At 52.6% G+C, this 69278-nt stretch overlaps 1 protein-coding gene across 7 annotated transcripts; it reads left to right on the forward strand.

The window, feature by feature from the left end:
- Positions 1-1280: 1280 nt before the first annotated feature.
- On the forward strand, positions 1281-53603 carry Brd1 (bromodomain containing 1). Of its 7 annotated transcripts, none has more exons than XM_042698026.1 (13): positions 1281-1566; positions 3949-5326; positions 24517-24673; positions 26992-27123; positions 27536-27664; positions 28500-28812; positions 32535-32792; positions 38373-38873; positions 46586-46721; positions 49294-49421; positions 50555-50664; positions 50813-50967; positions 52207-53603. In XM_042698026.1, the coding sequence occupies exons 2-13, from the start codon at positions 3963-3965 to the stop codon at positions 52388-52390; spliced, it is 3567 nt and encodes a 1188-aa protein (XP_042553960.1). In that variant the 5' UTR covers positions 1281-1566; positions 3949-3962; the 3' UTR covers positions 52391-53603. The 7 variants fall into 7 exon arrangements, with proteins under 7 accessions (XP_042553960.1, XP_042553959.1, XP_042553965.1 ...); XM_042698025.1 differs by lacking the exon at positions 1281-1566 and adding an exon at positions 2508-2526; XM_042698024.1 differs by lacking the exon at positions 1281-1566 and adding an exon at positions 3780-3833.
- The last annotated feature ends 15675 nt before the right edge of the window (positions 53604-69278 follow it).

Below are 69278 nucleotides of genomic sequence, written 5' to 3' on the forward strand. Positions count from 1 at the left end.
CCCTCAGGAGCCCATTCCCCCCCCCCCAGCTGGCCCTCAGGAGCCCATCCCCCCCCAGCGGGCCCTCAGGAGCCCATTCCCCCCCCCAGCGGGCCCTCAGGAGCCCATCCCCCCCAGCGGGCCCTCAGGAGCCCATTCCCCCCCAGCGGGCCCTCAGGAGCCCATTCCCCCCCAGCGGGCCCTCAGGAGCCCATCCCCCCCCAGCGGGCCCTCAGGAGCCCATCCCCCCCAGCGGGCCCTCAGGAGCCCATTCCCCCCCCCAGCGGGCCCTCAGGAGCCCATTCCCCCCCCCAGCGGGCCCTCAGGAGCCCATTCCCCCCCCCCCAGCTGGCCCTCAGGAGCCCATCCCCCCCCAGCGGGCCCTCAGGAGCCCATTCCCCCCCCCAGCGGGCCCTCAGGAGCCCATCCCCCCCAGCGGGCCCTCAGGAGCCCATTCCCCCCCCCAGCGGGCCCTCAGGAGCCCATTCCCCCCCCCAGCGGGCCCTCAGGAGCCCATTCCCCCCCCCCAGCTGGCCCTCAGGAGCCCATCCCCCCCCAGCGGGCCCTCAGGAGCCCATTCCCCCCCCCAGCGGGCCCTCAGGAGCCCATCCCCCCCAGCGGGCCCTCAGGAGCCCATTCCCCCCCCCAGCGGGCCCTCAGGAGCCCATTCCCCCCCCCCAGCTGGCCCTCAGGAGCCCATCCCCCCCCAGCGGGCCCTCAGGAGCCCATTCCCCCCCCCAGCGGGCCCTCAGGAGCCCATCCCCCCCAGCGGGCCCTCAGGAGCCCATTCCCCCCCAGCGGGCCCTCAGGAGCCCATTCCCCCCCAGCGGGCCCTCAGGAGCCCATTCCCCCCCAGCGGGCCCTCAGGAGCCCATCCCCCCCAGCGGGCCCTCAGGAGCCCATCCCCCCCAGCGGGCCCTCAGGAGCCCATCCCCCCCTCCGGGACCCCAGCTGGCCCTCAGGCCCCTCTCAGCTCCCCTCTACCCCCACACCTAGGACCTCACCCGGCCCCTCAGCCCCGTCCTCCCCCCGCCCCCCACTCGGCCCTCAGCCCCGTCAGCCGCACCTCAGGACCACCCCGGCCGACCCGCAGTCAGAACCCCATCCCTGTGGCCCCTCACTCTGAGCCTCCCACTGCCCTTCCCGAAACTGTCCTACCCGCGGCCCTGAGCCCGGCCTCCTCCCTCCCCTCCCTCTCTCCCCCGCCTCCCGCGCCCTCCCCTCGGCCGGCCGGCGCGCGTCATGGCGGCGGCGGGCGGGGCGCGTCCTCACGCAGCGCGCGGGGCGGAGCGCCCGCCGCATTGTTTGCTTGGCGGAGGAGCGAGCAGCGCCCCGCCGGCGTCCGAGCAGCCCCGCGCCCGTGCCCGCCGCCCGGCCGGGCCCCGAGCCGGCGCCGCCGACCCCGCCCGAGCCGCGGCGCCCTGCGGGCCCGGAGCCGCCGGCCGAGCGCGCCTGGAGCCCGGCGGGGCCCGGCTGCGCGGCCGTTGGCGGAGGAGCCGCGGCGCCATTAGCGCCGCCCCGGCCGCGCCGGCTCCGCGCCCGCCCGCCCGCCCGCCGCCGGGCTCCCGCGGCCGCGGCGCCCCGAAGGTGAGGCGCCTCCGCCGCTCCCCTCCCGCTCCCGCTCCGGCGCCATGTTTGCGACGCCGGCGGCTCCGCATTGTCCGCGGGCGGGAGGCCGGGAGGCCCGAGAAGACCCGGAGGCCGGCGGGCGGGCGGGCGGGCGGGCGGGCGGCCGACGAGCCGGGGCGGATGGGAGGCTGGGGGAGGGCGGGGAGGCCGGCGGGGCCCGGGCGGCTGAGGAGGCCGGGGCGTCGCGGGCCGCCGTGACGGGGAGACCGTGAGGCCGGGACCGAGGTGCTGGGGCGGGCGGCGGGTCGGAGACAGAGGCCGGGGCGGCCGGAGGCCTGGACGCGGCGAGGGCGGCGGGCCCGGCCGGCCGGGGCGGCCGCGGGGGCGGGAGGCCGGGGTCTCGCGTGGGCCCCGTCCCCGCCCGGCCCGCCGTGCGGAGCGGCCCGCATTATGTAACCGGTAGGCCCGCGCCGGCTTGCCAAGGCAGGAAGCCCGCTCGCGGGAGCCGAGGGCGCGCCGCCCGCCGCCCGGCCCGCCCGTCGCCCGTCGGCGGCGTTGGCAGGAAACGCCGAGGACGAGCGCGGCCTTCCCGGGCCTTTGTGAGCCGCGGCGGCGCCTCGCCCGCCCGCCCGCGCTCGGGAAGCGCAGCCGGCCCGGCCTGCGGCGGCGCGTCGCCGTTGGAGAACCAGGGGAGTGTTTGTCCCCGGGCTGCTCGCGCCCGCGGCCCAGGGCAGGCGGCCGGCCGGGTTAAATGGACTGTCGGAGGCCGAGCGGGAGCGGGCCGGCCCCGAGCCCCGAGGCCGCCCGGCTGTTTGCCCATAGCGCCTTTCGGGATGTTCTCAGCCAGCGCTCGTGCAGAAGATCCGGCCGCCAGGGCGGCGGGAGCCCAGCCCAGGGGCCGCACAGCGCTGCCGAGTACCCCTTTCTCCTGCTCACAGCTGCGCTGCCAAATTACAGAGCTGCTCCCACCATTAAGTAGTAGGTTAAATTCTTGTAGAAAGGCGGCTAAAGGCGCCCACGGGGGAAATGTGGGTTTGCAGGGCTGGCGATGGTTAGGGCTTCTTGGTTCCTTGCTGTAGAGGAGAGTATTACATGTTTGTCTTGCACTTGGGAGGAACCAGCTGTTGCTTCTGCTCCACCTCAGTAATGACCCGGGAACCTGTCCCTGGGTGCGAGCACTGGCACTGCTTCCTCCCAGCAGGCCCTGGCTCCTCTGGGGGGCTGCGCCCCATTCATTTCAGAAGGGAGGGGAGGGAAGACTTGCTGCTTGAGCCCAGGTTGGCTGCGTTGGGAATCCAGGGAGCGAGCTCTTGGAAGGCCCCTCAGATTCAGTTCACTTGGAATTTGATTGGCTGTGGTGTCTTCCATGTTCCTCCCTCTGTGGCGTGGCCACAAAAAGGTGGAGATAGGGGTCATAAGCTCACTGGTTTTACTCACCTCTGAAAAGAGCAGATTCTCATGAACCTCTGTATCCAAGTTTTCAGGCATCCAAGCCAGCAACAGGGACTCATGGTGTGGGTCTGCAGCCAAATCAGTTTTGGGGTCATAGCTTTGTCCTTGTTCTGGAGCCAGAGTAGAGCATAGTACCTCCAGTTGTGCCAGGAGGCAAGCAGAGGTGCTCCTTGGCCTGTTGCAGATAGTTGAGTTTACTTGAAAAAGAGCAGGCAGTCGTGCCTTGGCCTGAGTGGAATGGGCAGGCCTAGGCAGCTGCAGGGCTCCCTTTGCTGTCAGTGTGTGGAAGATGTGTGTATGGACAGGCTGATGGCTCTGAACCTTGTGTGTGGAGGATTCAGTTGGAGACGGTTGTAGTCTGTGTCTTGTTGCCTTATGTTGTTGGGCCTCGAAGCTTCTGGTCCCCAGCAGGGAGGCTGTGAAGACTGATAGCCTGGGGCTCACAGGCAATCTCTCTTGGCAACAATAGGTATGAGAAAGGAAGTTTCAGGGGAGTGTTCCTTATGACCAGGTAGCCATTGAGTATGCCTGTGGTCATGGCATCTGTGCCTTGTGGGGGACTTATCTGAGGGACAGCTTGCAGCCTAGAAAAGGCCAGTCCTTGCTCTGGGGGGCACACTGCTACCCTCCAGGTACTGGTTGGTGGCTCTGTAAAGGCAACTGGTGAGTGATGGGCGTCAGTAACCCGGCTGTTCAGCAGGAGCCTCTGAGTGCTACTTTTGTATGCTGTTTCTCCACTTGCTGTCAGGCCCTGGGGCATCACTGGAGGCATGTTGGAATGTGGTGGTGAGTCCTGGGAAGAGTAGTTTGGAAGCTTCAGAAACATGTTGGTCGTTTGATTTTGGGGTGTTGAGTTGATGAGGTAGCACTGCTCAAGTGTGTTTTCATGGTTTCCTCCAGTCTTTAGTCACCTGCATTAAATTGTCTTTGCCTTTTCCTTTGTTGTAGGTAATCATTGCCAAATGAGGAGGAAAGGACGATGTCATCGAGGCTCCGCAGCGAGACACCCTTCCTCCCCCGGTGTTAAGCACTCCCCCACGAGAGAGACACTGACCTACGCTCAGGCTCAAAGGATGGTTGAGATAGAGATTGAAGGGCGCTTGCATCGCATCAGTATTTTTGATCCCTTGGAGATCATATTAGAAGATGACCTCACTGCTCAAGAAATGAGCGAATGCAACAGCAATAAAGAAAATAGTGAGAGGCCACCTGTTTGCTTAAGAACTAAGCGTCACAAAAACAACAGGGTCAAAAAGAAAAATGAAGTTCTCCCTAGCTCCCATGGCACACCAGCCTCTGCCAGTGCCCTTCCTGAGCCCAAGGTGCGGATCGTGGAGTACAGCCCTCCCTCTGCCCCCAGGAGGCCCCCTGTGTACTATAAGTTCATTGAGAAGTCGGCTGAGGAGCTGGACAAGGAGGTGGAGTACGACATGGATGAGGAGGACTACGCCTGGCTGGAGATCATCAACGAGAAGAGGAAGAGTGACTGCGTCTCTGCTGTGTCACAGAACATGTTTGAGTTCCTCATGGATCGCTTTGAGAAGGAGTCTTACTGCGAGAACCAGAAGCAGGGTGAGCAGCAGTCCCTGATTGATGAGGATGCTGTGTGCTGCATCTGCATGGACGGGGAGTGTCAGAATAGCAATGTGATCCTCTTCTGTGACATGTGCAACCTGGCTGTGCACCAGGAGTGCTATGGGGTGCCCTACATACCTGAGGGTCAGTGGCTCTGCCGTCATTGCCTGCAGTCCCGGTCCCGTCCTGCTGACTGTGTGCTGTGCCCCAATAAGGGTGGTGCCTTCAAAAAGACAGACGATGACCGCTGGGGCCACGTGGTGTGTGCCCTGTGGATCCCAGAGGTCGGCTTTGCCAACACGGTGTTCATCGAGCCCATCGATGGTGTGAGGAACATCCCCCCAGCCCGGTGGAAACTGACATGCTACCTCTGTAAGCAGAAGGGCGTGGGTGCTTGCATTCAGTGCCACAAAGCAAACTGCTACACGGCATTCCACGTGACCTGTGCCCAGAAGGCCGGTCTGTACATGAAGATGGAGCCTGTGAAGGAGCTGACGGGCGGCAGCACCACCTTCTCTGTCAGAAAGACTGCATACTGTGATGTCCACACACCTCCAGGGTGTACCCGGAGGCCTCTGAATATTTATGGGGATGTTGAGATGAAAAATGGTGTCTGTAGAAAAGAGAGTTCAGTCAAAACAGTCAGGTCCACATCCAAGGTCAGGAAGAAAGCAAAGAAGGGCAAGAAAACAGTGGCAGAGCCCTGTGCGGTCCTGCCTACGGTGTGTGCTCCGTATATTCCCCCTCAGAGGTAAGCACATCGTAGCTTCGGCTGGAGAATGAGCCTGGAGTGAAGGACCTTGAGGGGCACATGAGTTTGGGCCTCCAGGGAGCCCGGCCACATGGCCATCCCTAGTACTAGGATCACATCCCCTAGGATGTGGCTATATTTATTTGCCACCAGTATTTCTGGGGGAGGAGCACAGTCACTGTAAAAGACTTTGACTAGGGATGGTTTATAGTCCATAGGTCAGACAAGGACACTTCCGTCACCAGGTTGTTGGACCCGATAGTTGGAAAAGTGGAGCTGTGTGGTCAGTAAGGCAGCCATTAAAGATAAGGATGGGAGTTGTGGTCAGGAGGGAGAGGTCACTCCCTGCTTTGTCAACTCCTTACTTTCCTGGTGATTTCTTTAGTAGTGCAGACATTGCCAGGTCTCCAGGAGGGCTTTCTGAGCTCCAGCCCATGGTCTTGTCCCAGGTGGTGGAGGTTGGGCCTTCACCTGGCTCTTGTGTGACCCGCTCAGGAGCTGCTGCAGATACCCTTTGTTTGCCTTGGTCTCTAGCATTGGAGTTCAAACTTGGGGCATTGAACTTGCTAGGCAAGCCCTCTGCCTTGTGTCTTCTTGATCTATTCCTTTTACCACTGACTTGCTTTTTTTCTGTTATCTTTGAAAGTACTCTTTGCATTAAGAATATGAGGTAAGTGACTGAGTTTTCACACCAGAACTTGTGAGTGTGGAATAAATGATCTTTTCTAGGTGGAACTCCTCTTTAACCACTTGAAGAAGCCGCTCTTCTGTGTTGGGTGTGGGCTTTTACACAGTCCTCCGGGTGAGAGGAGCCTGAGGGAAAGCAGAGGCAGGCAGACTCTTGCAGAGCAGGTAGCACTGCATGTGTGACGTGGACTTTGTTTCAGAAGGGCCCACATGTGAATAAAATTACTCTTACTCTGCAAATGGGCAGACTCTGCACTTCTGTTAGTAAAGGGCAGGAGTGGTCTCTGACTTGTTCAACATTAGCCGATTATGATAATTTCCCGTGTATCTGTGGCTTGAAGTTACGCCCTTACCAGCAGGTTGTGATTATAAGATGGGGTTGGGTATTACAGTGTCAGAGGTTTATAAGCGGCTCACTAGCTATGCTGGGAATAAAAACAGGTCTCACTTTAGGAGGCATGAGCCACCAGCACCACTTAGTGTTAGTTGCTGGGCGCTAATGGCAGTTTGAAGCCAGCCCAAGCAGAAATGTGTATGTGACTCTTACCTCCAGGTAACCAGCAAAAAGCCAGAACTGTAGCTCAAATGGTAGAGTGCCATCCTTGAGCAAATCTAAGCAAGAGTATGAACACCTGAGTTTAAGCCCCAGTAAGTGCCAGCAACAAAAAATATTTTTGTGTAATTTTATTTTGCTTTCTTTCCAAATGAAATCTTGTTTCCTTTCACAGAGCTGTATATACCTAAGGAGTCCGTGGATTCAGACAAAGGAAATAGCAAGGGCTCATAACCCCTCTCAGGCAGAGAGAGAGGACTGAGGAGTCCTCACGTAGGGGTCAGCTTGACCTCATAGATGCTTCCACTGGGGTGATGTGGAGAGCTGCTGCTGAAGAGGCCTAGAAACAAGTACCGTCTCACACAAGAAGTCTCAAGTGCTCCCTTACCTGTCCAGCGCCATGTGATTACCTGCTCTGGGTGAGAGCAGGGCCTGCTGGCTTCTGGGCTTTGCCCTGTGGTTTCTGGCGTTCAGGTGTTTGGGATGGGAGACTACTACCAGGTAGGACGGCCTATTGGAAGAGAGCATCACTAGGCAGAGAAAAAGGATACACTGGCTTGAGTGGTTGGCGCTGACAGAAGGAAAGGGAAGCTTGGGTCTGAGCATTTCAGAGAGAGTGCTGACTGCCTCAGCAGTGGTGGAAGGTGGTGGATGGCCCGTTTTCAGTTTTCATTTTTCCTTTACCTAATTTAGGAGCTGGTATTTCAGCTGTGAGGAGAGACAAAAGGTGTACCCCAGCAAGTGTTTTGTTCCATCCATCTTGCAGCCGGGGCTGTCCCTGGCCTCCAGGAGACCTGGTATTTCAGGCACCACTGCCCTCAGCATGGGCATGGGGTTGGGCCTCTTTGCAGGGCGTGAGAGGCATGCCTTGGGCATGGTGCTGGATGTAGATGGCGGCGGCCGAGGCTTGCTATCTACTGCTCAAAGCCAGGTGTGCATCTGGTGTGGCCACTCTGGTGTTAGGGTGTGTTCTAACCCATGTACACGGGCAGCCCTCTTGGTGGGGCTGCTGTGTCCTGTTGCTTAGTCTTGTGTTCTCTAGCCTCTAGGCAGTTGAGACATGACACTCCAGGCAGACGTGGGAGCACACTGAAAGGAGGACGTGGGCCGTCCACACAGCTGTTGAGGAGATCTTAGGAAGAGGATCTCTAGGTCCCTTTTCTTTGTGGTACTGGCTCTTTTTTTTTGTTTGTTTCCCAGTCCTGATTCTTGAACTCAGGGCCTAGGCTTTGTCCCTGAACCTCTCTATGCTCAAGGCTAGCACTCTGCCACTTGAGCCACAGTACCACTTCCAGCTTTTTCTGTTTTATGTAGTTCTGAGGAATCAAACCCAGGGCTTCAGGCATGCTAGGTAAGCACTCTACCATTGAGCACATTCCCAGCCCCTGGCTTTTCTTGTTTGAACTCAGGGTTTTGTGCTTGCTAAAAATTGGTGCTCTTGCTTGCTTTTTGTTGATGTTTTACACATGGAATATGTCCTAGTGCTGGTCTCTACTTGTGATCCTCCAGATTTCAGCTTCCTGAGTAGCTAGGATTTCAGGTATAAAATGTTTCCTAGACCTTATTTTATTTTTTAGCATTGAGCATTTTTAAGTTATACAGATTGCTTTTCATTTGTCTAGGCCACACTCTGAAAATCAGATGTGGATACTCCTGGCTTTGCCCACCCATTTAGGAACTGTCTCTGGAGCTCTCTGATAACAGCTGCCCTGAGCCCCCCTGTGGAGTGGTATGTTCTGCCCTGATCATCTGTGAACATCCCAGCCTTCAGGCCTTTTCTTCTTTGAACTCAGGGCCTTGAACTTGGTAAATTGGTGCTCTGGCCTGCTTTTTGCTGGTTGGGCCAGCTGCAGAGGTTTCTAGAGCTACTGTGGAGCAGTTCTAGCACTCAGTCTTGCCCCTGGATTTCAACACAAAATATTTGTTACTTAACAAAAAGATGCATTTTGAGAAACACGCTGTTAGGTGGTTTTGTCCTCGTGTCACCATTGTGTGACACTAAGTTGTGGCAAAGGATTTGGCTGCTAGTGTTTCACACTAGACTTTTTATAAAAAATGGAAGTACAGGTTAGTAAATGGTTGACGGCTGTTAGAAGTGCTGTGCAGTGTGTGTCATGTATTTGCTGTACTTCTGTAGGACTGACTGCAATAGGTATGTTTATGTCAGCATCACAGACTCGCATTATGAGTCTAGGTTTTCAGGTCTAGGTTTTTCTTGGTCTAGGTTTTCAGCTCTGTTGTTGTCTTATGGGTTCACCTTATGTGTGGTAATTCAACATTGATGGAATAGTTATGTAGAGTGTACTATAAACTGGGGAAAGATGTAAGAAGGAATGACTAAAGACAAAAGAAATGCCTTTTTTTTTTTTTTCTAAGAAAAAGTTGCCTTTTGTATGTACTCTTAAGAGCAGGTCTTTCCTGCTGTCCTCTTGAGGGGATTTGCTGTTACCTGGTCTTCCATTTCATGCTGCTTCCTGGGAGAGGATGTGGGACCAGGGCCGGGGAAGGTCTGGAAGAGAAGGGACAGGAATGGGGCCTCCTGCATCCCTTGAATTGGGTATCTCATCAGATCTTCTTTGGTTCCAATTGTGGATGTCTCTTCCCTAGAGAGGAGTGGTGGCTGGTGAAGTGGCTGTAGTCTCCTTTGGTCTGGGCTTGGGCTCAGGTTCTCTCAGTTCCTTGGGTAATTTATGTGCAATTTGCCCACTGTAGATGCTTAGGCAGTGAGCGTGTTACTGGGTTAGTGAAGATGTGTCCCTCATAATGGTTCATTCACAGTGAGGCCCTGCTCATTGCTTGCAGGTCCCCATAGTCCTGCTGCCAGGTATGGCCTGCGGTAGAACGTGAGGCCTGAGCAGCCACCTTGCGTGTAGAGTTATATTAGGGTTTTGAGTGTAAGTAAATTTTGGTGTGGATTTTTGTGCTTTCTTCTCCTCTATGTCATTGATGGTTAATTTTATGATGTATTCCCTGGTTTTGCTCTCCTCTTGTGCTAGTGATAGTACAGTATTTAAGAGATGCTGGCCACTGGCAGTGAGCCACAGTCCTACTCAGCCCTGTTGTTAATGCTTTGGGGACTGTGTTGCTTGGTAGGGTGGGTGCATTAAATTATTTTTATTTACGATATTACCAACTTGCAGTAGAATGCAACCCTGTTGAACGTTGCTCAGATTGTGGGTTGAGAAGTTGACATTCACTTGACAGGACTCTTGCTGAACGTGAGGGAAAGGAATCCAGATGAGCTAGTTTATTTTGAGGCAAAGAACCAAAGAGTGTGAGAAGTCTGGGTGCTCCAAGAGTAACCTCAGATGAATCTGCATTTATTGAGCTAAAAACCAGTGCTTTCAGGCCATCCATCCTCCTGCTCTACTCCCTCCATCTGGGTGTCTGCTCCTCTGTCCCCCCCACCTCGTGTCTGGGTCTCTTCCCCTGGTCATGCAGAGCATGTGTGCAGCAGAGGGGCACCCCAGAGAGGGGCTGACTTTCTACACTTCCATCATAGTTTGGCAATCTGTGGCAAGGTTTTTTCTTCTTCTTCCTACTGTGAGCAGGTTTACCGTTGCACACAGTCTTGACATTTCCTGTTCAGGTGTGACCTGACATGCTCTAGTCCACATGAGGTTCACTGGATGGATGGGCCTGATTCCAGAGTTGTGAGAGCCTTTCCCTGGCACACCAGGCACCTCTTCAGGTGTGTGTGGAAACCCATGTTTGGCTTTCGTGTAAACTTTTTAAACTTGGAAATAAGTTCAGATTTGTAATAATCTGGTGATTACTCATGGTCCACCTGGGGACATCTGGAGGCAGGCAGCCTCCACCTGCCCTTAATGGTGATGCTGTTGCCAGTGTCTCTGCTGGGTGACTTCTGGAGGCGTTTCTTCTTGGTGCCTAATCAGTGGCCTGGGGGAGACTTGAAGATAAGGAGATACAGACTGAGAGAGAGAGAGAGAGAGAGAGAGAGAGAGAGAGAGTGAGTGAGTGTGTACGCGCGCGTGTGTGTGGTAGAGCTTAGCCATCGGGTGGATTTATGATAAGATTGGGGTTGAATTAGGTGGGCTGTCACCTCAGTCACCTCTAAAGTCTTGCTTCCCGGCATGTACTTGATGAGTAGCCGGTTGGAGGTGTTGGTGGGATGCCCAGCTTACCGGCGCTGTCCTGATGATCACAGATCACCTGATCTTGGTCTTGCTGAGGCTCTAGCAGTTCATACACAGAGGTAAATTACAGTTTTTACTGTTTTTAAATATTTTTTTCTTGTAGGTCATGGGGCTTGAACTCTGGGCCTGAGTGCTGTCCCTGAGCTCTTCAGCTCAAAGCTAGCACTCTACCACTTGAGCCACAGCACCACTTCTGGCTTTTTAGGTTTATGTGGTGCTGAGGAATTGAACCATGGCCTCAGGCATGCAAGGCAAGCACTCTACCACTGAGCCACCTTCCCAGCACCTTCCTCCCTTTTTGTGAAATAATTAATCTTTTTTTTTCTCTAGTCCTAGTGCTTGAACTCTGGGTCTGGGTGCTATCCCTGAGCTTCTTTTGCTCAAGGCTAGTGCTCTACCACTTGAGCCACAGCCCCACTTTTGGCTTTTTCTGAGTAGTTCATTGGAGATTAGAGTTCACAGACTTTCCTGCCTGGGCAGGCTTCAAACCCCGATCCTCAGATCTCAGCCTCCTGAGTAGCTAGGATTATAGGTGTGAGCCAGTGGCACAGGCTGCCCTTGCTCTCTGTCTGCCCCCTCCTCCCTTTACCCCACCAAAATAAACACTTTAGTATTCTGGTGTTTGTTTTGTTAAACTGTTCAACTATTGGGAATCTTTCCCGAACTATATCATCTAGGGCCAAATTATTTTGAGGCCTTAGGGGAAAAATAATTAAAAAAAAAAAAACGAACTTGGGGATGTCAAATTTATTAAAACCATCAATCAGTATATATAGCTAAGGAATTCATAGAGGCCCACACAGGATGAACCCAAATAAAATTACACTGAATGATGTGACAAATCAATGTGAATTTATCAAAATGGTGATGAAGATGAAATCTTAAAGAGCACCAGATGAAAAAGAGATTTTACATAGAGCAGTGAGTGCATAGCTGCAGAGCCAACAAAGAAGGCAGCGTCGTGAAAAGAAAGCCAGAGGTGACACTTGTGAAACATTCAAGAATCCTGTCTTTAAATGGGCTAGTTGAGTTGACTTGAACATGAGCTGTGCTCTTTCAAAAGATTGAGACAATACCTTGAGGAAAGGGAAGGGTGTCTTCTAGAATCTCTCTGTCCACAAATGGCTGTTGGAGCATCACAAAACATTCTTCCCAAGTCTGTGTAGATGTGTAAGTAATGTTCTTTAATGGTGTTTTCTATTTTTCATCACTTGGCTTAAGATGTTCTTAAATGAGACTAGTATACTCTGCATTACCCATGTAATATTGAGTACCGGGAGCCACTTTTGGGACCCTGACGTCCCTTGCCCTTTCTTCCTGTGCTGCTCTTTGCAGCAGTACTCGTTGCAGAGCAGGACAGGTGATTCTGCATATGTGCATCCACACTGGAATATGTTTGTGTCTCTAAACCTTTGCACAGTCCTCTTCCTCTGCTTTCATATCTCAGTGCTCCTGGATCACCTATGACGGCAGCTGGAGAACTCTGCATGAAGGAGGCTGTTTCTTGGTGATGGGTGAGGTGGGGGTTGGGGTGCGGGGGACCGTGGGGCACAAGTCTCTGCAGAAGCTGTCTAGGTGGGTTTGGAGGTGGGCCATCAGCTGATGCTAACCACCTGGTGCTGTCACCCTTGCTGCCTGCCTGGGTGAGGTTTGCATGTGTGTTGTGTGCCTGGGGCTGGGGCCTGCTCTGCCTCCACATAGAAGGCAGTATACACCTTTTGTCCTCTTGGCATAGCCTTTAATCTCTTGTTTTTAGTGATATCTATAAAAAATTATTTTTCAGCTTGGATTTTTGTTTTTCTAGCATGATGATAATATGAATTCAGGGTCTCATGCTTGCTTGGGTTGCTTTCTCGGCTGTTGCTAAATCTATCACTGAGCCACCTATCTAGCCTGGCCTTTTGCTAGTTATTTTAGAGATTGAGTTTCTTGGTCTTTTCTGTCTGGGCAGGCTTTAAATTGCAGTCCTCTGGTGCTCAGCCTCCTGAACAGCTAGGATCTGTAATCCAGGTGGCCTGAGCTACCGGCACCTGGCTTCAACTTGGAAATCATTACCTGTGTGTGTGTGTGGGGGGGGGGGGGAGGGGTGTATGTATGTTTATGAGTATACTGGTATTGGGGCTTGAACTCAAGGCCTCATGCTTTCACGTGGCTTTTTCTGCTTGAGGCTGACATTCTGCCGCTTGAGCCAAACTTCCACTTCCTCAACTTAGAAATCTTTTTTTTTTTTTTTTTTTTTTGGGTCCGGTCGTGGGGTCTGAACTCTGGGCCTGGGTGCTGTCCTTCAGCTCTTCAGCTCAAGGCTAGCACTTGACCACTTGAGCCACAGCGCCACTTCCGACTTTTTTCTTTTTGCTTATGTGGTGCTGAGGAATCGAACCCAGGGCCTCAGGCATGCAAGGCAAGCGCTCTACCACTGAGCCACCTTCCCAGCCCTCAACTTAGAAATCTTTTAACCCTTCCTACAATTATGGTTCAGATATGCCTGTGTCTGGCCAGCCATTCAGTTGTTTGGAAGCATGATCCTTTGAGTGCATATGGGATTCTTGAAAATCATAGCTGGATTTATAATGTTGATGAAGTGAGTAGTCTCATGTGAGGCACACTTTTGGATCTGGCTTAACAAAACCTCCCTCTTCCTAGTCCAGCAAACTTTCCTTTTGTCCACTTGGTGTCCTTGGGGTCGGTTGTTCAAGATGATATGAGGGGGCTGCGAAGGTGGCTCAGTGGTAGAGCGCTTGCCTTGCATGCATGAAGCCCTGGGTTTGCTTCCTCAGCACCACATAAGCAGAAAAAGCCAGAAGTGGGGCTGTGGTTCAAGTGATAGAGTACTAGCCTTGAGCTGAAGAGCTGAGGGACAGCACCCAGGCCCAGAGTTGGCTCCACGACCAACAATAACAAAAAAAATTACATGAGGGGATCTGGTTTTGTTTCTCTCCCATGCACTGAGTGGGAGTTGTCTGTAGGGCCTGACCAAGACTTATAGAGGCCCAGGGCTGCCGCTGGCCCAGCTCTAGGTGAGGCGGGCGGACTGCTTTGCTGCTCAGAGTTGTCTTGATTGTATACCCTCAGCTCTTCAGTGTGGAGTGGGTCCTGTGACAACTGAGTTGGCATAGGAACACCAGTGTGGCCCATCTCACTGCTCACATTGGGCTTCCTTAACGTCACAGAAAAGGTCTAGTTTTCTCCTGGGAAAATTCATTATGTTCAGTTCCAAAAGACTTGTTTTATTAATCATGCCCCGGTACAGGGGCTTGAACTCAGGCCTAGACACTGTCTCTTAGCTTTTTCACTCAGCTGTACTTTCAGCTTTTTTTTTTTTTTTGGTAGTTAATTGGAGATGAGAGTCTCAAGGATTTTCCTTCCCTGGGTGGAGGCGATCCACAGATCTCAGCCTCTTGCAGCTAGGATTACAGATGTGAACACTAGTGCCCGGCAAATATGGTGTTTTTAAAAGTGAGCATTTTGTAGCTATTCGTATAGGGGCAGGTCCTTGTTCTTAGAACACTGCATCATCTTGGGTTATCTTTGTGGAATGTGACCATCTGGGTGGCCATGTCTGAGCTTCAGCATTTCTTTCCTTTGCCAGCTGAGCAGGTTGCTTCCCAGTGCATGCTAACCCTAAAATGTTCTTTGAATTAAGGAAGTTCTTTATTTGTGCTTAGCAATCAGAAGTAGTAGTAGTTGTGTTTAGTTTTGAGACAGAATCTTGCTATGTAGTTTTTAGGCTGGTCCCGTCCTCCTGCCGCAGCCTCCTGAGTGTTGGCATTCCAGGTATGTGCCATGCTGAATAGCTTTAGAGCTGGTTTTCTTGGGGGTGATGGTACTCGGGCTTGAACATAGGGCCCCGTGTTCTGTCTCTTAGCTTTTTCAATGAAGTCTGTCAGTCTACCACTTCAGCTACAGCTTTATGTGTGGTATTTTACTAGTTAATTGGAGATAAAAAGTTTCATGGACTTTTCCTATCCAGGCTAACTTTGAACAAAGATCCTCAGATTCTCAGCCTCCTCAATCACTAGGATTTATAGGTGTGAGCCCACCAGCAGTAGGCTGAGAATTAGTTTTTAATAATATCTTTAAGTTTTAAGGTTTTTTTTATTTTTCACCCTGTGCTGAGATAGAACCCCGGAGCTCCTCCACTGGACTGCATTCAAGTCTCCCCCCCCCCCCTTTTTTAAACAAATTCTTTATTGTGATTAAGTGATTACATAATTTCACAAATTTCATAATATCGTGGGATAGTGATGCCTAGTTAAAGTCACAATTACATTCTAACTTCCATGGGGCAAATTGTCTATCGTGGTCTATAAAGTTTGTAAGTTCTATGGGTTTTGACAACAGTTATTTCTTCCACATCGGGTGATGTGTACATTTCTTTCCTTTTGCATAGCGCTAGCTGTTCCTTCTTTCCCACTCATTCCCTCCCTCCCATCGCTGCCATTGAGTTGCTTAGTTCGTTTTGATCAATGTCCAGTGCAGCTGATGGGTCCCACTGTTGTATGTTTTTCCCTGATTCCCTCTAGTTCTATGACCTCCTAGTTTCCCTCTGGTGTGCACATATATACCATATATGTTATCAGCAGCATGGGGTTATTAGGTAGTGATTCGATCAGATGAGTGGAGGACCTTGGTTTCTCAAGTCTTGTTAACTTTGTCATATCACCTTATGTTTTGGATTTAATATCCACTTATCAGGGAGACCATGTGCCATTTGTCTCTTTGCTCTTGGCAAGCCCATTGTTTGGAATGACTTTTAAAAGACTTCAAATTGTCAATACTATAGATTTTAGTGTTTTAAGAACTGATAACTTCAATGTTACCAAGTAATGTGTGGATTGTTTGTGTAAATTAAGACCTGAAGTAGTCCCCATGTGATAGCACTCAACACTCCAGGCTAGGCAGCCCCTTCAGTCTCTGCTCCATGGGAGAGGGGGCATTTTGTGGGATGCAGCTCACACCATAAAGTTTTATCTATTACAGTGTATGAGCTTGTGGGTTTTAGTACATCGACAGTGTTGTACATTTATCACCATATCCAATTTTAGAACTTTTTCAGCACTCCAGAAAAACCCTATGCTGTTCAGCCTCTCTACCTCTGGCATCACTGTTTGCTTTCATGGAAATGGAACCCTGTACTACTTTTGCCTTTAAATCTGGCTTTCTCCCACTTTGTGTAATTTTTCCAAAGTATACCCATATTTTAGCATGGGTTAATACTTCATTTCTTTTTATGGCTGAATAAATTCTGTTATATGGATGGGTCACATTTTAAAAAAATCTGCACATCTATTGGACATTTGTGTTCCTACTTTATTTTCACTAATAGTACTGCTGTGAACTACCTAACAAGTGTTAGGTAGACATAGGTTTTCATTTCTTCTAAGTATATCCCTACAAGTGGAATTGCTGGGTTACATGATAATTCTGTTTTCATATGTTGAGGATTTGCCACACTTTTCTCTACAACAGCTGCACCCTTTTGCATCCTCATGCTATTACTGTCTTTTTGATAGCTATCTGATAATGTGAAATGTAACTCATCGTGGTTTTGATTTGTAGTTCTCTGATGGCTAAAAACGACATATCTCTTGTGCTTGTGAATTTTCTTTGGGGAGATTGTGTGTGTGTGTGTGTGTGTGTGCGCGCGCGCGCGTGCGCGTGCGTGCGCACGTGCACGTGAATACTGGGGCTTGAACCTCAAGGCCTGGGCTCTGTCCTTTAGCTTTTTTGCTCAGGGGTGTGCTGTGCTTCTTGATCCACAGCTCCCTTTCTGGCTTTTTGCTGGTTAGTTGGAAATAAGAATCTCAGATGGGGTTGGGAAGGTGACTCAGTGGTAGAGTGCTTGCCTTGCATGCATTAGGCCCTGGTTTTGATTCCTTAGCACCACATAAGCAGAAAAAGACAGAAGTGGCGCTGTGGCTCAAGTGGCCTTGAGCTGAAGAGCTGAGGGATAGTGCCCAGGCCCAGAGTTCAGGCCCTATGACTGACACACAAAAAAAAAAAAAAAATCTCACAGACTATCCTGTCTAGGCTGGCTTTCAGTTGAGATCCTCAAATCTCTGCCACTTGTTAGATAGGATTCCTGAGTGTGTGTCACTGGTGCCCAGCTCTTCAGAGAAATACTTAAAATCCTTTTTCTTTTTTGGGCTGGGGGAGCGTCATCTGACTTAACGTTTAATATGGTATTTTGGATATTAAATCCCCTATCAGATACATGATTTTCTTCCGTTCTGTGAATTGCCTTTGCATTTTATTTATGCTGTCCTTTGAAACATGAAACATTTTAATTTTAGTGTGTACAGATGGTCTTTCTTTTGTTCTGAGATCGGGACTCAAAGTCACTTTCTGATGCTTTCACTCATTGCCTAGAACTCAACCACCTGAGCCATGCCTCCAATCCCAGTTGATCTTTTTCTCTCTGGTTATTGCCACATCTAAGAGGGTTTTTTCTCTCCAAATTCAGACTTATGGTAGGAGTTTTCAAATGCTTTGAACCTGCAGCAACATTGTCTAGTGCTTGTGTCCTGGGATATGGCCTTTGGGGCCCTGGGCCTGCCAAGACTTGTCCTCAAGCCAGTGGCCCTGGAGATGCACTCCCAGTGTTGTGCTGTAACGGAGTGGCTGTTGGACACATGTGGTGTTAGAAATAACTTGGGATGTTGGAGTGTCATGTAGGAACAATGGCACCAGCTTGAGAGGAACTTGGCAAGGCAAGCCTTACTTCTACAGAAGGGTGTGCTGTCAGCCAAAAAACGTGGCAAGCAAGCCCACAGAGCAGACAGGCTGCTCCCTTTTTATCCCTACCCAGCAGGCCCCGCCCCTCTGCTTCCATTGGCTGAGCTTAGGTTAAAAGGATGTGGCTTAATAAACAAGATGCAACTAAAATTCAAGGAAGGAGCTTCTTACAGGATGTCTTGAAGTGCTCAGGAAAAGGATGTATATAGCTAACGGTGCTGGGACGGGAGGCATGCCTTGGGCAGCTGTGGCTGCACAGCCTTCTGGAGCTCCATATCTTCTCAGTAATGGATGTTGTAAGATTTCTTTTTTTCTTTTTGTTTTGTCGGTCGTGGGACTTGAACTCTGGTCTTGGACACTGTCCTTGTGCTCTTCAGCTCAAGGCAAGCGTTCTACTGCTTGAGCCACAGTGCTACTTCCATTTTCTAGTGGTTTATTTGAGCTAAGAGTCTCATGGACTTTCTTGCCTGGGATGGCTCTGAACCGAGATCCTCAGATCTCAGCTTCCTGAGTAGCTAGGATTACAGGCGTGAGCCATCGGCACCCAGCGGATGTTGTGCCAGAACAAGGAGAGGGGAGGAGCCACACAAAAACTGCTACTAGCAAACAAACCTCTCTATTCAGACATGCAAACACTAGGCATACAAAAGCACTGCCAAGCGCTCCCTCTGACAGCACACTCCACCTACAGAGTTGCTGTGTACAGTCCCGCTCACACCATTTCACCATTTTACCAGGGAATGACCCAGGTGTCTGGCTCAGTCAGCCTTCCTTGGAGAGACAGTACTGCCAGCACAGAAACAAGACCAGACTAGGAAAGGCAGGAAAAGTAGTGAGGAGGGCCAACTTGGTGGGGGCCAAAATGGTACCTTGCTGTGGTCTGAATTTTCTTGTCTTGACCACAAAGAGGCTGCACAGCTTTACCATATTACTGGCCCTCCTCACTACTTTTCCTGCCTTTCCTAGTCTGGTCTGTTTCTGTGCTGGCAGTACTGTCTCTCCAAGGAAGGCTGGCTGAGCCAGACACCTGGGTCATTCCCTGGTGAAATGGTGTGAGTGGGACTGTACACAGCAACTCTGTAGGTGGAGTGTGCTGTCAGAGGGAGCGCTTGGCAGTGCTTTTGTATGCCTAGTGTTTGCATGTCTGAATAGCCCAGAGGTTTGTTTGCTAGTAGCAGCCTTTGTGTGGCTCCTCCCCTTCCCTTGTTCTGGCCTTCCTGTGCACAGGCAGCTTCCCACCTTGCTTCAGCACCCAGCCACTCAGCTAATAGCAAGTGCTCAGCAGCCCAGACTGTTGGAAGTGTTGCTCACACTCAGGTCTTTAGCTCTTTTGGGAGTGTGGATACCATTCGTTCTGCCACTAAGAATCTGTGACACCATTTAGAGTGGTTTCCATAGGGGTCCTGCCAGTCCCTGTGCTTTCCTGTTCAGTGCCTGTCTGGGGGGGTGGGGGGGGAGGGGAGAGATCTGTTATAGATGTATGGGTGTTGGTGGCTTGTGTTCTTTTTTAGGAACTTTCTGTCTGTCAAGTTTCTGGATAGATCTTCTACATGAACTTGGAGATGATACGTATAATATATTTATGATATTTTTGTCTTGCTTTGGGTTAGTGGAGCTCCTTTCAATGGTGTCTTAATGTTGAGGGGTGGCACATCTGACCCATGAACTGTCGCCGTCCTCCTCTTCACTGAGGTAGCTAGCAGACTCTTGGCAGTTCTCACAGGAGTGCTCCATGCTGCCCTGAAGAGTGTTTCCCAGCTCTTCCTCATCTTGTCCTTGGGAGAGGATGGATGTGCATGCTTTTCTGTGCCTTTCTATGGGCTGACCTTCCGGTGTCAACTTCCTGGGTCTCAGGGCAGGACTCCTGGTGTTGGGCCTTGTCACGTTAGCACTTACGCAGACTTGCTGCCTTCCTTTTGTTTCCAGATCAGATGCCCCTATTGAGAAGACATGGTGTGTTGGCTGCAGTGCACTATGGCCTTGTTGAGGACTGTCTGAGTGTCTCTGTCCATTAGTCTGGACTCACTGATCTGATTCCTCTTCTGTTCCCCCCCTCCCATTTAGCCCCAGGCCTCAACCACTTGAACTGTTCCCATAACCGCTTTGCTTGTACTTTTTTCTTTTCTCTCTATTTTTTTTAAAGGTACTAGAGTTTGAACTCTATCATACTTACCAGGCAGGCTCTCTTACCGCTTGAGCTATGCCTCCAAGCCTGTCTTTGTATTTGAGATAGGTTCTCACCACTCCCTTTGCATGTGCAGACCTTGAACCTGCCGTCCTCCTGCCTCTGTCTTCTGTATAGCTTGAATTATAGGCTTGTGGCCTCATGCTTGGCCTCTAAGTCTCTTCTGAATTAATCTTGCTGCTAGTGTGAAACTCAGTTTCTAAAACAATTACTGTATGGATGTGGTTACATTCCCCCTCCCCCACAGTCAGTTTTGGTAAGTCATTTCAGATTTTCTTTGCATCTTAAGTTTTCAGATTTAGTTGCATAAGTTGAGCTTTTTTGCTGGTCTTGGGGCTTGAACTCAAGAACTGGGTGCTGTACCTGAGCTTCTTTGTGCTCAAGGCTAGCACTCTACCACTTGAGCCATAGTGCCACTTCTGACTTTTTCTAAGTAGTTTATTGAAGATAAGAGTCTCACAGACTTTCCTGCCCAGGCTGGCTTCAAACCACAGTCCTCAGATCTCATCCTCTTGAGTAGCTAAGATTACAGGTGTGAGCCAAAGGGAACTGGCTATAATAAGTAATAGGTTTTTGTTTTTGTTTTTAAGGTTCCTGACTGGGCTGTGGGGGTATGGTGCACAGGTTATAGAGTGCTTGCCTAGTGAGTGTGTGTGAGGCCTTGAGTTCAAATCCTTGGACTACAAAAAGTGTAGGTGTTACTTTTGTTTGTTTTTCTTTGCTGTGGTGCGGGGGATGGAACCCACCGCCTTGTGAGTGCAAGACAAGAAGTCTGCCGCTGGGCCTTCTCCACTCTTCTTATTTGTTTTTAGGTATGCCAGTCACTTACTCTCCCACTGCCTTTCCCTGCCTGCCTCTGCTTGCCTTCGGCCTTCCGACCTGCTCACCAGGGCATTTCTGTGACCTGTTTTCTTTGTACATTCTACTTTTACATGTTAGCAATCTAGAAGTATGTGTTTTCTTTACCAGTGTAAACCATTTTTGAACTGCAGGGTCAGGCTATATTACCTCCAGCGTAGCTGGGACTACAGGCTTCTGTCTTGGTATTGACATTTGAATCTTTGTGGTGCCAAGGATGGAACCCAGGGCCCTCCTGTGCTAGACAAACTACCACTGAGTACACTCCCAGCCCAGCCCCAGTACTAGCACCAGCTTGCACCTGGGCAGCTCTGCCCTTGCAGTGCATCCTCTGATGGGATGGTGGTACATTGGCTCATGCCCTGGAGTCCTCCTCCCTCTTGACAGATTCCAGGACAGGGGTGCTAGTGCTCTGACCTTCCTCATTTTCACAGGCTCTTCGCCCAGCATTGGGCCGTGGTCTCTAACCTCCTGGGCCCCTTGCTGGTTAGGAACGCTTGCTCACCACAGGTATCTTTCTGATGGCTCAGGCCATCCTGGGGAGCTCTGGTTTCTCTAATTTATTTTTTATTTTGTTGGTCATGGGGCTTGAACTCTGGGCTCTGCAGCTCAAGGCTACTACTCTACCATTTGAGCCACAGCACCATTTCCGGTTTTCTGGTGGTTACTTGGAGATAAGAGTCTCATAGATTTTCCTGCCTGGGCTGGCTTTCAACCTCGATCTTCAGATCTCAGCCTCCTGAATAACTAGGATTACAGGCGTGAGCCACCCACACCCGGCCACTTGTGACATTTTTTTGTCTGCTATTCTAGGGCTTGAACTCTGGGCCTTGTGCTCTTTGTTCAGCTTTCTTGATCACTTTTCTTTCTTAGTGCTGGTGATCTACCACTTGAGCCATGCCTCCAGTCCAGCATTTTACTGGCTGGTTTGAATAGAGAAGTGCAGCCTTTTCTGCTTAGGCCTGCTTTGAATCTACATCCCAAGTAATCAGGATTACAAGTGTGAACCACCAGCACCTGATTGAGAATTTTAATCATGAGTCACATGAGTAGTGTAGCAACTTCTCTTTTTTTGGTTTTGTTTTGTTTTTGTGCTGGTCCTAGGGCTTGAATTCAAGGCCTGAGTACTGTACTGTTCCTGAATGCTCAAGGCAAGTACTCTACCACTTGAGCCACAGTGAAGCTGTGGCTTTTTGGTGGTTAATTGTAGATAAGAATCTCATGGACTTTCTTGCCTAGGCTGGCTTTGAATGACAATACTCAGCTCTCAGCCTCTTGAGTAGCTAGGATTACAGCCAGTTGTGTTCTAAGAAGACAAGTTACCATTTCTGTGGGTGGGTATTATTATTCAGAGTTAGATGATTCATACTTAGTTCTGTGTTTATTGAATGATTGACAGTGCTGATACTGGGATTTGAACTCGAAGCCTGGCACTTTGAGAGTTTTGATCAAAGCTGGCACTTCTACCATTGGAGCAACACACCTTCTTGCCAGTTAGTTAGGGATAAGAATCTCTCAGATTTGTTTGTCCAGGGCTGGCTTCAAATCATAATCCTCAGGTCTCGGCCTCCTGAGTAGCTAGGATTATAGGCGTGAGCCACTGGCACCTGGCCCTGGCTTTATTTTTTAAAAAGAATTTTGAGACAGGGTCTTACTATGTAGCCCATGCTGGCCTGGAACTTGAGATCCTTCCAATCTTCCTGTCTCTGCCTTCTGCATGCTTTGTAGATTCAGAGATTTGTGTGGGTTGTGGTTCAAGCCCAGACGTCACCTGCCTGCAAGTCCGCCTTCCCTCCTCCACCTGAGGATCTTTGCTCACATGTTGTAGATAGTATTTCATGGGCTGGGTGCCGAGCCACTGTGAGTGTGCAGAGGCCCCAGAAGTCCTGGTGACCCAAATGGTGTGTGTGTGCGTCACGGTACCTCCTCCTGCTGACAGGAATGACAGCTGGAAATAGAGCTGGACAGCAGAGGTGGGGCATCTATTTGCTGTTTTTGTTCTCAAGTTATTCTGTAAAATCTGATATTTATTGTTTTAAAAAAATGTGAACTTGGGGCTGGGGAGGTGGCTCAGTGGTAGAGTGCTTGCTTTGCATGCCTGAGGCCCTAGATTCAATTCCTCAGCACCACATAAGCAGAAAAAGCTGGAAGTGGTGCTGTGGCTCAAGTGATAGAGCGCTAGCCTTGAGCTGAGGAGCTGAGGGACAGTGCCCAGGCCCAGAGTTCAGGCCCCACGACTGACCAAAAAAAAGTGAACTTGAAATTCCTTAATGTCTATCTGTAAGTCTGATAAGTGATGCCTTTTTGAGTGTTGTGCTGCTGAAGCTTTGGCTCCTGATTGAATTCATGTTGCTTTTCAGCGTCCACTGAGACAGTTTGAACTGTTTTTGTTTCAGAAGGAAGAATTATAAGTTGGGGGGTAGGAAAGCCCCTTGACCAGTATTTGTTTTTGTGTATTTTTGTCTTTGTGTTACTAGTTTAAACTCAGTACCTTATGCTTGTGAGGCAGGCAGTCTGCCACTGCTGTAGTTTTTGATGGGGTCTCATGTTTTTCCTGGCTCTGGCCTTGGAATGGTCCTCCTGCCTGACCTGCTGGGGGCAGATGTGTCACACCACTTCCTGCCTTGTTAGGTGGGGTTCTCATTAACTTTAATTTGGGGGGGGGGCTGGTACTGTGGCTTGAACTCAAGAGTCTCAAGCGTGCTTAGAAAGTTGATTTGCTTGGCTAGCACTCTACCACTTGAGCTAACCTCCAGCCTAGCTTTTTGCTTCAAAGTGGAGTCTTGTGGACTTTTCTGCCAGCTGGCTTCTGAACATTGATCCTCCAGATCTCTGCTTCCTGAATAGCTAGGATTATAGATGTAAGCCACCAGCACATAACATCACTTTTTGTTTGGGTTGGTCTTGAACTTTGATCCTCTCTATTTCTGACTGCCAAAGAGCTAGCATTAGAGTCTGGGATTACAGATAGGACCCGCTGTGCTAGTTCTAGCCAGTCTTTCAAAGCCTTCCATCATATGTTTTTACTACTTTGTATTTGATGAAGTTTCTCAAAATATTGGAGAGGTCTGCTGTCATTTATTGAGAACAGGTTATGTTTCAGATCTGGCCTGCCAGCTGTGCCCCAAAACGTAATGTTTCCTTTCTTCAAGGGGCTCACAGACACCATCTGTGGGAACAAGCTGTCACCTCAGGGTGGAACTGCTTGCTGTCCCTGCTGATGTTGGCCAGCCCCAGCCTAGCCTGTGTTTAGGACACTACATGAAGCAAAATTTGAAGCTCAGCTTTGTTTCTTTGTATTTATTTATATATGTTTTTAATTTTCACTTTTGCCAGTCCTGGGGCTTGAATTCAGGGCCTGGGTACTGTCCCTGCTTCTTTTTAAAATATTTTTTTGGTCAGTCGTGGGGCTTGAACTCTTGGCTTGGGCACTGTCCCTGCGCTCTTCAGCTCAAGGTGAGCACTCTACTGCTTGAGCCACAGTGCCACTTCCGGTTTTCTAGTGTTTTTTTTTTTTTTTGGAGATAAAGAGTCTCATGGAGTTTCTTGCCTGGGCTGGCTTTGAACCGAGATGATCAGATCTCAGCCTCCTGAGTAGCTAGGATTACAGGTGTGAGCCACCAGCACCTGGTCTGTCCCTGCTTCTTTTTGCTAAAGGTTAGCACTCTACCACTTGAGCCCACAGTGCCACCTCCAGTTTTTTCTCTGTATGTGGTATTGAGGATCAAATGCAGGGCTTCATGCATGCTAGGCAGGCACTCTATCACTGAGCCATATCCCCAGCCCTTTGTTTCTTTTTAGATGTTTAATTTGACAAATATTTTTGTGGATGAAAATCTTCAACTAGTTGGAGATGGTGAACTTTTATGTTCATACCATGAGGGATGGTAGAAATGGTGCCTTCTGTGGCTCACAGAGAAAACAAGTGTGAACACAACTGGTCTTATTGAAAGTTTCCTTGTTGCCTTTCATTGTACTTTTCTAAAGCTAAACTTTGAGTTTTTCCATGTTTTAGATTAAATAGGATTGCGAATCAGGTGGCCATTCAGCGGAAGAAGCAGTTTGTGGAGCGAGTGCACAGCTACTGGCTACTCAAAAGGCTGTCTAGGAATGGCGCCCCCCTGCTGCGGCGGCTCCAGTCCAGCCTGCAGTCCCAGAGGAGCTCGCAGCAGGTACGTGCCCACGCCCCACCTGCCTCACAGTGTCTCCTGCCTTCTAGCATGGCCCTGGCCGCAGCCCCAGAGGAACGGCACCCAGGTCAGGCTGGGCATGGCGTTGAATGTTGAAATGTGGAGCGTGTAGGCCTGTAGTGTCTTGTGGGCTGTGTCGCTCTTCTTCACTGACTTTGCACACACACACGGCAGCCCACCTGGGCCCAGAGCTCTGGCCATCTCTGGGAAGCCCACAGCATGTTGGGCACAGAGACATTCAGGGCAGAAATGACAGAACAGAGGCCTGGGCCTGGCAGCAGGCCTGTTAGCAGCCTGGGAGGTCTGTCGCATGAGGAGGAACTCACAGAGGGTCTTGCTTTGAAGCTAGTTTATTCTTGACCACAGCAAGGAGTGGAGTCGAGGGGTGAGAACCTCAGAGAGGGAACCTAAGTATCATCCTTAAAGGAATAAACCTAAGCAAGCTCTAGTGATTTAAAAGTTAATTTGGGTTTATGGAGCCATCTGGTGTTGTAAGACAGTTCTGAGAGGATTCGTTTTGAAAGTACAGGAGCGTCTTCTGTGAGATGTCACCAAACAAACTGCTCACCACTTGTTAAGGAAGGGACCGGCTCATGGGGAGGTTGGTATTTTAGTGGGCCCTTCTTTGAGTTGAGAGGTCAAAGGCCTTGGCAGAACCTTGGATTGTCATGTTTATAGCAGTCCCAAACATGGAATAGAATTGTTTGATCTGTGATGGAACTTTGGTTTCAAACTTTGAAACGGTGATTCTGTAGAGTCTTCATGTTCCCCGTGCTGTGTGGTGTCTTGCTGTAGCGCGAGCTCGAGCTCTGTGTTCTGTAAGCCACCCTGTGGAGTGAGTGCTGGCAGCTTCTCCCTCGGCAGTGCTCTCAGATGAGCAGTGCTGCTGGGCCCTGTGTGGCTGTGTACTGTTCTTGTAGGAGCTGGGAGCTTCTGGGTCTGTATGGTTCCGACCTGGATTGTGGAGTCCTTGTCTCTGTAGGAGCTCCTGTGTACATTGCCCCTCCTCTTTTGCATTCTTTGGGCCGACTGGGATGCTCTCTGTAGGGGCCCTGTGCCTTCCTGGAGCCCACCTCTCACATTATCAGAGTTGAGGCTTAAATGTCTCTTGTGGGGTTGTTCAGTGAGTGAGCCATGTTTTCGACTGCATCACATTGTGTGATGCTTCTGTCTGTCTGTCTGTCCACACACCAGAGGAGGTGGCCTTGATGCAAGAGAGGCCTTAGGGCTTTGAATCAGGAAACGAAGCCCATGGCAAAGATAGCCACCGGCAAGATCCAGCCTTTGGTCTTTGCTTCTGTGATGGTGGAGACATGGGGAAAAGGGGGTTGTGGTGGGGGGAAGTGAAAGATCCAGAACTTGGGTTTTATTTTGGTTTGTAGATGATGGACCAGAAAGAGAGACTGGCAGTCTCTACAGGAATGGAATGCTGACAGAGCTGTGGGGAACCTCCAGCTGTGTGCCTCATCTCCCCTCAAATATACAAGGACTCAAACCGACTTAGGGAGCCCTGTGGTCTGTGGTGTCTGAGCCTAGGGTAGGTCTGGGCAAGATACTGTTAAGTGGGGAAGACAGTTGGTTCCTCATCCCACAAGAACTGTGAGCAGAGGCTGCCAGGCAGCTTCCATGCAGCCTGGCATGCCGCCTGCTTCCTGCCGTTGTTTGTGTTGGGTTTGGTAGCACTGTGCTTCTGTTCCGGTGAAGAGTGGAACAGGGTTGCCCCAGGTGGTGGGGTGAGTTCAGGGTCTATACTACCCATCCTGAGAAGAAGGAAAGGCGAGGCTCTGTGGATGACGCGTACCTAGTCTCTGAGGGGTCAGGGGTGCCTCCACATTCTTCCTGCTAAGCCCCAAGTGTCATGTTGAGCTGGGCGTCGGGATGGCAGAGCCCGCGTACTTCCTGTGTCACATAGAGCCGTGTCCTTCCTGTGTCATGTTGAGCTATGCATCTGGATGGTAGAGCCATGTGCTCCCTGTGTCCTGTTGAGCTGTGAGTTAGGGATGGCAGAGCCATGTGCTTCTATGCTCCTTTGACTTTGGTGAACTCTCCGCTCCCAGAGGTCAAAACGGGGCCCTGTATGTAATGCCTTCAGCCTCATGACTCATGTCCCCTCATCTTTGTACCTCCATGTGACCTCTAGTGAGGCCAGGGCCCTGGTCCCAGACAGCCAGGACAGACCTAAGGAAACTGTGTACCAGCATGCTGGGCTCTTGGAGTCTCATACTGTGTGGGCATCTGAGGTTCACAGCAGGAAAATCCTCTGTGTTTGACTGACGGGAAGTGCCCATTAATTTTCTCAGAGAGAAAACGATGAAGAGATGAAAGCTGCCAAAGAGAAGCTGAAGTACTGGCAGCGGTTACGCCATGACCTTGAGCGTGCACGGCTACTGATTGAGCTGCTGCGAAAACGGGAGAAACTCAAGCGTGAGCAGGTGAGGCCTCTGACTTTGCCCTATCTGCTGTATCTGAAGTATCCTGGGACCATCTAGGACTCTGCTGACCTTATGGGATGCAGTTAGAGATGCCCTACAGTGACACTTGTCTGCTGGTCCAGAGTAGCACCTGCTGTGACACACTCTGTACTGCCATCCCTGCCTGCTTCCCAGAGTGGCCCCACCCCTAGTTGGTGTTTCAGTGATGCCCCTGGATTCAGGAACCTTAATGTAGGCAGCATGGTCTCTGCCTTGAAAGGGGGGCAGGTGCTTTGTAGTAGCTGGAGTCACCGGGTGGGACCTGTACACACATGGCTGCCTGGCAGCGGTGGTTGAAGTGCAGCTTCTGTGGCTGGGACGTGTGTGAGGCCAGGTCCTGTAGAGGTGGATGGATGTGCACTCTTGTTGCCAGGTGAAGGTGGAGCAGATGGCCGTGGAGCTGCGGCTGACCCCGCTCACCGTGCTGCTTCGCTCAGTCCTGGAACGGCTGCAGGAGAAGGACCCTGCCAAGATCTTTGCCCAGCCTGTGAGTCTGAAGGAGGTGCGTGCCACGGGGCTTGCCTGCCTCAGGTGGACTTTTGACTGGTAAACATGTGGCCAGCGAAGGTACCAGAATGAATGTCTGTTCAGCCCTCGGCAGCATTGGCTCACCCACTTGCCCACTGGTGTGCTCTTTGCAGGAGTGAGGAGCATTTGATCTGGGTTTGGGGGGGGGTGGGCGGGGGAGAGAGCACACAAGGAACTATTTGGTGCTCGATGGGGCGGATAGAGTACGTTTCTCATCTTGTTTTAGGCTGCTGCCTGCAGCCTATCTGCCAGTATTAATAATTTTGTATGGCTGATGTTGTAAATATCCAAATGACCCTGGGCATAAAGAAGGTTCCCCCTAGCTAGGCACTGGTGACTCATGCCTGTAATCGTAGCAACTCAAGAGGCTGAGATGTGAGGATTGTGGTTCAAAGCCAGCCCTGGCAAGAAAGTCCATGAGACTCATGTGTATTTAACCACCAAGAAGCCAGAAGTGGAGCTGTGACTCAAGTGGTAGAGCACCAGCCTTGAGCAAAAAAGCCTGAGGCTTGAGTTCAAGCCCCCAGGCCTGGCACACAAAGAAAGATTCTCCACCTCTAGAATCTAGAAGGAAGGTGGTCAGGTTTGCTGCAAAGATTGGGTTTCGGGTTTTCCACTGGCTTTGTGCTGCCACATAGAAAGTGTTAGCCACATAAAAAGTGTGTGTGTGTGTGTGCGCGTGCGCGCGCGTGTGCGCGTGTGTGTGCGCGCGCGTGTGCGCACAGTGTGATTAGTTATGCAAATAATATAGAATAAGTTGAGAAATCATGTTTTAGTTTATAAATGGTTATTTTCCTTTCTAAAACTAGGTACCAGATTATCTGGATCACATTAAACATCCCATGGACTTTGCCACAATGAGGAAACGGTTAGAAGCTCAAGGGTATAAAAACCTCCATGCATTTGAGGAGGATTTTAATCTCATTGTAGATAACTGCATGAAGTACAATGCCAAGGACACCGTATTTTATAGAGCCGCAGTGAGGCTGCGAGATCAGGGAGGTGTTGTTCTGAGGCAGGCCCAGCGCGAAGTGGACAGCATTGGCCTGGAAGAGGCCTCGGGAATGCACCTACCTGAGCGGCCTGTGGCGGCCCCTCGGCGGCCATTCTCCTGGGAAGACGGTAAGAACTGGGCACTGGGTTCAGGGAGATGGAGGGACAAGATGGCCCTCCCAGTAGACTATAGAGTACTGTTCAGCACACATGCTGCCTAAGCATCACTCAGCTTCTGCTGGTGGTTTTTACTCTGCCATCTGATGTGTGTTGTATACTTTGCACATTTAAGGATCTGACTCTAGAGACCGGTTAGCAGTGGAGCCCAGGTCTGGATGATGGAGGTGGAGAAAGCAGGATTTGTTTTGGGCTGGCTCCTAAGGATGCGTTGCAGCAAGAAGGCAGTTGTATTTCAGTTTAACAGAAGCGAGAACTCTCATTGGCTTGGTTCCCCACCCCCTCTTTTGGTGCCAGTCTTGGGCTTGAACTGAGGGCCTGGGTGCTGTCCCTGGACTTTTTTGCTCAAGGCACTTTTTTTTTTTTTTTAATTTAATTTAATTTTATTTGTGAACATACTGTACAGAGGGGTTACAATTACATGGGCAGGATAATGCGTACATTTCTTACCAAGCATTGCAGCCTCCTCCTTTGGCTCAAGGCACTTTTTGCTCTACCACTTGAGCCACAGCTTCCTGTTTGGCGTTTTAGTGGTTAATTGGTGATAATAACTATAGGTTTTCCTGTTTAGGCTGGCCTTGAACTGCGATCCTCAGATCTCTGCCTCTTTTTTTTTTTTAAAGCCATGCTCTTCATTTTGTTTTTATTTTTATTATTTTTTTTGGCTCTGGTTGTGGGGCCTGAACTCTGGGCCTGGGCGCTGTCCCTCAACTCTTCAGCTCAAGGCTAGTGCTCTACTACTTGAGCCACAGCACCACTTCTGGCTGTTTTCTTTTTTTGCTTATGTGGTGCTGAGGAATCGAGCCCAGGGCCTCATGCATGCAAGGCAAGTACTCTACCACTGAGCCACCTTCCCAGCCCCAAATGTATACTTTCTTTCTTTCTTTTTTTTTTGGTCGGTCGTGGGGCTTGAACTCTGGGCCTGGGCGCTGTCCCTCAGCTCTTCAGCTCAAGGCGAGCGCTCTACCACTTGAGCTACAGCGCTACTGTCTCTGCCTCTTGAATAGTTAGGATTACAGGCATGAGTACCAGAGCCTGGCTGGCTTTCCTTTTAACTCTCTCACTTGTCTGCTGGCCTGCACCTGGTTCAGGATGGACCTAGGAGTGGCATATCCCTGTGGACTCTAACATCGGCTTGTGGGGTTTTTTTTTGCCACCTTGGGCACATGCTGTCATTCATTCATCAGTCTTTTTCTCTGATTCCTGGAAATCTCATTGGCTCTTGTTTGTCAAGCTCACATTAGCATTTGCTGAAGTTGTGGAGGTCTAGAAGGGTTGGGGTAACATCATTATGGTTTTCCTGAACTCAGAATTAATTATAAGCAGAACTCAGCCTTCCTAATAGCATTACAGATGTGAACAATTAGGTTTGGCTTCTAAACTTTTTTCTTTTTCTTTTTTCCAGATAAAAATATATGGTTTTCTTTTTGTTTGTTTTTAAACTTTGATTTTAAGGGTAACAAGTCTTCCTGTAGAAAAATTGGAAACTAAACAAGACCCAAAGCTGGTATGTCTGTAAGCCCAGGAGAGCCTTGCTCTAAAATGTTCCTGAGGTCCTGGGTAGAACTGAGTCCTGGTGGCACAACTAGCTGGCCTAGCCTTCCCTGTCCAGGGTGGATCCTTATTGGGGCTACTGAGACTGCCCCTGGATGGTGTTAGCTGCTTATGAAACAGATAAACAGCTCTCCCCACCCCCCGCCTCAACTACTGGGAAGTTGCAATCCTATAGACCCCACCATCCCTGTTCGGGCCTTTCTCTGGCCCTAAGATCCCCCGGGCGTGGAGGCATTGGTGCCTTTGAGAAAATGACATTGCAAGTAAATTTTTATATCAGGCTTTTAATAAAAAGGAAAGTAAGGATGAAGTATACCCATTCATTTCTTCCTCAGTAGTTGGAATGGGGAAAACAGGTGAGCCACAGTACCACCATGGAAGGTGCTCTGAGCCCTGTGATGGAGTGGCTGTTGGCTCTCTTCAAAAAGAAACAGCACTGGATGCTGGTGGCTCACACCTGTCATCCTAGTCACTCAGGAGGCTGAGGTCTCAGGATTGCCGTTTGAAGCCAGCCTGGGCATAAAAGTAAGGCTCTAATTTATTTTTTCTTCTTTTTTTGGTTGGTTGTGGGGCTTGAACTCTGGGCCTGGGTGCTGTTCATGAGCTCTTCAGCTCAAGGCAAGTTCTCTACCACTCGAACCACAGAGCCACTTCCAGTTTTCTGGTGGTTAATTATTGATAAAGAGTCTCATGGACTCTTCCTGCTGGGGTTGGCTTTGAACCATGATCCTCAGATCTCAGCCCCCTGAGTAGCTACAGGCATGAGCCACTGGCACCTGGCTAAGGCTCTAATTTCTAAGCACAGCTGTGGCAGAGCACGAGGCTTGAGCACCGAAGCTTTAGGGTTAGTGCCCAGGCCTTGAGTTCAAGCCCTAGCCAGAACCAGCACCAAAACAAAGACAGGCTGGAGTTGTGGCTCAAGTGATAGAGCCCATGAGTGAGGGCTCTGAGTTCAAATCCTAGTGTGGTTGCCAACACACTGAGACACACGCACACATGCAAACAGGCATTAGAGGGCAGTTTTCGTTGTTGCTTCAAATAATGAGATTTTGTCTTCCATGAATGCATTTGAGGTATTACTTGTGAGACTTCGTTTAAATGGTGGTGTGAATGCAAGCCGTGGGTCAGCTGTGATGAGTGCTTTGCTCATTTTCCAATACTGTATGCCGTTTTTGTACAGATGAGCTCTTCGGCAGGCATTGGATGTCTGGAGTATGCCGGGCCGGCCACGGCAACTGGACAGTTGCTTTGGGTTCTTACTTCTTCCTCTTGCTCCTCTGGCTCCTGTTCTTAAGATGCCTCTGAAGTGTTCACTTTTCTTGGTTATCTCTAAGTTAATACCATTTTGGAACTTTTGTAGTAAATGTGCTTGAAATTCAGATGTAGGGACTGGGAAGGTGGCTCAGTGGTAGAGTGCTTGCCTTGCATGCCTGAGGCCCTGGGTTTGATTCCTCAGCACCACATAAGCAAAAAGAAAAAGGCCGGAAGTGGCACTGTGGCTCAAGTAGTAGAGCGCTAGCTTTGAGCTGAAGAGCTGAGGAACAGTGCCCAGGCCCCCCCCCCCCCAAAAAAAAAGGAAATTCTGATGTATCTACAAACTTTACAGTCCATTTCAGTGAAAAGCACACAGTGGTTTATACGTGAAGTCTTTGCTAGGTTGAATTATTGCTATACAAACTAGGTTGAATTATTGCTATACAATAGGTCAAAGTTAACACATTTTTATACTATTACTTCAGTTGACAGAGCTGCCACAATCCATCTTGTGTTTGTGGGCTGGTAGAACATAAACATCTCTGGTGGTCTTTGTGTGTCTTATACAGAATGAGTTGTCTGTGCAGGAGGGCTGAATTAGATCCTGCTCCAGGAAGCCACACCTGTTCCCTGGATATGGCCTCTGCTGTGGCTACACTTTGTCTCTGTACCTGAGTGGCGTAGGGTAGAATTGTTCAGGAGCTGCCTGGGTTCTGTGACAGTGGCCCTCTGGGTTCAGAATGTAGGTGGAGGATGATCCTCAAATGACCCTGCTGCAACTTTGGCCAAAGGTGGTTTAGAGAACAGCTGGGGCCAATGTGTGGTTGTCCTTATCAGATGACTGATGCTGTCTGTCTTTGATTCAGTGGACAGGTTGCTGGACCCAGCCAACAGGGCCCACCTGAGCTTGGAGGAGCAGCTGAGAGAGCTGTTGGATAAGCTGGACCTCACCTGCTCCATGAAGTCCAGTGGCTCACGGAGTAAACGGGCAAAGCTGCTCAAAAAAGAAATTGCTCTCCTTCGGAACAAGTTGAGCCAGCAGCACAGCTCCCCGCCAGTGGGGCCAGGTACTGGAGGCTTCGAAGAGGATGCTGCTCCACTGGGGCCAGACACAGGGGAGGACGGTAAGCATGATGCGGGCAGGAGGGCTGGGCCCGTAGCGTGGGGCTCTCTTACAGCTACCACTGATTGTGTAAGGTCTGAAAGTCACTTAGTTCCGATGGCTGGATATTCTCACCACGATTTTGTTTCCTTTGGAAAAGACATTACAGTTTGTGCCATCTATGTGGACTGTGTTTTAGCACTTAGTCTGCAAACTTGAAGGCCTGTAATGAGATTTTTTTTTTTTCTCAACTTGAGCCTGCAAGCCTACTTTAAAAGATCTTACACTGTGTTAAAGACTCAAGAAAGTTTATGCGTTTTCTAAGTTGAGGGAGAGTCAGGCACTTAGGTGCTAGATGATCAGACCCAGCTGTTGAAAGGGCTTTTTAAAAAAACTTACCACTGATGTGCTCCCTGGCCTGGGCTGAAGGGGGCGAGAAGCCATCTTGCTGGCTCCTCTTGAAGGTGACCTTTGGTAGATTCCCATTCATTCTAATAGTCTTGAAAAGTATCTGGGAAATAGCAGTAACATCCCAGGAGGAATGGCTTAATGATGGCCAGAAGGAAGTCCAGGAGAGGAGATGAGCCTGTTGGTGGGAGAGCTGGTGGAATCCAGGACAGACATAGAGGGAACATGATGTCCAATTGTGTGTGTGTGTTGGGTGGGAAACCACTTTGCATGCTCTACCACCCTGTCCATTTCTGTTCACTGCCACCATTTTTCAGTTCCACAAAGTGGAGGGAAAGTTCAGACCTGCTCCTTCCATCACTGTCAGCCGTTTCGCTTATATCCTCCCCGAGTTTCTTGTCTGCGCATATAAAGAGAATAAAAAACCAGTACAGTGGGACAGACTTAATTGCTTCCTAATGTATGTGGCCATCTGATGTCAGTAGGCATGACTCTGCCCTGCTCTGCATACAATGACAAGGTGCATGCATATGGATGTGCCATGCTTTTGCCTATTCTCCACACACAGATGGCCAGCTTCCGAGTCCCTCTTTCCCATTGGGAGGGTGCCATTTTAGTAATCAGGAGAAACCAGGACTAACACCACCAAGATTTCCTAGCCTCAGAAAGACTTGGAACTTCTGGTGTGTCCAGCTTGAAATAGGTTCACACCCTGTTTCTCTGCCAGTGTGTCTTCTGGGCTACCTCAGGTCCACCCAGTTAAGGATTCAGTGTATGACACACTTCATGTTCTCTGAAAGCCTTTGTCACCAGCATATGGCATTCCTCCTCGTTTGTGGCGTCCTGTGCTTTTCTTTAAGGAACGTTTGCTCTCAGAAACTTTTGAGTTTAAAGGTCAGCCGGACCTACTCAGTCCCTACTGCTCCCTTTGTGCCCTGGTGGGCCACAGTTAGTATCATCACCTGCTTTCCACAGCAGCCATTTGTAGTACTGTTTGTCCAGAGAGGAAAGTTTGTCTGCAGGCTGGCTCCCCTGAAGTCAGAACAGCGTGCTTTTGAAAGCATTCTCTTAGAGAGACTTGGCCTTCGTCTGTCAGCTGTGCACTGCCTTGTCTGTTCTTTCCTCATAGCTTCCTCCACCACCACACTTTGTAGAGCTGAGGACTCTGTCTACCACAAGTGTGGTCTTGGGAAATTCTGCTTATTGCTTGTTAGTGCTTGAGGCACTTTAAAGAAAGCAAGCCTGGGATAGTGGGAAACCATTAAGCCTGTGTCTAAACAAATTAGACTTAGGAAAAGGACATTTTTCCTTCTAGTGAGCGGAAGGTGAAAGGAGAAGGGAGTCGTAGCCTGACTGTCTAGTGAGGGACAGAGGAAGTGTTCCCCAGAGCTGGAGTTAAGTATGAAGCAGCAGAGTACAGAAATCCTGGACAACGACAACAAGTATGACTGAACTAGTATGGAAACATAAACTAAAACCAAGATCAGAGCTTCAATTTGGCATGCTTTTTAGATCCTGAATATTAAGGTCTTGGTCTTTTTGTTGTTTTCATGTTAAAAAGATATTAAATCCATAATACAAAATACAGTCATAAGTGAATAATATGGCTGTGTGTATGTTTATATTGTCTGCATTTGAAGAAGCTTTAGGAGACTAGCCTCTGGGTCCAGTCTCAAGACACACGACTAAAGGAAGCAGATGGCTGGCTGGGATGGACTCCCCTGGCTGTGACTTGCTCTTTCTGGCATAGGGGCAGGCCTGGCTTGGTCAGGAGGCCTCTACTTACCTTTACGGTTGTGGAGTTGAGCTGGCCGGAAGCTGAGGGATGTGGAATGTGGAGAAGATGAACATTGCAGAATGGCTGGAAGTCTTAGGTGTTAATGCACAGCTAGGCTTCAGTAGACTGGAGGCAAAACAGTGAAGCTGCTGGCTTCAGGAAGAACAAAGAGTTCATGAAGTGTGATGAATGAAGATGGCCAGTTGCCTGTGGGTACGTTGTGAGGTGTGCCTCTCCCGGGTGTCAGCATAATCATGGGGCTGTGCTCTGCGTGCAGAGCTGGGGGCTCCCGCTGAGTGTGTATGAAGGACTTTTAACCCAGCATACGATGCACATTGGCTCTGCTCCTTGAAGGTGGCCGAGAAAAGGGATTAGGGAGCAGGCATGATGGTGGGAATAGTACAGTTGTCAGCCATGGGTTGAACTTCCCCTACACACTGTGCTGCTTGTGGCTTTGGTAGATGGCATTTGATTGGCTTAATGACTAGGTGTGTAAAGTGGTAGAACTGAAGTTTTCGGGGCCTACCTGCTCTTGAGTAGACAACCTGTGTGTGAGGATGAAAGTGGTTAGTGATTTTGCTGCTCTGTGCATGTGGTGAATCCTGGCCATCTTTCCTATTCACATCTGAGACTCACATTGGGATCCTTGGAGTTTATTCCAGGTGTAAAACATAGTTGTTAGTAGCTAGTGAGCTTTTTAAAAATATGCTCATGCTTGTTTCTAAGATTCCGATTGAGGGACATGATGCGGGGGGTGGTAATTAGCTGGCAGAGTGGCACTGCAGTGGTACTGTTTCTCATTTTATGGTGAGGAGACTGAGGCTCTCAGAGGTTGATTTGAGTGCACTCTGTGGGTCCTATGGCTGGTGGAGGGAGGTTGTATACCTGGCCTCAGACAGCCTTCCCTCCAGGGCTCTCCTTTGTCCACCTGGCAAGCTCCCAGGAGCATCCCTAGTGACCCCAGTGATCCAGTGGGTGGCAGCGGGGACCCTGGCTCTCACTCAGAGCTCCTCTTGAAGAGAGGCTGTGCGTCAGTGTGTCTGTCACCTGGAGCGTGTGTGTGTGTGTGTGTGTGTGTGTGTGTGTGTGTGTGTGTGTGTGTGAGTGTGTTTGCCACCTGGTGCAGGGGGTGGTGTATGGCAAGCATGTCTGCCACCTGGTGCAGAGGGTGCGTGCGTGCATGTGTGTGTATGTGTGTGTATGTGTGTGTGTGTGCGCGCACGTGCAGGATGACCTCCCTCCTCCCGGGTGGGAGGGGAAGACACTGAGTTGAGGTGGAGGTGGGCCTGCCCTACTTGCTTAGTCATAAAAGCTGGCCAGGAGGTCCCTTTTGGTGCCATTTCAGTTGGCCGCATCACTGCCTGGGCCTTACCACTGGCCTTGGTTGAATAGACCACAGGATTTGCAGTTAGTACCCTGGTGTCAGGATCAGAATGAGAGTCTGATGTAGTGGAAGAAGAGGCAAAAGCCAAACTGAGGTGTGCTGTGGCAGTCATCTGACTTAGCTCTGTTCTCCCAGCACCAGCCTGGGACACCAGCCAGCCTCAGATTGCTGTTTTCCTTCATGTGTATATACCAGGGATGAGGTATACAGTGATGAACAGATCCCTTTGCAGAGACTGCATGAGTCTGCCCCTGGGTGCTTCACAAATACTGGGTTAGTAAATTGTTAAAGATCTTAAACAGAGTAGATGGAATAAATTGTTCAGCACCTAACAAGCCAGTAATTGAGGATTTAACATCTTTACTTCATAAAAATTATCTCTAGATGCAAATAGTTTAGTCCTGTGGCTTGAGTTTATGCTTCAGAGAAGCTTCTATCTCTTGGATAAAGATCTTTTAAAGGGACTGGGAATGTGGCTTAGTGGTAGAGTGCTTGCCTAGCATGCATGAAGCCCTGGGTTCGATTCCTCAGTACCACACACACAGAAAAAGCCAGAAGTGGTGCTGTGGCTCAAGTGGTAGAGTGCTAGCCTTGAGCAAAAAAAGCTTAGGACAGTGTTCAGGCCCTGAGTTCAAGCCCTAGGACTGGCACATGCGTACACACACAGGCCACACAGGCCCTGAGTTCAAGCCCTAGGACTGGCATGTGCGTACACACACAGGCCCTGAGTTCAAGTCCTAGGACTGGCGCGCGCGCGCGCGCACACACACACACACACACACACACACACACACACACACACACACACACACACACACACACACACACACACACACACACACACACACACACACACGAACTTTTAATCACCAGGCTGTTGTACCTGTAATAAGCTCCAACACAGTGCCCTCCCCCCCCCTTTTTTTAAGTTCTAGCCAAAGTTGGGTGCCAGTGGCTAACGGCTGTAATGCCAGCTACTCTGGAGGAGGCTGAGATCTGAGGATCACTGGTTTGGTGCTGGCTTCCAGCCTTGCTTTGCTGTTTGGAGGTAGTTAGGAGGACTTACTTGGCACCATTACTAAAACCTTTGCCCTGAGTTAACTGAATAGCTCAGAGACGAAAGTGAAGCTGTGCGTTGTAGATTTTCATTATTAAAGTGACTTTCGTATTTAAAATATTAACTTGGCATGTTTCAAATGTTTGGGGAAATTTGCAGAATTAAGTTAACGACTTTACTTAATGAACCTAAAGGTACATATTACTTTGGATTATTGGAGTTTTGCTCTTGGCTTTATATAATCACTTCCTGTAGCCAGAATCGGTCTTTCTTGGGAAAGACCCTGGCAGACCCTCGTGCTGCTGGTCACGAGGCCTGGGCCAGTTCTGTCCCTTGAGTTTTTGCCTCATCAGGGCTGACTCTAAAGCCTTAGCTCCATGTCCGTGTGTTTTAGAAAGCGGAGTCGTCTTCCAGACACTGTTAAGCTCCTTATCTAAAAGCAGGCTCCCGTGGCAGCATGTGGGAGGCGGTCCCGCTTCCTCGGGAAGCTCTTGGCCACGCGGCTCTCTGGTGTTTGGCTTCCCCTGGGAAAGCCTTCCTTAGGCCATTTTGTTTGCTTCCTTCTGTTTGCCGCCTTGTGGTGCAGCGCAGAGCCATGTGGGGCTGTGCATGGTCCCTTTGGTTCTGTGATTCTTGTCTTTCTCAAGGTAAGTGAGTGCTGATCGCAGAAACTGTCATGAACTCAACTGGTGGATTTAATATTAATGGTGTGAAGTGCTCTTTCACAGATTTTTCCAGAAAGTGATTGTGCACCTGGGCCTAAGGGCAACAGGCCCTGGTCGTTGCCTAGGGAGATGCACATAGTGTGACCTGCGGCCCCCGGGGCTGCTCACTGCTCAGCAGACAATTGGGTGTGATGCTTTTGTTTCCTTAATTGAATTAGTAATTTGGTGGACTTCACATTTATAGTAAGTTTTATATAATAGATTTTATAATCTTCAGTTTTCAAAAATCACTTTATTTATAATTTTTTCAGGAGATAAATCTCCCCCTAAACTTGAACCATCCGATGCATTACCTCTTCCTTCAAACTCGGAGACTAATTCAGAACCACCAACCCTCAAACCAGTAGAACTCAACCCCGAGCAGAGTAAACTATTCAAAAGAGTCACATTTGATAATGAATCACATAGCACTTGCACTCAGAGCGCACTGGTAAGCGGACACCCTCCAGAGCCCTCCCTCGCCAGTAGTGGCGATGTGCCGGCGGCGGCGGCGGCCTCCGCAGTGGCGGAGCCATCAAGCGATGTAAACAGACGCACCTCTGTTCTCTTCTGCAAATCGAAAAGTGTAAGCCCCCCAAAGTCTGCCAAGAACACTGAAACCCAGCCAACTTCTCCTCAGCTAGGGACCAAAACCTTTTTGTCTGTAGTCCTTCCGAGGTTGGAGACTCTACTGCAGCCAAGGAAAAGGTCGCGGAGCACATGTGGAGACTCCGAGGCGGAGGAGGAGTCCCCGGGAAAGCGCCTGGACACAGGTAAATGTCAGGAGTGGCTGCCGTGGACGTGACCACTGCTGAGCTTTTGTTTTTGCAGTGGTCTCTTACTGTCCAGCAAAGACGGACACAGCGTAGTAGTCTGTGGTTGGCAACCTCAAGGGCAAAGGCCTTGTGGACAAGTGCTGCTTCTCTGTCAGTCCTTTTCTTCCTTTCTTTTGAGTTTTCTAATATCAAGAGCGACTTAGGCTGGTGTGGTGGCTCACACTTGTAATACCAGCAACTTGGGAGGCTGAGATGGGGTTGATAATTCAGAGCCGGCTCTGGCACAAAGTCCTTGAGGCCCAGACTCCCCCCAATAGAACTTCTGCTGTGTTTGATAGAACACGTTGAGTTTGGTATGCGTGTCTAGATAAACTGACCTGTCAGCAGCCACACCTGCATTCCCCAGCCCTGGGAGGCTCTCCTGACGTCCCTGCAAACCTCGAGCCCTGGGGAGAGCCAGGCCTTTCCTTTCTGACCACAGCAAGTCCCTGGAGCCCCTGGGCTCCACACACTTGCCTCAAGTTGTTGCCTCTCAGTACACCTGTACTGCATTACTGTTACCTGCTAAATAACAGCTGGAAGCATTGCTCATTGATTACCAAGCTTTTATAATGTAAATGAGGCTATTTACCAAGACATTACCATACATGACAGCATCCACGGCATTTCTGTGAAACTGCACCGTGCTGCATTTGTAGGAAGCCATCTTGGCTTTCTTGGAGCCTCTTTCCCCAGGTCCTCAGGTGAAAGCCAGGGAATTTTTTTGTGATCCTTCAACAATTATGATTGAGCTGGGTTCTGGTGGCTCATGCCTGTAATTGTAGTTACTCAGGCTGAGATCTGAGGATTGCAGTTCAAAGCAGCCCAGGCAGGAAACTCAGTGAGGCTCTTACCTCCAATAAAGTACTTAAAAAAAAAAAAAGCCAGAAGTGGCACTGTGGCTCAAGTGGTAGAGCATTTGCCTTGAGCAAACAAAGCTCAGGGACGGCGCCCAGGCTCAGATTTCAAGCCCTAGGACCAGCAAAAATAAAAAATAAATTATGGTTGATACTACACCTGTATGTCTAGTAAGTGTCTCTTTTCTGACAAATTGTTGATGAGGTTTTTGCTCTTTTGGTTTTGATTCCAGATCAAAGCTTGGGTCCTGTCCTCTATTTGTGCATTTCCTTCTGTTGCCCTGAGGTTGTGTGTTTGCTCTTTTACTTGAACAGGGAAAACAAGACCCAGTTATTTATTTTCCCAAACTGATAAATGCTTCCAAAGTCCTTGAGTTTGCTATGTTGGTCTGACAGCCAGGAAGATGCTGCTGTTGGCTGGCTTCCCTATTCCTTTTGTTGACTCTTGGCCTAAATACAGCATTACATTGGGGGTCTTCACACAGAAGCGCTTTCAAAATAGATAATAACTTTTGTTGTTGCCAAAATAATTTATTATAAAAACTGGTTTTTCTTTTTTTTCCGTGTGTGTGTGTGTGTGTGTGTGTGTGTGTGTGTGTGTGTGTGTGTTGTGTGTGTGTGTTATGATGAGGATTGAGCTCCAAAGGTCTTGTGATAAATTTCATTTCAATTTTATTTTGAACATACGGTTTTGTGAAAACTTTCTTACCCATGGCCTCTTATTTTGTTAGATTTGTAATAGCATTTTAAAATCTGATAAGACCTTTTTTGTTTTTAGGAAGCAGTGTAAATGTTCTGTAGGAGAATGAGATAGTGAATCTGTTTTAGTCCTTGGGGATTTCTTTTGACTGTACTTCAGATAGACTCTTCTGCCTTGTTTTTGAGCTTACTGGAAAGTCCAGAGATGAACACAGTGGGTCTTACGGCAGTGCTGGCCTCAGGACCAGGTGCCCCATGTCACATGCTCCCACAGAGCCTCCAGCTCGAGCTGACCGCCGCCTCAGCAACCCAGACTCTGTTCCCACTGAGTAGCTGGTATTGGAGGCATGGCTTCTCTTCCTGCCCTTAGACAGCCCAGCTACTCTGGGCTCTGCTGGGGCCTTTGCCACCTGTAGACCTCCAGCAGAGAGTGGTTGTAGAAACTTCCCATCAGATGTTGGGTTCATCAGGACTCCTTGCATGGAGCACTGTGCCCCATCCATCTTACTTCCTGACTTGAGCACTTTGTCAGTTTTCAGTGCTAACGGTGAGTCGTAAGCAGTCGTACCTCTGACCTGTAGTGCGTGTGATCCACAGTGTGCCTTTGATTCTGACTGAAATGGAGATTTCTGCTTTCTTATTCCAGAGTGGCAGTAGATTTCAGTGGACGCGCACTCCCGAGCAGCTGGGGAGCCTTAGTGCTAAGATCTGATCTGACCCTCAGGAGTGCGGGGCGGCCACCATGGCAGCTGCCCGGCCCAGGCAGCCGGCATGGGCTGAGTGAGCCAGCTCCACCATCATTGGCTGTGCCTCCACCTGAACCTTCTGGTGCTCTGCGCACCTGGATTTCTTGCTTCGAGCTGCAATTCTTCGCAGTCTGAGGACTTGAAGTATTCAGAACCTTCCCATCTTTTCCAGATTCATCTATGGGCTGTGGACGTTTAGGGAGTTCTTCAGTGCACTGCAAGATAACAAATTAGATTGAGACCAGACTTGCTCATTCTGAGATGACTCACCCACACACTTGCCTTGCTCACACCTGTGGGCTGGGCATGCCATATGTTAGGCCTCCGGGAGGATCAGAGCCCGAGACTCTGGTGTGGTTTACACCTTTGGATATGGTCCCCTAGGTTCCTTCCTCCGTGACTGCTCACTTATTTCTGGCAACAGATCACCAGGCCAGGACCTGTGTTCCTCGCTTTTTATTTTGATATTCCTGGTGGAGATTCTCCTGCCATTCTGTGGGGTGGTGAGCCAGTGAGTGAGCGAGATGTTTTCCCTTGCCCTGAACTATTTAGGAAAAAGGAGGACCTCTCTTTTATTCTTCTTTCAGTCACACTAAATGGCTTTTTCGCTGTTTTTCAGGTTCTCACTTAACTACTAATGTGCTGGGTAGCTTACTCTTTGGATCCTAATCCTTTTCTCTTACCTCGACTTGGACTGGAGTTCTGCTAAGCAGCCATTTGGATGCAGAGCGGTTGCTGCCTGCTTGCCTGGCACCTAGTTCTTGTGCACCATGTTGGATCATCCATTGAGCCACCTTCATAAACAGACACACACAAATACCTGCCCTTGGAGGAGACCTGCCCCGGCCAGCAGCGCACCCTCTGTTTAGAACTCAGCATGGGAGTAGCTCTGCCCTCTCTATGTCCAGTGAGATGTCTCCACGCCTAAGCCTTCTCTCTGCATATAGGGAGGAGGCGAGAGAGCTTTAGTACCATGGCAGAATACTGTTGCAGCCTAACCCAACTGTCTGAGCGTGCCCAGAATTGGCCTGATGCCCAGGGGTTCTGTTTTGGGGCAGTCCAGCTTGGCCGTCTGAAAGGACTGTAAACACTGCACTGTCTGAAGATGGGGCCCAGTGTTGCCTTGCCCAGTTGTTAGCATCTGTTATTTGCTTTGCTACCTGGTTTTTCTTCTCCCTTCTCTTCCCCTTCCTTCATCCTCAGCCATTACACAGTACTAATGTCTGTCTCATTGGTGGTACACCAAGCCTCTGCTGGGCCAGTTGGCAAGCCTGCCAGCAGGAGCTCCAACATGGTCTGGCTCCCTCCTGTGTGGGGTGGGCATTGGCTGCTTCAGTTGAGTCTTCACAGAGATTGTCTCAGCAGAAGTAGGTGGTCAAGGGAGTCTTCTTGTTTGCTGTGCTATTATTGAATGCTTGAAAGGTACACTACAAGTGTAACTCCTTTGGTCATAGCAAGAGTAAAAATGTGCTGACAGAAGACAGTTGGCACTGCCTACCACTCTGAGACGCTTGCTTCTGCTAGCCAGTAGCATCATGGGCTGGGAGGGACTCAGAGGGTGTGTGAGTCCTGTTGGCTGGTTTCACGTGGGCTGGTGGGGCCGCAGTAGAGGCACAGAGGGTTTGTGTCCTCGTGTGGGTGAGCCCTCAGTGACACACATGCTGGTGGCCACAGGTGCTAACAGGGTGGAGCCGAGTCCATGCAGTCCGATGGGCTCTGACTTCTTCACCACCAGGCCTTGGCCTCTGAGTGGACTGTGGTGACTTCCTGACCAGCTCGGGTCTTCGTAGCCACCTTGTACACTTCAGGTAGGTTATGGAAAGGCTTGGGCAGAGGGGAACTCCAGGGATGCTGTCGTTGTCTAGGTGTTTGGGACTCAGCTGCCTTAAAACCAGGGCAGGAAATTTGGGTTCTGGTTTGGTATTTGTGATGTTCCTGGACACTGCCGGCAGCACCCAGGGTTCATGCACTGGCTCTGTCCAGGAGCTAGCTCTCCTCATTAGTTCTCCAACCACTAGCTTTTACAGTTGCTCAGATCTGTCCCTACTGAGCCTTTACAATTTAGAGGCTCAGGCTATGTTAGAGCCTGCTCTTTACAAGTGCCCTGTGGGTCAGGTACCCGCCTGTCTCTGTGTGGATTGTAGGCCTTGGGCTTCTGGTAGAGGTGGTAGAACCTGGGATTGTAGACTCTTTCAGACTCAATATCCTTGCAGGGTTGATGAGGACACAACTATCCCTAGTGCTGAGAGAGAATGCCTTGTTCCCTGACCCTGCAGCTGATGCTCTGCACAGGAAGTGGGACGCAGGCCGTGATGGAGGCAGAGGCAGGGAAGACTTGGGCCTGGCTGCTGTGTCACAGGTCTGTGGCTTCCAGGGACCTTTCCAGGTCTGAGCTGTGGATCGCTGGATTGTGTTTTCCCTTCAGGGACATGTCCAGAGCCTGGAAGTCCTGAAGGCTCTGTTGTAGCCATGCCCGCGTCTCAGCCCCATCTGAGATGCAGTGTCCCTGAGAGTCTGACCTGAGCCATACTCTGCCCAGATGGAATGTCCCCTCAGCTTCCCAGTGGTGGTGCCCACCCCTTCCCAGTAGCTCAGAGTGTTTGCGTGTCAGTGAACATGCCCACATGTGTCAGCCTACGTGCAGTGTGCCTGTAATAAAACACTCAGGAAAAGCAGGGAGGGAGATATCCTCCTTCTCTTAAGACTTTTTCAGGAAAGAGTTCTTTTCCTTTTTTAGACCTTCCCTAGATTTTTATCTTTTCCTTCCACAATCACTTGGGGCCCTAACAAGGCACTTGGATGTGAGAATCGATGTGACTCCATCTTTACGGAGCGCTGGGGTGCGTGAGGGCTGTGTATATGGACTCTTCTGGTCTCTGTGGGTCTCTCCTGAGCTGGCCCTGCAAGGCTCTTCTTCCTCTTGCCCCAGGCTGCTGCCTGCCGCATGGGCCAGGTTGGCTACACCTCTCTCCCAGTTCCTTGTTGGAGGTGCATCCCAGCTACCTGAGGGACTGGTGCAGGTTGGAAGGGCAGAGAAACCACCTTGGTTGGCCCCGCCTGTGTCTGCTCAGTCTGCATGGTACTTGTGTCACCCCTGGGGATGGGGACCAAAGGTCTCCTGTAGGACACACCACTGTGGGCCTTCTCTCAGGCCTTTGGGACAGTGAAGTGTTCTGGTCCCTGAGCAAATGACCTTGGTCACTGAGTTGGGCATGTGGATATGGCCTGGCTTCGGGAATTTCTGGGGGAAGAGTGCCTGTCTGGGATGTGGCTTGCTCATTAATTCTACCAGACTTGTTAGCAGACCGTCTCCTGGGGCCAGCACAGTTCCCCTCAGCAACACTAGAGGGCACTCAGCTTGCAGTCCCTTTTCAGCCTCAGGCCCAATCATCTGGCCGTCAGCTTTTGGTGCATCTGGTTTGGGTGGGCTCTCTGACTCCACTGGCTCAGGAAGAGGCAGCACAGCCCACTGTAAGAGTTGGGACACAGATGGGAGTGCGGCCCCTCCCCTCTCCTGTCTTCTGCTTCCTCAGTGGTGGAAGGCGACATGGTGCAGCCTCTCAGCCATGTGCCAGCAGAAGCTGGCCTGTTCCACAGAGGAAATGTGGGAGAATACTGGGGCATTATAATCTGGCCACTCAACCTAAACTTTTTTTTTTTTTTTCTTTTGTCGGTGATGAGGACTGAACTCTGGGCCTGGGCGCTGTCCCTCAGCTCTTCAACTTAAAGCTAGTGCCCTACTACTTGAGCCACAGTGCCACTTCCGGCTTTTCTCTGCTTATGGGGTGCTGAGAAATCGAACTGAGGGCCTCATGCATTTTTTAAGAAAGTGCTTTATTGACAAAATTAGCATGTTTTAGTTTGAAAATATTTTTTAATATACTTCTTAAGGATGTATGTGGGCAGGTGATACTGATAGCTTTATTGGGAAAACATACTTCTTTTATAACTCCCTCTTCCTCTCAGCACCTGCGACCTGGGGTTTGCCCTGATTCAGGAGAGGCCTCTGTAGGGCAGACATGTAATTCCTTATTGTTGACATAAAGTTTGTTTCTTCAAGAAGGAAATTGACAATCAATTTGGCCTGGATTTGCCTAGGTTAAAAGGCTGTTCAGATACTGGGATCATGTGCTGTTCACTCAGCTCTCAGGATGCCTTCACACCCGTGAGTCTCAGCTCCATGTGGGGAAACCTCCAGGAACACCGTGTCCCATGTGCTCTAGTGCTGGTGATTTGGAGGTGGCCTAGATTCAAGGGGCCCTCTCTCTGATTTTTGGTGTGTGTGTGTGTGTGTGTGTGTGTGTGCGCATGCATGCCAGTACTGTGGCTTGAACTTGGGGCTTGGCACTGTTTGTGAGCTTTATCACTCAGGGCCAGCGCTCTGCCACGTGAGCCACAGCCATGCTTCCCGGCTTTTGGTGGGTGGCTGGAGATGAGGTACCTGCCTTGGTTTAGAACTGTGACTCTTAGATCTCAGCCTCCTGAGTAATTAGGGTTTTAGACTTGAGACACTGGTATTCAGCTGCTGTTACTGTTTTAAAAGTGTTTATCCATAGGTTCTTGTTAATGCTGATCTTTTGAACCAGTTTTTTTCTTTGTTTCTGGGGCTCAAACTCAAGGTCTCACACACTACTAGACAAGCATTCTACTACTGAGCAACATTTCCAAACTTGTTGTGTGTGTGTAGGCAGGGAGGGGTTGTGCCTGTCCTGGATCTTGAACTCAGGTCCTGGGCACTGTCTTGAGCTTCTTTAGTTAAGATTAGTGTTCTACCATGTGAGCCACAGCTCCACTTTGGACTTTTTGGTGGTTAGTTGGAGATAAGAGTCTCACAGGCTCCTCTGCCTGGGCTGGCTTTGAACCATCATATTCAAATCTCAGTCTCTGGAGTAGCTAGGATTACAGGGGCAGGAAGGAGCCAGCAATGCCCAGCTCCAAGCATTTCTTTCCCTCAAATTTAACCTTCCCTGAAGTTCCACGATGGTGGAAGTGATGGTGGTAATAGGCCCCCATCCTGGGTTTGGTTCTCCAGACACAAGCCTGTCCCCCATAGGGTGGGTGGGCTTTGTTGTGAGCTTGCAGAAGTTCTGTTCATTTGGGAAGAGATAGCAAGGGGCTTGGTGCTTCACTTTCATGGAGCTTGTTTAAGAAAATCTTGCCAGTGCTTATAGGATCGCTTTAACTATGATTTGTGTTTATTTTACTCAACAATGTTTCTGTTAATCTACTGAGGTCATGCTTTGTATATGAAATGTTCTTTGGAAAATGTATTCCACGTTGAAAGGAGAAAGTTAGTATAAGTCAGGAATGAATTGGATCGAATAACAGCTCTGGCTGAGCTGACCAGTTCTACCTGCTTGTGTTCCAGGTCTTACCAATGGCTTTGGGGGTGCAAGGAGTGAGCAGGAGCCGGGCAGTGGCCCAGGAAGGAGAGCCACACCCCGGCGACGCTGTGCATCGGAATCCAGCGTCTCTTCCAGCAGCAGCCCACTCTGCGATTCAAGGTGGGCATGCCCCTGGCAACAGCCCACTCTGCCCCTCAAGGTGGGCACGCCCCTGGCAACTGCCCGCTCTGTGATTCAAGGTGGGCACGCCCCTGGCAACAGCCTGCTCTGCCCCTCGAGGTGGGCACGCCCCTGGCAGCAGCTCACTCTGCCCCTCGAGGTGGGCACACCCCCGCAGCAGCTAACTCTGCCCCTCGAGGTGGGCACACCCCAACAGCTCACTCTGCCCCTTGAGGTGGGCACGCCCCTGCAGCAGCTCTCTCTGCCCCTCGAGGTGGGCATACCCCCGGCATAGCCCGCTCTGCCCCTCGAGGTGAGCATGCCCCCAGCAGCCCACTCTGCCCCTCAAGGTGGGCACGCCCCCAGCAGCTCGCTCTGCCCCTCGAGGTGGGCACGCCCCCAGCAGCAGCTCTCTCTGCTCCTCGAGGTGGGCATGCCCCCGGCATAGCCCGCTCTGCTCCTCGAGATGGGCACGCCCCCGCAGCAGCTAACTCTGCCCCTCGAGGTGGGCACGCCCCCAGCAGCCCACCCTGCCCCTCGAGGTGGGCACGCCCCCAGCAGCAGCTCTCTCTGCCCCTCAAGGTGGGCACGCCCCCAGCAGCCCACTCTGCCCCTCAAGGTGGGCACGCCCCCAGCAGCTCGCTCTGCCCCTCGAGGTGGGCACGCCCCCAGCAGCTTGCTCTGCCCCTCGAGGTGGGCACACCCCCAGCAGCCCACCCTGCCCCTCGAGGTGGGCACGCCCCCAGCAGCCCGCTCTGCCCCTCGAGGTGGGCACGCCCCCAGCAGCAGCTCTCTCAGCTCCTCGAGGTGGGCACGCCCCCGGCATAGCCCGCTCTGCTCCTCGAGATGGGCACGCCCCCGCAGCAGCTAACTCTGCCCCTCGAGGTGGGCACGCCCCCAGCAGCCCACCCTGCCCCTTGAGGTGGGCATGCCCCCAGCAGCAGCTCTCTCTGCCCCTCGAGGTGGGCACGCCCCCAGCAGCCCACCCTGCCCCTCGAGGTGGGCACGCCCCCAGCAGCCCACCCTGCCCCTCGAGGTGGGCACACCCCCAGCAGCAGCTCTCTCTGCCCCTCGAGGTGGGCACGCCCCCAGCAGCTCGCTCTGCCCCTCGAGGTGGGCACGCCCCCAGCAGCCCGCTCTGCCCCTTGAGGTGGGCATGCCCCCAGCAGCCCGCTCTGCCCCTCGAGGTGGGCACGCCCCCAGCAGCTCGCTCTGCCCCTCGAGGTGGGCACGCCCCCAGCAGCCCGCTCTGCCCCTCGAGGTGGGCACACCCCCAGCAGCTCGCTCTGCCTCTCGAGGTGGGCACACCCCCAGCAGCTCGCTCTGCCCCTCGAGGTGGGCATGCCCCCAGCAGCCCGCTCTGTCCCTCGAGGTGGGCACGCCCCCAGCAGCTCGCTCTGCCCCTCGAGGTGGGCACGCCCCCAGCAGCCCGCTCTGCCCCTCGAGGTGGGCACACTCCCAGCAGCTCGCTCTGCCCCTCGAGGTGGGCACCCCCCCAGCAGCCCGCTCTGCCCCTTGAGGTGGGCATGCCCCCAGCAGCAGCCCGCTCTGCCCCTCGAGGTGGGCACACCCCCACAGCAGCTAACTGCCCCTCGAGGTGGGCACACCCCAACAGCTCACTCTGCTCCTTGAGGTGGGCACGCCCCCAGCAACAGCTCACTCTGCCCCAGCAGCCCGCTCTGCTCCTCGAGGTGGGCACGCCCCCAGCAGCTCGCTCTGCCCCTGGAGGTGGGCACACCCCCAGCAGCCCGCTCTGTCCTTCGAGGTGGGCACGCCCCCGGCAGCTCGCTCTGCCCCTAGAGGTGGGCACACCCCCAGCAGCCCGCTCTGCCCCTCAAGGCGGGCACGCTCCTAGTTTCCTCTGTGTGCAGCTCCTGGGTACTTTCTTGCTCGGCTTCTGAAGTTTCAGAGCTCAACTCTTCTAGGGTCTTGAGAAAGGCTGACCCCAGGGTTTGTGCTGTGCCCTTCACAGACAGTTTCCTATGGAGATACTTTGATGTGCTTTGTAAATGGTAAAATTACAATACAATATGGATGTTGGTGGCTTCTGCCTGTAATCCTAGCTATTCAGGAAGCTGAGATCTGAAGATTGCTGTTCACAGTCAGCCTGGGCAGAGAAGTCTGTGAGATATTACCTTCAATCACCAAAAAGCTGGAAGTGGGGGAGTGGCCCAAGTGGTAGAACACTAACCAGCCTTGAGCAAAAAAGCCAAGATTGTGAGGCCCTCAGTTCAAGTCCTAAAATGGCATGGAAAAGAAAAAACAACCAAAGCAAAACACATACAAAAAGCGCAATTTTAGAATCTGTGGTTAAGCGTCAGTCTTTCCTCCCCAAATCCCACCTTCAGTATGGCGGGACGCAGCCCTTCACAACAGTGGCACAGGTAGCCCCTGAATGTCTCACTATAGCCCCAGTTGCAGGCCTGCCTGGGGGGCGGTGCCCCCTTCCCACAGCCCAGCCTGGTGGGCAGCTGCTGTGTGTGCAGCATGTGGTGGTGGAGGGAATTACCAGGCAGCAGGGGTGTTCACAGTCTGTAGTGTCACTTTCTGACTGGTCTGTTTCTTTTCAAAGTTTCAGTGCACCGAAGTGTGGGCGCGGCAAGCCTGCTCTTGTGCGAAGGCACACGCTGGAGGATCGCAGTGAGCTGATCTCCTGTATTGAAAATGGGAACTACGCCAAAGCAGCCAGGATTGCGGCTGGTGAGTTATACCAACAACTTCGAGATACTGCAGAAGGGAACTCCTCTAATACCTGGCCTAGTAGTGTGGGGTTGTCAGCCAAGCTCATTGCATCCGGTAAATCATTCCCCAAGAAGAGTGCTTCAAGGCTGGGTCCCCTAGGTGGAGGCCCTGCGAGGGCACACGGGACTCGGGGTGACTCATCACGGTTCAGACAGGGTTAGTGTAGGTTATTTGGCATTCTCTGCTGAGTCTCTGTAGAGGTGTCCTCAGCCTCAGGCCATGAGGGACTTGCTGGGCTGGCTGCCTAGTCCTATGGCTAGCCCCTGGGGGTAGAGTTGAGTGGGCACAAATGTCACTGTAAGACAGCTATGTTGGGTGTGAGTGTGAGTGGTTGGGGGTCACTAGGCCATGGGGCGGAGTAAAGTTCTGGGTCTGAGAACTGATGGATTACAGGGTTTCTCTGCTTTGAAGAGGAGCAGAGGTCAGTTGGGCATCTGACACTGGTGGTCAGTCTGGACTTCGGAAGTGGTGGGCTCTGGAGAGGAGTCTGGGGCTGCGGGAGGATGTATGCAGGGAAGCGGAGGACAGGGGCTGGCTCTTTGGAGGGAGCTTTTCTGTGCATAGGAGGCGGCAAGAATGCACCAAAGGAGGTCTTTGGAGGGAGAGGCTCAGGTGTTAGGGACCAATATTGGTCACAGGACTTAAGGCATTCGGGACCAGTATCCTTCACAGTCCTTGAACTGGGAGGACATGAGGTTCTGTAGGTCTTTTGGAGGCAAGTGAACCATGGGCAGGCTACAGGGAGAGCATGCGTGCGTGCGTGTGTGGTGGCCATCTGCCTCCTGGTGGTGGTGACTGAACTTATACTTGAGAGGCTGGGCACTGGACGTGTCTGGGGAACCCATGGCGTGCGTGTGTGTGTGTGTGTGTGGTGGCGGCCATCTGCCTCCTGGTGGTGACTGAACTTACACTTGAGAGGCTGGGCACTGGGCGTGTCTGTGTGTGGTGGCCATCTGCCTCCTGGTGGTGGTGACTGAACTTATACTTGAGAGGCTGGGCACTGAGCGTGTCTGGGGAACCCCTGGCTTGTGTGCTGCACTGGGCCAGCAGTGGCTCTCCTGATGGCTCGCTTGGGGGGGTCTCTTTACCAGAAGTGGGGCAGAACAGCATGTGGATTTCCACGGATGCCGCGGCCTCTGCCCTGGAGCCCCTGAAAGTGGTGTGGGCCAAGTGTAGTGGCTACCCCTCCTACCCAGCACTGGTGAGTGGGGCACCGGGAGGGGTCCCGGGCCTAGGTGTGCCCAGGAGAGCGTGGCTGTGCTGAGAGGCAGTGTGTGAGTGGCCTGGGCTCGTGGGTGTATGCTCTGGGTTTGAGAGTGCTTGGTGTGACAGGAGCCTGTCCCCGGCAGATCATCGATCCCAAGATGCCAAGAGTGCCTGGCCACCACAACGGGGTCACGATCCCCGCCCCACCCCTGGATGTGCTGAAGATCGGGGAGCACATGCAGACCAAGTCTGAGGAGAAGCTGTTTCTTGTTCTGTTCTTTGATAATAAGAGAAGTTGGTGAGTGTGCAGTTCAGGCTGGAGGCCCTTCCCTGTGGTCCTGGGTGCTGTGGCTTGTGCTGCTTCTGGGTCCAGGGTGGGGGGACTGAGAAGGGCAGCCAGCCTCCAATGGTTGATGTCCAGAGAGGGCGAGACTGAGAAAGGGCAGCCAGCATCCAATGGCTGATGTCCAGAGAGGGCGGGACTGAGAAAGGGCAGCCAGTATCCAATGGCTGATATCCAGAGAGGGTGGGATTGAGAAAGGGCAGCCAGCATCTAATGGCTGATGCCTAGAGAGGGTGGGATTGAGAAAGGGCAGCATCCAATGGTTGATGTCCAGAGAGGGCAGGGCTGAGAAAGGGCAGCATCCAATGGTTGATGTCCAGAAAGGGGGAAACGGGGAAAGGGCAGCATCCAATGGCTGCTGTGGGAGCTGCACTGCTCACTGGATGGTTTTTACCTGACAGTGTCATCTTGCTTCTGAAGTCCTGGCTGGCTAGCTGACTGGTCCAGGCTGCTTGACCTCATGCCTATTCAAGTCCACAAAAGTACCCCTGGGGGCCTTGCGTTGAGCTCCTAGATTCAAGTGCTTTGCCAGGACTCAAGTGCCCCCTGTCCACAGCATCTGCTTCTGTCTCCACCCAGCTCTGCTCAGATGCTCAGCATTTGAGGCCCCAATATAGCCTGGTTCGGCGTGGGGCCTACTATCTCCGACCACTTGAGCTGTCAGGAGGGCCCGTCCAGCTGGGTGTGGGCTTTTCCTGGGTGGCCCCAGAGTTCTGTCAGCAATTGCACTCAGTGCCCAGGAGGTGCTTCCCGTTCTGGCTGCACATAAGGGTCTGCCAACGCATCTTGTGTTCTTCCCATTTATCCTGCTGTCCTTGGCAGCTGCTCCCTTAGACCCAGAGGGAGGACTTCCTGGGGCTAACCCTTTTTTGTGTTAGGATCCCCCTCTCCCCCACAATGCCCACCCAGGGCTCCTTGGCCTGTGCTACAAGCATAGTCTGGGTCTGGTTGCTTTGCCTGCCCTGCGTGGCAGCTCAGAGGTGTTTTGGAGAAGGAAGAGTGCTCATGGTTTCCATGCCTTTCCTGAGCCCTAGAGGAAGATGAAGGGACGCAGCGCACATCCTGCCTGTTCTATTGCATGGGGCCCTGCTGGTGTCTGACAGCACAGCTGTGCTGCCAGCTCCTGCCTGTGTGCGGGTGAAGGGGCGCGTGGGGCAGCTGCGCTTACTTTTCCCATCTCTTTCGTCTAAAAAGGCAGTGGCTTCCCAAGTCCAAAATGGTGCCCCTTGGTATTGACGAGACCATCGACAAGCTAAAAATGATGGAAGGGAGGAACTCCAGCATCCGGAAGGCTGTGCGGGTGGCCTTTGACCGCGCCATGAACCACCTGAGCCGGGTCCATGGGGAGCCCGCCAGTGACCTCAGTGACATTGACTGAGCCTTGTCCATAGTGTTGATAAAGCTGTACATGTTGTATATTGTTCAAAACTTAACTTATTCTGATTTTGTAGCTGTAGTTCTGTAGTTCTTTTCTCCCCAGGGAGGGGGAGGTTTCATTTCCAAGTTTTCTATGGAACCATCTCATCTTGGCGCTCTGTGGGGGCAGGGGCGTCCTAGCCGCGTGGCCGGCGCTGTAGGGGGCAGGTGTCCCAGCCACATGGCGGGCCCGCTTCCTGGTTGTGCCACGGCCTCACTTTCTTTGACCTGTAGCTTTTTTTTTTAAAGACCTTTGAATGTTTAATAATTTTGTAAATCATGCTCTTTGCACAGAGTGCCACTTATTTAATAAGACGGGATGTAAATTTACAATGACAAATGTGTATTTTAAGAAAGAAAATGACATTATTTTGAATGGTACTTTGTGCAAAGAGAATAAAAACTTAACGCTGTGTGCATCACTTGCAAATCACCAAAAACACTCCGCCAGCTGCGCCAGGCGGGCCATTGTTGTCGTCCTGTCTGTCCCTTCTCCTGCTCCACCCCAGCCCCTCGAGCGTGCCTCCCAGCAGATTATTTATTGTAGAAGTGTACTCATTTGCTTTATAATGAAAAATAAATTTGCAAAAGTATATTGATATGCATTTTTATACAGCACATAAAAATTCAACTCGGTTTGGGAGCAGAATGTGTTGGGCGGTTCGATAAACAACTGGCCTGTGAGTACTTTGATTTTGTAACTTGTAATCCTGTTTACAATGAGGGGCTTTCTGTAACTTGTTTTAATTTAGAACACTTTGGTAGCAATAGAACTTTGGATACATTTTTGTATGGTACATGTGATGTATATAGAATTAGTACTTTATTTTTATTTTTAAGAGGTAAAGCATTATGTTAGGGGAGAAAGCAGGGTGGGTTTCCAAATTTGCATTTTTTTATATTAAAAATAAAGTGAAGATTTGGATGGTGTGGCCCTTTCATTCCTACATCAGCAGGAGGCTGGGCACGGAGGGACGGAGGGCTTGCGGGGAGGCCACAGTGTGGAGGGTATGGAGCAGGACCAGCAAGTGACACGTCTCCATTTTCAGAGCGGCTCTCGATGGCATTATTTTCATTTTAGAGCTATAGTTACTTTACAATTTTTAAGTGTTCTTTTAAAGTCTACCTTGTTTGTAACATCTCCGTAGAAACGTAAATAAAGTCGTCCTTTAGTAGCTTTTGTTCTTACTGCGTACCTGCTGCTAGTCTCCTTCCTGAAGGCAGGTACCCGCTGCTCCCGTCACTCAGAAAGGCTGGGCGTGCAGGGCAGGGCAGGCTGGGGGAGTGGGTCAGCATTGGGGATGCCAGCTGGGATGCCATTGGTTGCCCTCTACTTCCCACCCACAGCCATCCTGGTGCCAATGGGTAGGGCAGAAGGAGGCATTAAAATGGCCGCTAGCTGCCATCTCTGGTGGGTGCCGCTTCCTGGATGCCCCCATCCTCTGCTGGCTGTGTGCACAGGTGAGTTTCGCAGTGGAGAGGGCTTGCAGACAGGAGCAGTTTGGAATTGGAGTCTTGTGCTGCCACAGCAGTGGCTAGCATCAGTACTGGCAAACACCAGGCTGTGACGTGACCTTGTCTCTGATGCCCCAGGCCATTGGTTCCTTCTAAGAATGGGCAGCATTGGAGCTGGTCCCAGGCAGTCCAGGGAGGTAGGTCCCTCTGGTTCCTGAGCTTTTTCAGGCAACACCGGGGGCCATCTGGTGCAGCCCTAAGTTCCTTGTCTGAGTGCTGGCCACCTGGCTCACATAGGCATGGCCTGGGTGCCTGGTGTAGCACCCTGAGATTGTGGCTCCAAACAGCAGGGCCTTGGCTGGGTCACCATGCTGGTGATGAGGGTTGTCCTGTGTACCAAGAGCCCAGGACCCTTACCACTCACCCCCCCGCCCCCCGCAGGGGACCTGGCTTCTGTCGTAGAGAAACATGCCAGGTTGTCTAAGTCCCTCACTTTGCTCCCTCTGACTTGCCAATCTCCCTCTGTGCTCTCCACTCATTTTTTATGAAGATAGTCATGGGATCTGCACAGAGCTCAGAGCTCAGTTGCTGCTGTGTGTGTGTGCATGTCCTGGGGCTTGGAACTCAGGACCTGGGTGCTATGGGTTGGCTACAAACCACAATCCTCAGCTCTCAGTCTCTTGGGCAGCTAGGATTACAGGTGTGAGCTGCTGGAACCTGGGTCAGCTGTTTTTTGAATTATCAAATATTTAAGGCCTGAGATTGTGAAGTAAGACAATGCTCTCCCACTCAGAGATACTAGGACTTGTAAACTGTATTCTTCCAGTGAGGACAGTGCATGATTACCCTGGGGCTGGGCTTTGTGTTTGTGTACATATGCAGTGTGTGGGATGAGTGGACAGGTGACCACTTGTGTACCTGTGGTGTGTGCACGTGTGGGGTGAGGGCATGTGTGCAAGTAGGATGACACATGAATGTCTACATGTGTGCATGTGGGATGAGTGGGGACGTGAATGTGTACATGCGGTGTGCTCATGGGATGATGACACATGAATGTACATGGGTATGGGGGGCATTGAGGACATGAACTTGTGTGTGCACATGGGGATGAGGACACATGGATGTGTATACATGTGTGCACGTGTGGGATGAGTGAGGACACATGAGCGTCTGTGTACATGCGGTGTGTGTTCCGCGGTGTGCGGGGGATCCCCGCGCATGTGTTCTCACACTTGTGTGTGCAGCATGCGTATTCCTGTCCCTACAAGTGCTCACGTTCCAGCATGGGTGCTTATGTGTGTGGGTGTGTGCAGCTATGAATCTCTATAGAACGCTCATCTACTCATGTACTTTTGTGCACGGCATGCTGGGGAAAGCCTTCTGGCCCTGTAAGGCAGTGTACTAGGAGTGGGGTTGCCTCAGAGGCCAGCCTCCAGCACTCGGGCCATCACACCTGGGGTCTGCCCTGCGGTGAGAGGTGTAGGGCACCCTGGTGTGAACCCCAAAGGCCCTGGGGCAGGAGGGACTGGACCCCGTGTCTGGAGAGTGGGAGACAACCATGGCCTGCCCCCGCCAGTCCCCGCACCCCTCCCCCCCCCCCCCACCTGTGAGGCCCCTAATCTGCAGAGGGGCTCCAGGTCCGAAGCCGGCACAGGCGCTGCCGGGGCTCGCTCTCCATCCAGTTGAGGCTGGCGCCACTTCCTCCTTGGAGACTCACTGCCTGGCGGCTCCCCCGGGCGGGTGGCCTCTGCCTGTCCCCGATGGACAGCCGAGGCCAACCTGCCACCACACCTCCCCTCCCACACGGCCCCAGAGCCCCAAGGCCAGACAGTCACCTTCCTGTCACTCTACCAGGTTTGGTGAGGCCGGGCCAGACAGCCTGCCTGGCATCGGGTGGGGGCCGGGGTTGACACACGCCAGGAGAAGTCTGCAGGAGGAGGGTGCGCCTGCATCCCCTCTCTGGAGCCCATCAACTTGCTCAGCATCTGTCTGTGGTCACTTGGCCCTGTTGCTTTGGGCCTGTGATGAGGCAGAACGTGGTGGCAGGGCTTGCAGGTGGATGACACTGAATGTCCTCATGGCCCTGTGGGAAACAGGAAGGTGCCAGTCCTAACATCTTCAAGGCCCCGCCTCCAGGGACCTAACTTCCTCCCCTAGGCCATACCTCCAGTGACCTACTTCCTCCCCCTAGGCCATGCCTCCAGGGACCTACTTCCTCCCCTAGGCCACACCTCCAGTGACCTAACTTCCTCCCCCTAGGCCCTGCCTCCAGGGACCTAACTTCCTCCCCTAGGCCACACCTCCAGTGACCTACTTCCTCCCCCTAGGCCATGCCTCCAGGGACCTAACTTCCTCCCCTAGGCCACACCTCCAGTGACCTAACTTCCTCCCCCTAGGCCCTGCCTCCAGGGACCTAACTTCCCCCTAGGCCACACTTCCAGTGACCTACTTTCTTCCCCTAGGCCACACCTCCAGAGACCTAGCTTCCTCTCCCTAGGCTACATCTCCCAAGGGTTCTACCCACTCCCAATGCAGCCACAGTGTGGGGACCAAGTCTCCACCAGGAGCTTCCGGGGACACTCTAGATCCAACCCAGGGTAAGCGACTCCACAGCACTCCCACTAAGGAGCCCGCGTTACCTGGGACCCAGCGTGAGGAGCTCACTTCCAAGCATCTGCTGGCTGGTTCACGGCAGGAGGTGGATGCCAGCAGGTTCTTAGAGGTAAGAGGGCTCTGGGTCCCAGTGAGTCTGGAAGCCGCCATAGAGACTTCCTGCCCCACGGGGTTGGGTCAGCCTGTTGAGCAGCTTGTGCTCCAAGGCATAGTAAAAATCAAAAGCAGCAGGAAACAGCTGTGAGCAGTGCCAAATGGGTAGGTCAGGGAAAGAGCCAGCTACAGCCACCGCCAGGCCAGCAATGAGCCCACCCAGTAGACACCAGAGGCTTCACAGGCAGAGGAAACAGACTTTACAGCAAGTCAGAAGCACCAACAACCAGTGAGCCCTGGGGGGGCTGGGATGTGGCCAGTATCCAGAAATGCTACATTATCTAAAATGCCGTTTTCAACACGAGACGGCAAGGGTGAACCGTACAATAGGAACAGGCGGCAGAGACTTCAAAGCATCTGTTTAAAAATACTCAACGGGGCTGGGAATGTGGCTTAGTGGTAGAGTGCTTGCCCAGCATGCATGAAGCCCTGGGTTCGATCCTCAGTACCACATACACAGAAAAGGCCAGAAATGGTGCTGTGGCTCTTGTAGAGTGCTAGCCTTGAGCAAAAGCAGCTCAGGGACAGCGCCCAGGCTCAGATAGTTCAAGCCCCAGGACTGGCAAAAAACAAAAAACTCAACATATCCCTGAATGAAGTCAATAAAAAGCTGAGTTGGATATAAATTCTGATGTATGGTATGTGTGGTAAGCCACAGACTGAACAACTTAAAAAGGTAACATACAAACAAAAAACCACTGAAAGAAGTTCAACCATCCTAGGAAATAGGCACTTAGTTCAAAAGACAAGGGAGAGGGGAGTAAGTCATCAACATTAAGGCTTCAGAGTAGGAGAAATACAGGAACTGAGGTCTGTCTCACAAGTTGAGCATCTAGCAAATAAGTTTGAGGCCCTGAGTTCAAATCTAAGAAAAAAAAGAATAGTACTTGGAAAAATACAGGAAATAAGTAAAATGCAGGCATATTAGATTACCCATTCAAAAGACAAACTCATCTGAGATTGCATTAGGGTGCAACCATATTCCATTTACAGACAGCCTTTAAAGATACAAAAATTATGTACTATGAAAACAGCAGCCCTAAGAACGCTAAAGTTCTGACATATGCCAGAAAGAAATACCCTTAAGACTTAGAAGGCTACTAGGGATAAAGAAGGATATTTTCTGATGAAATCAGGAACAATTCTGAACATATGTACACCTAGCAACAGAGTCCCAAAATATGACATGGCCTGGTAGGGCTGGAGATCAGATGACCTCTCCACAAGGCTGGCTAGCAACTTCTGAGCTCCACTGCTGGGGTGAGTGCAGTGACGGACAGGACAGAAAGGCGGGGCTTGTGGGGCAGGGAAGGGAGACCTAAACACACTGCAGCTGAAGCCGGTCCGTCTGCATCCTTCAGAGCACACGAGGCTCTGCACCGCAGACCTAGTATACGAGGCTAGCAGACTGGCCTGGGAACTTGAACAAGGCCGCACACTGGCCTGGGAAACTTGCAGAGAACTGAAGCCTTTCAGAGTACAATCACTGCAGTGCAGTGGCAATTAGAAATCAACAGGAAGGAATCCGGGAATATAGAGAAATTCACTTCATCCTCCTTCCTTTCTTCTTTCTTCTTCCCTGGTACTGAAGTCCTGAACGCAGGGCCTGTGCTTGCTGGACTGGCTCTCGACCAGTCAGCCACACACCCGCAATCCTGGTTGGGCTGGTCAGCTCTGAGGTGGTGTGCATGGGGACCGCTGCCTGCCTCAGGCTTCCCACGGTGCTGGGGTGCCAGGCATTCCCCGCTGCCTGGAGCTGCAGCCTGTCCTGCTCAGCCTGGCCCTGATGAGTCTGGGCCACAGCCGGCAACTGGGCCTCAGGGGGAGAGAAACGGCCAGGTGTAAGCAGTGAGGGAGAGGGGCTCGGGGAAGGGGACCAGGTGTGAGCAGTGAGGAAGGGAGGGGTTGGGATGGGGGGCAGGTTTCAGCCATGAGGAAGGGAGGGGTTGGGGTGAGGGGCAGGTGTCAGCCATGATGAGGAAGGGAGGGGCTGGGGAAGGAGCCAGGTGTCAGCCACGAGGAAGAGGGGCTCAGGGAAGGGGCCAGGTGTGAGAGATGAGAAAGGGGGGCTCAGGGAAGGGGCGGCCAAGGCTTTTTGCATCGTGGATGAGGAGGAGTACCCTGGCTCTTTCCCCAGCCACCTCTCCCGTGGTCTCACGTGGTGTCCTGGAGTTAGAGAGGAAACGTCATTGAAGAGTGGCCGAATCAGGGGTGTCAGCCACTCAGGCTTAGACCTGGAACAAATGCCCAACAATACATCCCCAGGAGCAGGTGGAGAGGGCCGACACGCTGGGGCGGGCAGGGGAGTGAGGAGGAGCTTCCTGCTGGGCTCTGGGGCTTCCTCCTGGCCATGGTCGGTCATCTCTGTCCTCCAGGGTCGTGGAAGTGAGCAGCGTGCTGCTCCCAGCTTCCCTGTCAGGTCCGTGCTCCTGCCCTGTGAGCACTCAGCACTAGAGGCAGAGCTCATGGGTACAGGGCTCCCTGGGGTCTTGAAGGAAAGGATCAGGATGCACTAGGCATGGGGTGCAGGCGATACTGGGGCTCAGGAGGCACAGGGTGCCCCGTGTCTTCCTGTGGGAATCATGGGGGGTGGAGGGGCTCCCGGCTCGGAGAGGGGACCTGCTCTCCTGTGGAAGCCAAGTGTGGCTGGGTGGGCAGGGCGCCCCAGGTCGGGGCTCTTCAAGGAGGACCGGAACCACTGTGGAAGGACACATGACTTCCCAAGCTGGCCGGGACCGGCCCCAGCCGGGACCAGGGGTCCCTCTGAGTTGCGGACAGGGACAGGGAAGCCCAGCCTTGTCAGGTACCACCCCAGCGGGAGTTCGAAATCCTTCCAGAGTGTGAGGTGAAGAGGTTTGTCAGCACAACACGGCTTCTTTGGACAAAACAAGACATTTTCTCTAAATGGTATTTGCCGCTCGAAGCGAACCTGATTTCTGCGATCTGCAATCAGAGTCTATTCAGAAGCTCCCTTGCATTTGGCCCCTTCCTGTGTTTTCTGAAATGAAGCGGAGATTGCTGACACACTTCCTAGTATTTCCACGGCGGAAGGGGATGGAAACAGCTGGTCGTGGCGGGCGGGGGAGATGCAGCCGCAAGCCGCCCCAGGCGTGGCCCAGGTGCCAGGCCCGGCTTTGGGATGGGTGGTGTGACTTGGGCTGGGGACGGAGCCTGGGGTGAGGTGGGGCGGGGAGACGGCTCTGCAGGGCACGGGCTGTGTGGTCCCCACAGAGGGGCAGCGCTGGAGTCAGGAAACCCCGAGGGGCTGGAGCCCAGGGGCTGCTGGGGATTTGATGGTGGTGGTGGAGGCGGGCCACAGGGCGCTGGTCTTTGGGGAGTTCTGACCCCATGGCCTGGTGAGGACATTCCAGGAGCCCCAAGTCTGCGTGGGCATGGCCAGAGGCCCCTCTACCCACTCTGCCTTCATGGAACTCAGCTTCCCTGCTGCCCAGGTCCCCCCACACCCTATGCCCAACACTGGACGGTGTCTGGGGCAGTGGGTGCCCCATGGCTCTCCCCGGGCACCCCCCACGGGGCTGGCCGGGACCAGGATGGGCCGAGGGTCCTCAGGATGCCCTTCTCCCGGGAGCTCACACCCGTCCCCTTCTCTTGCTTGAGCCTCCTCCGGGGATCTCGATTTCCTCCCGGTCTGCTCTCAGGCCCTGTCCACAGTCAGTGATAAGGGGCGGTGCAGACCTGGCGGCGTCGGGAAATGCAGGGTGGCAGGGGCAGGGCCTGCTGAGGACACCCTGCCCGCTTCTCCCCGGAGTTCTCGCCTGGGCTCTGTGGCCGCCTCTCCCTCTAGAAAGCTTGGCTGGCCTTGTCCAGCTCCCTCATCACGGGAGAAACCCCACCGGTCTCCTTGCCAGAGCAAACTCGCCAGCAGAGGTCAGATGATTCTCAGCAATGAGGCCGGGCCTGGCCTGGGGCAGGGCCTCAGAGGACGGCAGGGCGTGTGTGCGTGCGTGCGGGCTTGTGGAGTTGGGGCCTGGGAGACAGCAGGCGTCTGCACATGCACAGCACACAGGAGGGGGATGGGCGGGGGGTGGGCGCAGCCCTGCTCAGTCTCACCTGCGGACCACTCCTCTCCCGCTGCCCACCATCCACAGGAGCCGCTTGGGAATCATCACTGAGCAGCTCCCTGGAGACCGTCCCTTCCGTCTGTGCCTCTGAGCATGCTGTTCCCCACGCGCTGTTCCCCATGGGGGGGGGCAGGGCTGGCTCTCCCAGGGACCCTGTGGGCCTGGCTGTGCCCGCAGGCCAGCTGCCATGGGTAGGAGGTGGCAGGGGGAGGGGCCAGGGCCTTGCAGAGTGGGGTGGGTGCTCAGCTCCGCTCTGCTCCCCCCCCCAGCTGCCCAGGACCCTGTCTTCTGGGCCCTGTCCTCCCTGCTGTTCCCCTCAGGTGCAGCGTGGCCGGCAGCTCAGCTTCTGGCCCTGTCTGGTCAGCCCTGTTCCAGCCACCTCTGACCCCTTCTGGGGCCAGGGGTAGGGGTCGCAAGCAGCATTTCCAAATTCCCGATTGTCAGTGGTGAGCTGTGGTGCAGGTGGCAGCTCATCAGGACTCAGGTGCTCAGAGCAGCTTCTAGTGACAAGGTTCAGCCAGGTGGAGGGGATGGGAGGCTGGGGTGTGGAGGACGGGCAAGTGGAGGGGGCTGGGAGGCCAGAATGAGTATGGACGGCCGTCTCTGTGCCCAGGCTCCGGTGGTGGGCTCAGGGGAGCCCCCAGAGGTCCGGTGCTGCCCCCAGACTCTTCCCCAGCACTTGTCTTGACTGGCCAGCCTGGGGAGGACCGGGCGAGCTCTGTTGCCGGGCACTGTGTGCGCTCTGCTGAGTCCTCTCCCTTTGCTCTTGGGCCTGGCTCCACTCCTGCAGCAGAGAGGCCTCGGTCTCTTGTCCTTCATCCGGGCTCAGCAGCAACGCCAGGACCACACTGTCTTGGAGAACAAAGCTGGTGCTGTGGACCTGTGGCTCCTGAGAAGAGCCGGCCCAGAGGGAAAACACACTTCTGAGGCCCCAGCCCGGGCGGGCACAGGAAGGTCAGTGCGTCCCGGAGCAGGGATGAACACAGATGAAGCCTGGGCCGGGGAGGCTGGCTGCGTGGCTGGGCCCTTCAGCTGTCAAACTACAGGCCATCTGACACTCTGGGGCCTTCATAGGCCCAGTGCCCGTCCCCGAGCCCCGCAGGGCCCCCACCGCCCGGCCGCGTCTGCTCAACATGGAGCTTCCTATCCACCTGCCAGGCATGGTTTCCAAGTCACTCTGAGGTCACTGCTACCCAGAGAGGAAGAGCGCCCAGGCTCTGCTAGGAGGCAGCGAGAGTGGCAGAGCTCCGCTGCCACGGCCTCCCACAGTACTGGGCTGAGAGAAGGCTCAGTGTGTGTCCAGGAACAAGAGCAATTCTATGCTTTAAAACCCTTCCTTCCTTCCTTCCTCCCTCCCTCCCTCCCTCCCTCCCTTCCTCCTTCCCTCCCTCCCACCCCCCCCCCTCTCTTTCTTTCTTTCGTCTGTCGTTGGGGCTTGAACTCGGGCCTGGGCGCTGTCCCTGAGCTCTTTTGCTCAAGGCTATTGTTCTGCTACTTTGAGCCACAGCACCACTTCTGGCTTTTGAGTGGTTCATTGGAGATGAGGCTCACTTTTCTGCCTAGCCTGGCTTTGAACCCGGATCCTCAGCTCTCAGCCTCCTGAGTAGCTTGGATGACAGGTGTGAGCCACCGGCACCTGGCATGCTTTTTTTTTGGGGGGGGGTCTAGTCGTGGGGCCTGAACTCTGGGCCTGGGCGCTGTCCCTCAGCTCTTCAGCTCAAGGTTAGTGCTCTACCACTTGAGCCACAGCGTCACTTCTGGCTTTTTTCTTTTTGCTTATGTGGTGCTGAGGAATTGAACCCAGGGCCTCAGGCATGCAAGGCAAGTGCTCTACCACTGAGCCACCTTCCCAGTCTTTTTTTTTTTTTTGAGAGAGGGCCTCACACATTCCAGGTTGGCCTAGAACTCTCCATCCTGCCTAGGTCTCCCGAGTGCTGGGATTAGAGACCTGGACCTCCATGCCTGCCTCTCACCTTCATTTCTGAGAAATGTGCTAATTTCAAGGACAATGCAAAACATTCCGCGAAGGTTTTGTGATGCCTGCGGACATCCCACCCCTCCCTTCTCTCATTCTTCTGTTCATCTGCAAACCCTCTGTTTCTGAATTGGGTTCACTGGGTGCCAGCAGTAGGGATTTTTGTATGGCAATATGGAACATTTTAATTGTTTCTTTTGCCTCTGCATTGCCTGAAGATTTAAAAAAAATAATGAGCCATGTACTATTTTAAAAATTTAGGTAACCTAATTTTAAAGATTAGGGTACCCCCTAGAATTAGAAATTAGATGTAGGGAAAAAACAGAATAAAGAAAACCCAATCCAGCAATTGGCAGCGAAAAAAATGTCAGGCAAGCGTGAAAACTAGGACACAGAAAAAAAAGAAAGGGCAAATCAGTTTAAATGTGTCACCTATCCTAAAAATGGGAGCAGGTAGCCTGTCCCTGTCCAAAGACAGACTCATAAGAAATCACCACCACGGGGGCTGGGAAGGGGGCTCAGTGGTAAAGTGCTTGCCTTGCATGCCTGAGGCCCTGGGTTCGATTCCTCAGCACCACATAAGCAAAAAGAAAAAAGCCGGAAGTGGCGCTGTGGCTCAAGTGGTAGAGTGCTAGCCTTGAGCTGAAGAGCTGAGGGACAGCGCCCAGGCCCAGAGTTCAGGCCCCACAACCGGACCAAAAAAAAAAAAAAGAAATCACCACCACGACCAACGTCCACAGGGAAGTACACCCGGACAGGGGAGGAGCACGGAGAACAAACTACACCAGCCACAGTGGCTCCCGCCTGTAATCTGAGCCACTCAAGACGCTGAGATCAGGAGGATCACGGGTGAAGCTAGCCTCCACCCTGCCCCCAATTCGCAGGACCTCATCTCTACCAATGAAAGCTGAGCGCCGTGGTGCACCCCTGTCACAGAGCCACGCAGACACAGCACAGAGGAAGCCCGTGGTCCAGGTTGGCCTGGGGAAAAAGCAAAACCTTTATTGGAAAAAGAATGAAGGCACAGAGGGCCGTGGGCGTGGCTCAACGATAAAGCTCTGTCTGGCAAATGTGAGGCCGTGAGTTCAAAACCCCAGTACGTAGCCTCTGTTCCCCCAAAAGAAGCCTAAGAAGTGCTTCCGTGGCTGTCAAACAATGAAGTGAGCGTGCGCCTTTCCTGTCATGTGACCTCCGCACGCCCCTTTCCTGTCACATGACCTCAGCTCCACACCTCTCCTGTCATGTGACCTCAGCAAGCGCTCGCTGGTACCTGTGGGAGGCTTCTTCCTCCGTTGTTTTTGGCCAGCCCGTGTCCTCATGCTGGCTGAGGGCCCAAGGCTGAGTCCTGGATGGACACTGCCGAGGACAGCAGGCCTCAAACCAGCTAACGGAGAGGGCGTGTTGCCCGGACCTGGAGGGCCGGGGGTGAACCCACGCCTCACACAGCAGCTCATGGATTTATGCACCCGGTGCTTGCCGACCAAGGTAAGATACAAAGAACTGAAAGGAGAGTGTGGTGCCCATCTCAGCATCAAAGAAATGGAATGCAAGGCAGTGCATTCCCTAGAACACGCTGTGTTTGTGGGCCGAGGTGAGGTTCAGGTAGCGAGCCGTGGCTGGCAAGCACTCAACCCTGAGCTCAGGCTCTGGCCAGCTCAGAGGGACAGAGCCTGCCTGGCCAGCCCTGGCTCTGAGCGGAAGGCCCAGTACCTCAAAGCAAAAACAAAGCAAAACTCACAGGAGAGGAAAGCAGAGCCCTGGGGTTGGTGAAAGTACAGGGTTTTCTCCTCACCTTGGTCCTCAGCTCCACCCACACCCGAGCTCCTCCGGGCCCTGGAGTTCCCCACCTACAGCTGCCCCTCTCCACCCAGATCCACCTGTGCACTTACTTACCTCACTTCCCCCGCAGTCCCCCCAGACGTGGATCAGGGCAGACGCCGTGTGCTCCCTCTCCCGGGAGAGGCGGCCCCTCTAATAAACCTTCCAATAATCTTTCTCCTGTGCCTGCCTGCCTGCCTCTGCGTGGTTCTCAGATGGTCGTGAAGGATCCTACGATGCGAGGTGACAGGCCCTGGGGTGGGTCCAGCCTGCCCCCCTCACTTCCCGTCCTCTGCCCAGTGTGTACGGGGGGGGGGTTGGCTGGGAGGCGGGGGCTGGGAGGAGGGGGCTCCATCCCCCAGCTGTGCTCTCCGCCTCCCCCCCACCCCCCTACCGCCAAACCTGCTGCACGGCTGAGCTCGCTCTCTGCTCTTTCTGTGTTCTCTCTGCTGCTTGTCGTTTGGCACCTATCTTCTACAAGACTAGGTTTTTCTTAAGATTTTTTATTAGCATACATTAACTGCACAAGGGCAGTTGCGTTGTCATGTCTCTGTGCCAGTGTATGGCACAACCCAGCCAACCTCACGCCTCTGTCGCCCTCCTTCCCCTCCCTTGTCCTCCCCACTCCCTCCCTCCCTCCTTCCCTCTCTCCTTCCCTCCTTCCCTCCTTCCCTCCCTCCCTTCCTCCCTTCCTCCCTCCTTCCTCCCTTCCCTCCTTCCTTCCCTCCCTCCTTCCCTCTCTCCTTCCCTCCTTCCCTCCTTCCCTCCCTCCCTTCCTTCCTTCCTTCTTTCCTTCCTTCTTTCCTTCCTTCCTTCCTTCCTTCCTTCCTTCCTTCCTTCCTTCCTTCCTTCCTTCCTTCCTTCCTTCCTTCCTTCCTTCCTCCCTTCCTCCCTTCCTCCCTTTCTCCCTCCTTCCTCCCTTCCCTCCTTCCTTCCCTCCCTCCTTCCCCTCCCTCCTTCCCTCTTTCTTTTTGTGTGCTGGTATTAGGGCATGAACTCAGGGCCTGGGCACTGTCCCTGAGCTTTTTTTTGCTCAAGGCTAGCACTACCATTTGAGTCTTGGCTCCACTTCTAGCTTTTCTGGTGGTTAATTGGCAGACTTTCCTGCCTGGGCTGGCTTTGAGCCACAATCCTCAGATCTCAGCCTCCTGAGTTGCTAGGATTACAGGTGTGAGCCCCAGTGCCCAGCTCCACTTCTGTTGTTGGTTTTGTTGTTCTGTTTTCATACACGCGTGTCAAGTATATTTCCGTATTCCCCTTGCCTCCTTCTGAGGTCTGTCTCCCCAGCGAGCCTGGCCTTCCCGTTCAGTGCGCATTGGCTGTACTGTGGGGTTCTGCTGGTGCGCATAGTCTGTTTTAGTCAGGGCCCCTCCTCGTTGCTCTCCACTCCGATGTTCAGCGCTCCAGTGGGGCTCCTCACGCTGTTCCATGCTCAGGTGCAGTGTACGCAGGCCTTGCTGAGTACCAGCCTCCGCCGTTCTCCCTCCTCTTCCCTCTCCCCCGCACAGTCCTGCCGTGACGAGCCCAGGCATCCGAAGGCTTCGACTTGTGCCATGAGGTGTGGCACAGCGTCTCCCACTCGCCATCTTGAAGTCACAGCTCAGGGCACAGAGCCTGTTCACTCATGTGCGCCATCCCCGCTGTCCGGCCAAGGCTTTCGTGCAAACCTGAGCAGGTGTGGAGAGGAGGCTCCAGCCTCACTGCCAGGCTTGGGGAAGGGGAAGTGAGGGCGTTGCAGGATAATGTGGGTGTTGCAGGATAGTGTGGGTGTTGGAGGATGGTGTGGGCATTGCAGGAAGGTGTGGGTGTTGCAAGACTGTGTGGGTGTTGGAGGATGGTGTGGACGTTGCAGGATGGTGTGGGCGTTACAGGACGGTGCGGGCGTTGCAGGATGGTGTGGGTGTTGGAGGATGGTGTGGGTGTTGCCGGATGGTGTGGGTGTTGCAGGATGGTGTGGGTGTTACAGGATGGTGTGGGTGTTGCAGGATGGTGTGGGTGTTGGAGGATGGTGTGGGTGTTGCCGGATGGTGTGGGTGTTGCAGGATGGTGTGGGTGTTGCAGGATGGTGTGGGTGTTACAGGATGGTGTGGGTGTTGGAGGATGGCGTGGGTGTTGCAGGATGGTGTGGACGTTGCAGGATGGTGTGGGTGTTGGAGGATGGTGTGGGTGTTGCAGGATGGTGTGGGTGTTGCAGGATGGTGTGGGTGTTGCAGGACTGTGTGGGTGTTGCAGGATGGTGTGGGTGTTGCAGGATGGTGTGGGTGTTGCAGGACGGTGTGGGTGTTGCAGGACGGTGTGGGTGTTGCAGGACGGTGTGGGTGTTGGAGGACGGTGTGGGTGTTGCAGGACTGTGTGGGTGTTGCAGGATGGTGTGGGTGTTGCAGGATGGTGTGGGTGTTGGAGGACGGTGTGGGTATTGCAGGACTGTGTGGGTGTTGCAGGACTGTGTGGGTGTTGCAGGATGGTGTGGGTGTTGCAGGACTGTGCGGGTGTTGCAGGATGGTGTGGGTGTTGCAGGATGGTGTGGGTGTTGCAGGATGGTGTGGGTGTTGCAGGACGCTGTGGGTGTTGCAGGATGGTGTGGGTGTTGCAGGACGGTGTGGGTGTTGCAGGATGGTGTGGGTGTTGCAGGATGGTGTGGGTGTTGCAGGATGGTGTGGGTGTTGGAGGATGGTGCGGGCGTTGCAGGATGGTGTGGGTGTTGCAGGATGGTGTGGGTGTTGCAGGATGGTGTGGGTGTTGGAGGATGGTGTGGGTGTTGCAGGATGGTGTGGGTGTTGCAGGATGGTGTGGGTGTTGCAGGATGGTGTGGGTGTTGGAGGATGGTGTGGGCGTTGCAGGACTGTGTGGGTGTTGGAGGATGGTGTGGGTGTTGCAGGACTGTGTGGGTGTTGCAGGACGGTGTGGATGTTGCAGGACGGTGTGGGTGTTGGAGGACGGTGTGGGTGTTGCAGGATGGTGTGGGTGTTGGAGGATGGTGTGGGTGTTGCAGGATGGTGTGGGTGTTGGAGGACGGTGTGGGTGTTGCAGGACGGTGTGGGTGTTGCAGGACGGTGTGGGCGTTGCAGGATGGTGTGGGTGTTGGAGGACGGTGTGGGTGTTGCAGGACGGTGTGGGTGTTGCAGGACGGTGTGGGTGTTGCAGGACGGTGTGGGTGTTGGAGGATGGTGTGGGTGTTGCAGGATGGTGTGGGTGTTGCAGGATGGTGTGGGTGTTGCAGGACTGTGTGGGTGTTGGAGGACGGTGTGGGTGTTGCAGGACTGTGCGGGTGTTGGAGGATGGTGTGGGTGTTGCAGGATGGTGTGGGTGTTGGAGGATGGTGTGGGTGTTGCAGGACGGTGTGGGTGTTGCAGGACGCTGTGGGTGTTGCAGGACGGTGTGGGTGTTGCAGGACGGTGTGGGTGTTGCAGGACTGTGTGGGTGTTGCAGGATGGTGTGGGTGTTGCAGGATGGTGTGGGTGTTGGAGGATGGTGTGGGTGTTGCAGGACGGTGTGGGTGTTGGAGGATGGTGTGGGTGTTGCAGGATGGTGTGGGTGTTGCAGGACGGTGTGGGTGTTGGAGGATGGTGTGGGTGTTGCAGGATGGTGTGGGTGTTGCAGGACGGTGTGGGTGTTGCAGGACGCTGTGGGTGTTGCAGGACGCTGTGGGTGTTGCAGGACGGTGTGGGTGTTGCAGGACTGTGTGGGTGTTGCAGGATGGTGTGGGTGTTGCAGGATGGTGTGGGTGTTGGAGGATGGTGTGGGTGTTGCAGGATGGTGTGGGTGTTGCAGGATGGTGTGGGTGTTGCAGGATGGTGTGGGTGTTGGAGGATGGTGTGGGTGTTGCAGGACTGTGTGGGTGTTGCAGGATGGTGTGGGTGTTGGAGGATGGTGTGGGTGTTGCAGGATGGTGTGGGTGTTGCAGGATGGTGTGGGCGTTGCAGGATGGTGTGGGCGTTGCAGGATGGTGTGGGTGTTGCAGGATGGTGTGGGTGTTGCAGGATGGTGTGGGTGTTGGAGGATGGTGTGGGTGTTGCAGGACTGTGTGGGTGTTGCAGGATGGTGTGGGTGTTGGAGGATGGTGTGGGTGTTGCAGGATGGTGTGGGTGTTGCAGGATGGTGTGGGTGTTGCAGGATGGTGTGGGTGTTGGAGGATGGTGTGGGTGTTGCAGGACGGTGTGGGTGTTGGAGGATGGTGTGGGTGTTGCAGGATGGTGTGGGTGTTGCAGGATGGTGTGGGCGTTGGAGGACTGTGTGGGTATTGCAGGACTGTGTGGAGGGTGTTTCAGGACAGTACGGGTGTTGCAGGATGGAGTGGATGCTTCCCAGGAGAGGAACTGCTGGGGCTCTGCTCCCCTCTTACTGGCCCAGGAGGGAGGGGCCCCTGGAATCACCCATGTCCACGGGATCTGGCCAGAAGGCCACCGCAGGACCTCTGGAACCTTTGCTCCCTGAGAGCAGGCAGACCTTTACACCTGGCCAGCCCTGGTGCCAGCGTGGTGCCAGCATGGTACCAGTGGGGTGCTACCACTCATGTGGGCCAATTTGGCCTCCCCAGCCCCCTCCCTGCTGGCCTTTGGATTGCCCTACCCTGGAGTGTGAGGTGCTCAGCTCAGCTCACACTTGTCCTTTCTGGAAAGTTCTGAGGTGGAGACCACTCCTCTTTATGTCATTCCCACAAAAATGTCCTCTCCTTGCGTTTCTTCGGAAGCCCACAATGCTAAACACACAGATTAAAATACTTCCTGAGCCAGGCTCACGCCTCTTCTCCCAGG

The sequence above is a fragment of the Dipodomys spectabilis genome, unplaced genomic scaffold (assembly GCF_019054845.1).
Source record: "Dipodomys spectabilis isolate Male_0828 unplaced genomic scaffold, ASM1905484v1 ptg000230l, whole genome shotgun sequence".
NCBI classification, from domain to species: domain Eukaryota; kingdom Metazoa; phylum Chordata; class Mammalia; order Rodentia; family Heteromyidae; genus Dipodomys; species Dipodomys spectabilis.

Excerpts from the sequence above, each read along its gene's own strand:
- Brd1 (XM_042698026.1), top strand. The coding sequence starts at position 3,963 with ATGAGGAGGAAAGGACGATGTCATCGAGGCTCCGCAGCGAGACACCCT. Across the intron at positions 28,813-32,534 it reads GCCATTCTCCTGGGAAGACG|TGGACAGGTTGCTGGACCCA; the intron begins GTAAGAACTGGG and ends TCTTTGATTCAG. Across the intron at positions 38,874-46,585 it reads GGGAAAGCGCCTGGACACAG|GTCTTACCAATGGCTTTGGG; the intron begins GTAAATGTCAGG and ends CTTGTGTTCCAG.